Below are 56,076 nucleotides of genomic sequence, written 5' to 3' on the forward strand. Positions count from 1 at the left end.
AACTGCTGAAATTCAGCCTCAATTTTCTGCATCTCGGTTTGTGTTTCTGTATGCAAATAGGGACAGGGCTCGTCAGGGATGTGGATGGAGCCTGGGGCCCTTTCATGAACAGCTGAGTGTGCACGAGGGAGTACCTAAGATCTCTGACACAAGACTCTACCCCGTGGGCACCAAGCAGGGGATTCTCTCCCAGCTCTCTCTTTGGCCCCTGTTATCTCCTAAAGGGAGGTTTCCATTTCTGTCCTGGTCAGCGAATATTGTTCATGGGCTCTGGGAATTCAGAACCAGAACAGCAGGTGGCAGCACTCAGCACCACACTGTCAGAGATGCCAGGGGAGAACAAAGAAACAAATAAAAATGAGCAGACGTAGCAGACAGCACTCCATGGGGACATTCGTTCACTTGGAGAGAAGTCCTGGGTAGGCCAGCAGGGCTGGACATTAACTCCTCCCTTGCAATGGAAGCTCAGGACCCAAGAGTCCATGATCGTAGAGCAGCTCACTGTCCCACCTTCACCAAGGCCACATAGGAACCTTCCTCCACGCACACCTCCCACTGCCAGCCCCTGCCAGGTGCTAACAACAAACACCTACCAAATACTGACAGCTTTTCTCCTCTCCTCTCGCTTTCAGTCCCAGCAGTTTTTTGCATACTTGGCTCAATCTAATTCTTGACTCCCCCCCGCACCCTGCTTCTGCTCGTCTACTCCCTGATTTGCTCACCTTGATAATTTTTTTCTGATCTGTCAACCTCGATTTCTATTTTTGGTTCTCTGTGCCTGAAATATTGAGTCTGTTCTGGTATGGCTATGGTCTGACGAAGTGGGTCTGTTCCACGAAAGCTCACCTAATAAACTATTTTGTTAGTCTTTAAAGTGCTACTGGACTGCTTTTTTGTTTTGATAGTGTATAGACTAGCACGGCTTCATCTCTGCTACTAATAAATTATGAGTTTCTGATAGAAGTGCATTTTTTTTGGTAGCCCTCAAACCTATCAGCTTCTGTTTGGGCAGCCCTCAGTAGGCTTTGAGTTTTACATGCCTACTCTAAGCTGAGCCCTGGGGTGGCCACCCAGGAGAGATTCAGGTTTCAGCCAGCTGATTAGCTGAGCACCCAAAGACACCCACAGCTGGCAGCCTGTATTTCCACTGGTGGTGCACATCCACACATGCCTTGGTGCGCATAACAAAATGTATTCTGCCCATTGATGGAAGAATTAGAAGGAAGACAGATTAAGGCCCTGGAATGGGACAAGGCACAGTTGGCTTATAATAGGAAATTCTATGATATAAATCACAAGTGGCAATCAGAGTTCCCAATTTCCCCTTCTCCACCCCAAAGACAGCACTCCGTCATAAGTCTCCCCACAGCCTTAATGATTTAAACCTCACAGACTGTTAACCCCTTCTGCTATGTACCAAGTGCCCTCATGTCCCCAGTGGGGGCTGCCCTTCAGAAGGGTTTAGTATCTCACAGAAGAGTATCCCACATCAGGTCTCCTTAAAGACTTGATAGTTTGCCTCTGTTCTTACACTGAGAGATCATTTATTTCATTACAGCCTCCTGTGCCAGGAAGGCTTTATAGAGGTGAATGATGAGTGTGTCGGGACAGTTATCAGTGAAATTAGCCTGTGATTAAAATTAAATTTAAAACCCAATTCCCTACCTTGTACTCTTGGGCAGCCTCCTCTGTGGGCAGCACCATGCGAGCACAGAACTCTCAGCAGATCACACAGATGGAGGTCTGATCTTCTTCACAGAACAGTTTCAGAGACCCCTGGTGCTCCCCCTACACCCTGTCCCCTCCTGTTCCCTTTGGTGCAGGCAAACTCAGCTGCTTGACTAGTTCTGCAACACTGGCCAGCTGTCTGTCCAGCCAGAGGTGTGCTTGTGGCACAGTCTCTCTGCAAAGGGCAGGAAGCAGCTGGATTGGGTCCCTCCCAGCTCTGGCTGATGCAGGTTCAGCAGAAATTGTGCCCACGCTCCGTAATCACAAAGTCCCTAAAATACTCCAGACAGATGGGACACATAGCTTCTTCCTGGAGATTTTTCACAGGGCTTCCTGCAGCCATAGCTCCCCCAGACTGGAGAAAAGGGTAAGTTTCAATTTCCTCAGTTAAGGCTATGCCCCACCAGCAGCAAATACCAGGTGTTTCCCTTCCTGGAACTGTCTCAGCCTGTTGGCTGAATTGGAAAGCACCAGCTGGTGTCATTATAGCCCTGGAGGCTTTGGGGAAAAGCAGACCACACTCAGGCCCTGGGTCTGCAATCAGCCACTTATGCTGGAGTGTCAGGTCACCGAGGCTATACATGGACACCAGAATCCATCACTCCCAAAAAACTCCCAGAACTCTGCATGTCCATGTTGTGATATTTAGCCTTAGATAAAAATCATTGTGTTTAATATATAGTGGTTACAGACAAAATTAATATTTGAAGTATTTTATATTTATCTACTTAAATGCTCACAGTTGCAAAGTTTTTATCATTTTTAATGGTCAGTGTTGTGAGAAGATCTGGAAGGAGGAGCCAAAACAATATTTTGGTCAGACAATAATAATGGAATGACTTGCAGACACTGAGATTCAAAAAACTCTATACTTGGTAACCATTAAAACCAAAATTGTCAACAGCACACATGCAAACATAAGAATTCCACATCCTTAAATCAAATGCTCAAGTGGCCTTGTTCTTTCAGGGCCTATTTGTACCTTTCAGTTATTGCAAATGGAAAAACAAACAAACAAACAAACATAAAAACTATTTCTGGAGTGAAATAGAGGTTTACTGGAATCTACTGATTTAAACATCAAATACCTCCAGGTCTAATGATATGAAATTTGCAGGACTAACCTCTCTTTTGGAGATAACAGGGGACAATCAGTGTTTCAAAGGCCTGCTGCTGGTATACAGTAAGGCTACTCTGTGTCGGTGGCAAGGAGTCAGTGTCAAAAGTATCACCAACATAATGATTTGATGAGTAGCATAAACATAATAATGGCCACAGTGGGTCAGACCCATGGGCTGTGTAGTCCAGTGTCCTGTCTTCCAACAGTGACCAATGCCAGGTGCTTCAGAGGGAATGAACAACAATCATCAACATTTCTTGCCTCCCATTCCTGGCTCCAGGCAAACAGAAGCTAGGGAGACCACAGTGCAGGGTTTTGCACGGTGTTTGATGTCTTTGTTAAAGCACCAGCCCCTGGATGCATGTGATGAGGTGGACTTTTGGCTTACATTTGCTACACAAAGGAAACATCTGGTTCTCTTCAGTGCGGAGAAAAACTGAAAGGATGACCTGAGTGCAGCTAAAGGGCTCACAAGGCAGAAGGTCAATCAACAGACCAAGACGGGCATGAGTATTTTAATTTTATGTTACACAAAAGACAACCACATCATTTGGGTGCCCTGGCTTGTTATTTTCAGAAGGCTGAGGTTGGCAACACAATGCCACTGTGAATTCAGACCTCAAATCTCCAATGACTACCCCCAGAAAGGACCAAAACAATATGTCATCTATCTCAAACAGCACAGCTCACAGTGAAACAGACTACGGTGGGCGGTGAGGAAGTGGAGGGTGTGGGGATTTTATTTCCCAGGTTGGTTGCAGGTGTTCCCTAATGCTCTGTAGTTCTTCCCTGCAGTTTCCCTAAGTGTCACTGGGCCACACCAGCAGTAGTGGCAATGTGAGCAACCAGCGACACCTTTGGTCCCCAAGAAAGAGGACACAGGAAGGGGAAGGGGCTTGGCCAGATTAAATGGGAACTAGGAAGGGGAAGGGGCTTGGCCAGATTGAATGGGAACTGGGAATGGAAAGGCAGTCAGTCTGGGCTGTGCGAGAGACAAAGTGGGGGGGGGCAAGGCCCCAGCTCAGGGTCCCCCCAGGATGCCTTGTACTGATGGCTTTTGGATGCAGCCCAGTCTGTTCTATGCTATGTCCCTATCACCCCAAAACCTTCTGTCCCACCAGCTACTTGAGAGTCATATCCAACTGCAGATGAGGAGCAGGACCTGGGGACCCCAAATTCAGGGAAGGGACGACCCTCCCCCACAGACAGGCACCCCCAGCCCCCACCCTATCCCGAGCCACCCTCCCCTCTCCCACAGACAGGCACCCCCAGCCCCCACTCTATCCCGAGCCACCTTCCTCTCCCCCACAGACACGCACCCCCAGCCCCCACCCTATCCCGAGCCACCTTCCTCTCCCCCACAGACAGGCACCCCCAGCCCCCACTCTATCCCAAGCCACCTTCCTCTCCCCCACAGACACGCACCCCCAGCCCCCACCCTATCCCGAGCCACCTTCCTCTCCCCCACAGACAGGCACCCCAGCCCCCACCCTATCCCGAGCCACCCTCCCCTCTCCCACAGACAGGCACCCCCAGCCCCCACCCTATCCCGAGCCACCCTCCCCTCTCCCACAGACAGGCACCCCCAGCCCCCACCCTATCCCGAGCCACCCTCCCCTCCCCCACAGACAGGCACCCCCAGCCCCCACCCTATCCCGAGCCACCCTCCCCTCCCCCACAGACAGGCACCCCCAGCCCCCACCCTATCCCGAGCCACCCTCCCCTCCCCCACAGACAGGCACCCCCAGCCCCCACTCTATCCCGAGCCACCCTCCCCTCCCCCACAGACAGGCACCCCCAGCCCCCACCCTATCCCGAGCCACCCTCCCCCCCCCCACAGACAGGCACCCCACTCTAACCGCACACGCCCTCCCACTACCCCCGCCAGCCCCGCTCTGGCCCGACGCTCTCTCCCCGCACAGCCCGGGCTGTACCACGGCACAGGGCGGGGCCCCGGCGTACGCGGAGCGGCAGTTTACGGCCCCGAGGCGGAACGTTCCGGCAAGCGCGTGACGCTGCGGGGAAGCGGGGGGGGGGGGGGGGGCGCTGCGCGCGCCGGCAGCCACCGCCCCATCGAACCTGTTGGGCGTGTGCAGCCAACCAGCTCGTGCCGCTGGCACAAGCCCCGCCTCTCGGCTCGGCGCCCAGCCCCTCCCTCGCGAGCTCTGTCGACACATGGTCGGCTGCTGCGGCGCCCGGGGTCCGCCCAGGGCTGGTCCGTTCCGCCTCCGGGGAGGGATTCACGGGCTGCAGCTGCGGGGGCAACCACAGCAGGGCCCGACCCGCTGCGCCCAGGAGCCCTTGGGCGGGCAGCGCCCTCGCCTGGCCAGGGACCGGCAGCAGAGACCCACCGCCGGATCGATCTAGCCCCTCCCCCTGTCCTGCAGCAGCGGGCCGCTCGGCCAATCGCTATTCTAGTCATACTCCGCCTGCCCGTCGCTGCGATTGGCCCGTTGTACTGCGTGTCACCAACGGGAGCGCAGTCTGGCCGCACCTGGCGCAGCCGGGTGAGGGCGGAGCTCCGGCAGGCTCAGTGCGCATGCTCAGTGCTCGCGCCCGGCCGGAGCTGACTGTGAGGGGAAAGGGCTGCGGGGGCGGCTTGGGGAGGCCGCTGCTCGCCAGGCCCCGCCCCCATCTGACAGCCCCGCAGGCAGCGGGTGTGCGCGAGGGCGGGCTGAGCGCGGGGGGGCGGGGCCAGGACGGTGGCCGAGTGAGGCGGGGGGGTGGTGCCTGGGCGGACGGGAAGTGACGCAGCTGGCGGGGGTACTTCTGGCTTCGGCCCGGGGGGCGTCTCTGGGCTGGGCTCCAGGCCCGGGCGGGAGTTTCGGCCCCGGTCCCAGGTGAGGTGGCTGCAGGCTGGGCTACGGGCTACGGGCTGCGGGCTGCGGGCGGGGGAGCGCAGGCCCCGGCCCCGGCCCCGGCCCCGGGACCGGGACCGGACGGCTCCAGCTCCGCCCAGGTGCGGTGGTTCCAGAACTGTTCCTGGTCGCGCAGGTTCTGCCTGTGGCCCCGGGGGCTGCTTCTAGCGTTGGCTCTGGGCCGTGCGGCTCCATGTGTCGCCCTGAGTGCCCGGGCTCGATCTCTGGCCCCGGGCTCGGCAGCTTTAGCTCCATGCGCGGGGGCTTTGCGTTTGGCCCCAGATCAGCCAGCACCATCTTTACCGCCAGATGGGCAGTTCGCCTGTGTCCCTCTGTCCTGGGCAGAATGGCTGTGGTCTTAGCCCCAGACGCGGCAGCTCTGGCTTTGCCCTTGGGCTTGAGGGCCCTGGTAGCTTTATCTTTGGCCCCAGGTGTGGCAGTTGCTGCTTTAGTCCTGGGTGAGGCGTCTCTGGTTTTTGGCCCTGGGTGAGTTGATTCTGGCTGTAGCGCCTGGTGAGTATCTTTTAAGTTGTGTTAGTTCTGGGCACTGGGATGCTGGATTTGGCCTCAGACAGCAGAGGGATGGGTGTGATCCCGACTTTGTCCCCAGTCTGCTTAGCTGTGAATTTGGCCCCGCCAGGCAGGCCGTGGCATTGACACTGGGTGTGGTGGCTCCTGCTTTGACCCTAGGTGCAGAGGCTCCAGCTTTTGCCCTGAGATTGGTGGCTCTGGCTGTGGCCTAATGTGTTGAAGTTTCAGCTTTAGCCTTGGAGACAGAGGCTTCAGCTTTGGTGCTGGGCATTGTGGCTCCATCTCTGTGGCCAGGAGCGCAAAGGAGCACTGGCTTTGGCCTATGACACAGCAGCTCCAGCCTTGGCTCTGAGCATGGTATGTCCGAGTTTATGCCCGAGAGCATCACCTCCTGCCTTGACCCAGGCTGAGGCAACCTTTTTTTTTTTGACCTCAGGTTCAGAACTTCTGGCTTTGTGCCTGGGTTCAGTGACTCTGGCTTTGTCCTCAGGAGTGGAGGCTCTGGCTCCATCAGGGAGCTTCTAGCTTGAGCTCCATGTAGGAATGATCTGGCTGTGGGCCTGGATGTAAGCAGCTCTGGCTGTGGCTTCAGCTGTGGGTACCTGTGTTTGTGCAGCGGCTCTGGCTTTAGCCCTGGGTTGGAGGCTTCATGTGGATAAGTGTAAGTTTAATGCACAGTAGGGAGAAAATAACCCCAACTATACTTACAATATGATGGGGGCTAATTTAGCTATAACTAATCATGGGAGAGGTCTTGAACTTATCATGGATAGTTCCTTGGAAACATCCATGTGCTGTGCAGAAGCTGTCAAAAAGGTAAATAGGATGTTAGGTATTATTAATAGAGGAATAGAAAATAGACAAAGAGTATCTTACTGCCCCTATGTAAATGTATGGTGTGCCCAAATCTTGAATACTGTGTACAGATGTCTCCTCACCTAAAGAAATATCCTGGCTCTGGAAAAGGTTCAGAAAAGGGCAACTTAAATGACTAGGGGTTTGGAACAGGTCCCATATGAGGAGAGGCTAAAAAGATTGGGACTCTTCAGTTTAGAAAAGAGGAGGCTGAGGGGGGATGTGATAGAGGTGTATAAAATTATGACAGGTGAGGAGAGGGTGAGTAAGGAGAAGTTATTTACTTGTGCCCAGAATACAAGCACTAGAGGACACCAAATGAAATTAACAGGTAGCAGGTTTAAAACCTAATAAAAGTTCTTCACTCAGCACATAGTTAACCTGTGGAACTCTCTGCCAGAGGAGACTGTGAAGGCTAGGACTATAACATAATTTAAGAGAGAGCTAGGTAAATTCATGCAGGTTAGGTCCATAAAAGGCTGTTAGCCAAGGGTAGAAAGGTGTCCCTGGCCTCTGATTGTCAGAGGCTGGAGATGGATGGCAGGAGACAAACTGCTTGATCATTGTCTTCGGTCCACCCCCTCTGGGGCACCTGACATTGGCCACTGTTGGCAGACAGGCTACTGGGCCGGATGAGCTTTTGATCTGACCCAGTATGGCTGTTTATATGTTCTGGCTTTGGCCCTGTCAGCAGAGTCTTTGTAGAATCACCATAGAATACTAGGACTGGAAGGGCTCCAGTTTCAGTGACTGTGGCTTTGGCCCCAATAAGGGCCCCTCTCTTTGGTTGTGGTGGGTTAGCTCCATCCTTGGCCTGGTGGTGCTGGTTTTGGTCCTGGGTGCAGCAGTTGTAGCTTTGGCCCCAGGCTCAGTGGCTCTGGCTTTGGCCCTGGGTGCCTTGGCTGTATCTTTGTCCCTAGCCAACAAAGTTCTGGTTTTGACCCCAGGCGGGTGCTTCTGGCTTCGGCTATGGGCAGGGCACTTCTGGCCTTGGCTCTGAGCATGGCAACTCTGGCTTTGGTCCCAGGTGTGTTGACACAGGGTTCTGCCTGCCCTGTGTGGGGACGTTCTGGCTATAGCCCCACATGATTCAGCTTTGGCTGTTGCAGATCAGAGTTTGGCCCTGGGCGCAGTGACTCTGGCCTTGTGTCTCCAGCTTTATAATCATGTCCACAGCTGTGCTTCTGTTCCCAGACACTCTGGGTGTCTACCAGACGGGGAGGTTCCTGCTGTGACCTTTGGCAGGCAGCTCCGGCTGTTGCCCAGTCCAGATGGTTCTGTCTTTGCTCCTGAGTGTGAAGGCTTCAGCTTTGGCCTCGAGTGGTGTTTCGGGCTTTGGCCCTGAGTGTGTCACTTCTGGCTTCAGCCCTAGGTACAATGGCTCTTCCTTTGGCCACAGGTGGGGCAGCTCCAGCTGTGCCCCAAGAAGTGCAGCCCTGGCAGTTGCCCTGGACCGGGGCTCTGGCTTTGGCCCTGACCCAGCGGTTCCAGCTTTGGCCCTAGTTGTGGCGGCTCCAGTTTGATGAGGGCATGGTGCTTCTGGCTTCGCCTTGAGCAGGGCAGCCACAATCTTGGCCTTGGGTGCATTGGCTCTGGGTTTGGCACAAGTCACCAAGGCTGCAGCTTTGGCCCCAGGCAGGACACTGCTCTCTTTGGCCCTGGGTGCCTGGGTGTGGGCAGCTCTTGCTTTGACCTCAGGCAGGCAGCCCAGGCTGTTGCCCAGGGTGGGGGTGACTCCTGCTTTGGCTCCAGGAGCAGCAGATGCATCTTTGCCCTCGGGCAGGTGACTCCAGCTTTGGCCTCCATCAAGGAGTTCTGGCTGTAGCCCCTTGTGGGGCAGCTCTGATTTTGGCCCTTGGCCTTAGAGAATAAATTTGAGAACCAGCCAGGGCCCTGTGCTTCACAGGCATGGTGGGGGCAAGGAGGGGCTGGGGCTGGTGCTGGCAGCAGGGGGCAGGGCCCTGCCTTTCTTTCTTGGTTTGCCTGCAGCCCTATCCCTGTAGTTCCTCTTGCAGTGCCCATAGGAGAGAGACTATCTCTCCAGCTGCACCAGTGGAGTTGAAGCAACACAACTGTCTCCTGTGCACAAGTCCCTGCGCACCCCACTCCTGCGCTGGTAGACTGAGGTGAAACCAAAGCACCAGGCTGGTGGGGAAGGGACAGAGTTTGCCTCCCCTCAGAGCAAAGGAGACACTGATACTTGGCCCAAGGGCACCACTGAGCTGGGCCCACAATGCCAATTCCAGCTACACAGCTTTGCACTCCATGAAGGTGAGTGACTGTCAGTGCAGAGGGGCCGTGGGGTGGCTGGTCCCTGAAGGGGAGTCTTGGTCCAGACTGCCTGTGAGATTTCATGGAACAGCCAAGAGCCCATGTAAGGCAGTTGTTTGCCAAGCCCCTGGCCCTGCTCAAAGGCTGTCAGGGCTCAGATGCCAGTAGGAGCCCTTGGGGATAGGAGCTCTGCAGCTGCGGAAGGAGCACCTGAGTCCGAGGCACTCGGGTGAGCCTAAGCTCCTGCTCAGCCGATCAGTGCTGAGCCTCTGAGAGGCAGGAAGCTGTGAGTTCCCCCAGATGACCCAGGAATGGCTCTGGTCACAGTGAGGGTCCTACTCTCTGTGTGAGGCATCCTGCCAGGAGAGCTGGAGCAGCCCCCTCCCCACCAGTGAAGAGAGTAAAGCAGGGAAAAGGGAAACGGAAATTGAGAAACTCTTACGTCCACAGTGACCTAGGGCTTTAAGGGGAAGTTTCTCCCACTTCGACCCAGTGTTTCCATGTCAAAGTGGCCAGAACCAGGTGGCTCAGGCTGCGGGTACCAAGCTTCTCGTTTGGCTTCTCCCTTCTCCATGGGAATATTAGTCATGGGACAGGAGACACCTCTACAGCTGGTCTGCTCATGTGTACATTCCTCACCCTGAATTCTCTCCAGCCTCCAGGGCAGAGCTGAGGAAGGAGAGACTCCCTTTGGCAGTGCCTGGAGGTCTCTGAGATGGCCCCTGCCCTGCAGCCTGTACCACCTGGCTGTTGTCATGGATGCTGTGTGAGGTCACCGCCTCCCCATCTCCTTTAACCAATCAGGAGAGCTGCTGCAAAAGGCCCTTGTGACGTCACTGCGACACCCACTCTGCCATGCTGAGTACATGTCATGCCCTTGGCAGCTCCTTTGCATGGCTGGCTGAGCTGCTCCCCCTGTATCACCCCCATTCACTCAGTTCTGGGCTCAAGCTGGCTGCACATGGGAACACCAGGGGCTGCTCAGAGCCACGTGCAGTTTGCAGAGATGTGTAGTTTTTGAGGCCAGAAGAGGTGCTTATATCTAATCTGCTCTCCCTGCAGATCACAGGCCTCCTGTCTGGTGCCTTAGGGAGTTTTGAACCAAAGCAGATTCCAGAAAAGCAGCTGGCCTGCCCTGGAAGACAGCAAGGGATGGAGAAAGCACCATGTCCTTTGGCAGTTTAGAGGGAATTGGTGTTGTGAGGGAAAGGAAATTGTCCCTGTAATATTGGAAGTTTTCTGGGCACCGCTGAGAGGGCCCACTCAAGGCAGATGGCTTAAAGACAGGGCTTCTTACAGCCTAAGGCTGGGGGTCCTCCGCTATAAGGCACCAAACCGGTCACATGGAGCACTTCTGTAGCCACACTGGTGAGACTGAAGTCTTGCAAGCAGTTTCCTTGCACACTCCAGCTACCCTTGTGCCACCGCCTGTATCCCTCCTCACACAGCTGGGACACTATGAAAACCAATCACACCAAAACCAGACAGGTTCTTCCAATCCCAAAGAACCAGCCACACTCCCAGTTCAGTGCTCTGAAAAGCAGGTGCCGAGCCTGAGCTGCTGGTGCAGGAGGATGGTGCTTGGGGTGGCCTGGCAGCTGCATATGAATGGTGGCTGTCACAAAATGGGCGCTGCTGCACAGTAAACAGGCTGGCAGCAGGTCCCAGGTAAGAGCTCAGAGAATGATTAATATCCACAGCAAAAATGACTTGGTTGTGTGTAACTTTGGTAACAGTTTAAAAACTACAGTCCAACTGAATCATTAACACTTAGAACGCAAATCAAAAGTAACGTACAGTCAAACATATTTTGGAGCATAAGTCTTGGTGGGCAAAAACCTGCTTTGTCAGATACATGCGTGTCTTGCCCATGAAAGCTTATGCTCCAAAATAGTTAGGCTATAAGGTGCCATAGGACTTCCTGTTTTTGAAGATACAGACTTACATGGATACCTCTCTGATACAAAAGTAACATGTAGCTCACATGGTTAATGGCCTTATTTTTATCCCAGTTTAACAGCCTAATTCTTAACCCAATTAAGTACAGTCGTAGAACCCGTACCCACACACTCCCAGAAGTTCACACACCCTCTGGGGCTGGCCAGACCCCAGGTAATGTTGGTTGAGACCAGAGTCTTATGTGCATGGCACCCCATTATGTGTGTTTTCAACAGCCAGAGGCTGTGGGAAATACTCCGTGCTGGCTGTTTCCCTCCATCCCACAGCTCAGCGTTGTTACTGCAGCACTGTCTGTCACTGCTGCTACTTCATAAACTTTCGGGGGGTTTTCCCCTCTACGGAAGTTTATTCTTTGGGACCATGTGATGCCAAGGCTGACAGACTTCCTGTGTCAGTGTCAAAACTCCTTCAGTTTCCATTCATCCTCCAGTGAGCATTTCCTTTGTCAGTGGTGGTTGTGGCTCTCTGCCCAGCAGCCTAGTGCTCTGTCACTGCTTGGGTAGGTTTTGGTTCCCAAACACTCACTGCAAACCAAATATTTAATGTGAGAACAGACATTTTTGGGGAAAAAAAAACATTGACTGAAAACGTACTGTTCTCTATTGGTAAGGAATTCCCCATCCTGCAAACGCTAAAGTACAAATTGGTCTCCTCCATCACTCTTATTTCCTGTATATCTAAATGTTTGTATTTCTCACCATGTGATTATACTTCTAATTGTACATTTCACTGTCATAGCTGTCTATGCACACTACGCCTGTTGTGATACATTTCAGTGATGTTCTTCACCCAGACAATCTGAACTACCCTTTTGTGACTGGGTTGTATATGGAGCATAGTGCCAGCCTTGCCAGTGATTCAATAGGGCAATAGCTAATGCTTGTTCATTAGTCCCTGGTGAAACTGACACTTCCTTAGCACTGAGGATACAGACTCTAATGCTGACTCGGATGCAAAGTTAAACATTGTGATAAACTGTGCTACTGATCATGAAGCTAAACATGGCTGCCTGGCCGTCATGGGTATTTGTCTGAACATCTGCGACCTCCTGTGAAAGGAATTAACATAGACTTTATGAATCCTCATTTTTCTCCCTTCTGCTTCCTTATCAGAGGCTTGTCTACATGGGTGTGACACTAACAATGTGATGTTAAAACACAAGTTACAGGGCCTTAAGTCTCAGTTTTCAATATTCTGTCAGTTCAGGTTAAATACCATGTTGGTTTAAAACAATCGATGCCCTGAAGGGCTGAGAGCTGACTAGCTTCCATTGTCTGTCTGTTCATGGACAGGAACTGCTACATGTCCAAGGGCTTTTCAGTCTATGGGCCTAGGACTGTGACAAAAAATAAATGGAAGAGGATGGAGGGCTTTATCTACAGGAGCCTAAATTTAGACACCTGCATCCCTACTTGTGCATTGTTTGTCCAACTCAGTGGACTCTCAAAACTGACCCGTTTTTACAGGCTCAGTCATGTTGAAACTAAAGCTGTGTATTGAGAGAAATTAATATGGATTTGGGATCTGATGTGTGTGGTGTTTATGTAACAGCCTGACTCAAGCATTTACCCAAATATCAGTGTTCTGCATATCTGTCAACAGGGCAAGAGTCTGGGGAGATCAGGGGGTGTGGAAAGGATTAAAGCCCCTTCTGAAATGTCTCCAATTGCCCTTCTCTCCTGACAGGTGCAGAACATCCCTGTCTTGCTCCAGATTGGTCCTTGCCCTGAAGAGACAGAGAGAGGATATGGCTGTGGTGGAGCCAGTGACCTTCGAGGAGGTGGCTGTGTATTTCTCTGAGGAGGAATGGGCTCTGCTAGACCCAGGTCAGAGAGCCCTCTACAGGGATGTGATGCAGGAGAATTATCAGACCGTGCGCTGGCTGGGTGAGGATTTCTGTCCCTTGTCATGTCAGAGGCTGTGTGGGCTCTGTAGCCGCTGGGTTGGCTTTGGTTCAGGGTTCCTGGTTGCCCTAGCGTCGGAGCCAATAACCATTGGCTCCGTGTGAGAGACTGTCCCCTCTACAACCCCTCCGAGGGGAAGCAGGTTCAGGAACATGATGGTGCTGCTTTTTCCCACAACCCTGGTCTACCGTGTGCTTCCCCACTATCTTGGCCATGTTCCGCCTTGACTGGAGGTCTGAGTGGAGGCGCACAGGCAGGAATGGCAGGTACCAGAGATCTGAGCCTGGGTCTGGCTCCCAGGAGTGCCTGCAGGGTACCCCAGGTGGCAGTGTGTCAAACCCCTGGAAGGAGGGTGCAGTTCGGGAGTCCTTTCCTAGTGGTGGCTGATCTGTGACGTGCTGGTTCCTGCTGGTGAGAGGGGCTGGGCTCTGGGGCTGCGGGAGGGTTGGTGAGTGTTGTGTAGGGGAGAGGTCTGTAGTAGATAAATGCTAACAGAGTTGTTCTGTCGTTTCTGGCCCTGCAGTTGGTCTCGGGAGTCTTGTGTTCAATTCTCTGTTCTGAAACGGACTTCTTGTGTGACCTTGTCCCTGAGCCTGTGCCCTATGCCCAATCACAGGTTGGCTCATCGGGCAGTTTGGCCTACTGGTTAGGTGGCAGGAGTTTTGAGCAGGTGCAAGTGCAGGGGTATGTAGAGGTGCTTTGGTTGAAGGGTGGTGGTACGGTTCCCCCCATGGCCTCACCCTCCTGCCAGCCTATCACAGTGAGGGCAGCCATCGCACAATGATAAAAGTCCACCTTCGTGGGCCCAGTATCGGCTCCTAGACATGGACAAGTTTAAATGTGGCCTCTCCTTGTGGCCTGGGGGAGCAGCAAGGAGCCTAGTACAGCCTTGGCAACCCTCACCAGGTCTTTCTGAAGGGCCAAGGAGAACAAAGCCATCACCCCACTGTTGATGCCATGCAATAATTAAAATACACCCGGTTCTTCTTTGACCAGCAGCTGAAGCCAGCTGTAATGTGTGTCCTTCAGGACAAATCACAACATCGCACCCTGCCGGGAGGTAGGGGAGAGTCTGACCCCTACAGAGACTTCCCCCTACACCCATGGGTGTTTAGTTAGGCATAGATGCTATCCTCAGTGGGGCAGGGTGAAGATCCCCACAGACATGGGTCCCTTGCAGCAGCAGCACCACACAGCAACCCCTGCTCCACCCACCCAAGTGTTATGGGAGGTCTAGGCCCACAGGGGCTGCTCTTTTGCCCTTCCCTAACAAGGCCCTCTCCAAGCAGAGGACAAGATGGAAATGCCCCCTCAGCTTGAGAGCAAGCTGCCCCTACTCCTGGTGCCCCACGTGGGCTCCGGGAACTGGCCATTTCTCCCATGCGAAAGAGGGACCCAAGAAGTCCACAGACTGATGTAGCAAACTCCTGCTCTTTTAAACCTCTGAGAGTCCCACTTTGATTTTCAGGGTGGGACAACTTCTTCCCCCGCTTCCACATCAACCTCCATGGCGCCCCAGGGCACCACCTCCTGCACCACGTTGTCCGTGTGTCTTGATGCAGGAGGAAGGAGTCCCATAGAATCCTACGGCTGGAAGGGGCCTCAGGAGGTTATCGTCCAGTTCCTTGCTTTAAGCAGCATCAACCACAGCTAAGTCATCCCAGCCAGGGCCTTGTCAAGCCAGGACTTAAAAACCTCCACGAATGGAGAATCTACCACCTCTCTAGGCAACACATTCCAGTGCTTCACCACCCTCCTGGGGAAGTAGTAGTTTTTCCTAATGTCCAACCTACAACTCTCCCTCTTCAGCTTCAGACCATTGTTCCTTGTTCTGCCATCTGACACCCCCGAGAACAGTTTTTCACCATCTTCTTTAGAGCTCCCCTTCAGGAAGTTGAAGGCTGCTATTAAATCACCTCTGTCTTCTCGTCTGTAAGCTAAACAAGCCCAAATTCCTCGGCCTCTCCTCATAGGTTATGTGCTTCAACCCCTTAATCATTTTTATTATCCTCTGCTGAACCTGCTCCAGCACATCCACATCCTTTTTTATACCAGGGCTGCAAGGCAAAACTGGATGCAATATTCCAGATGTGGCCTCACCAGTGCCAAATAGAGGGGAGCAACCACTTTTCTAGATCTGCTCACAGTGTTCCTCCTTATGCACCCTAATGTGCCATTAGCCTTCTTGGCTGCAAGGGCACACTGTTTGTTTACTCATCTCTAGCCTTTCATCCCCCATAATTCGTAGGTCCCTTTCCACTGTACTGCTGCTTAGCCAGTTGGTCCCCCTGCATAATGATGCTTGGGATTCTTCCATTCCAGGTGCAGGACACTAAGTTTCTCCTTTTTGAACTGCATCAGTGTGTGGTCTTTTTTTTTTTTTTTGGGCTTAATCCCCCATTTATCCAGGTCACTCTGGAGCTATCTCTCTCCTCCAATGTATCTACCTCTCCCCCTAGCTTACTGTCATCTGCAAACTTGCTGAGGGTGCAATCCAGTCCCTCCTCCAGGTCATTTAATAAAGAGGTTGAACAGCACCAGCCCCAGAACTGAGCCATGCAGCACTCCACTTGAAGCTGAAAGCCATCCACACATTGAGCCACTGACCACTACCCTTTGGCCCCAACCATTAAGCTACCTTTCTGTCCATTTTATAGTCCATGGATCCAATCCATACTTCCTTAACTTACGGGCAAGAATGTTGTGGGACACTATCAAAAGCTTTGCTAAAGTCAAGGTATATCACATCCACTGACTTCCCCTTGTCCACAGAGCCTGTTGCCTCATCAGAGAAGCTAATAAGATTGGTCAGGCAGGACTGGCCCTTGGTGAATCCTGTTGGCTACTCTTGATCACTTCCCCTTTCCCAGTGGTCCAGAAAGGATCCCTTGAGGAGCCTCTCCATTATTTTTTTTTCAGGGATTGAGGTAAGGCTGGCCAGTCTATAGTTCCATAGATCGTCCTTCTTTCGTTTTTTGAAGATGGACACTACTTCTCTTCTTCCAGTCATCTGGGATCTCTCCTGATCTTCAAGAGTCTTCAAAGATAATGGCCAAAGGCTCAGCAATGATGTCTGCCAATTCCCTCAGTGCGCTTGGGTGCATTAAATCCAGACCCATGGATTTGTGTGCACATCTAGTTTTTCTGGATAGCTCGTAACTCATTCCTTCCCCACTGATGGCTGTCCTCCACCTTCCCTTCCCATACTGCCTTCCCTCCAGAGGGAAGGTGGAGTCTGGGCCCATGTGGAGGATGATGTAGGTGTTGAATTAACTTCCTCCCTTGAGTATATGCCAGCAGTGGGCCCTGCTGATGGGCAGAGACCTTGGGGAAGGAGATGCAAATATACCCAGCAGCTGTCTCCTTGGCAGGGGGCTTCATTTGCCTTGGAAGGTGGCAGAGCCCCCATTATCCTTCCAGGGTTAACTGCTGGCTCTCCCCAGTGAGGGGTATCCAGTGGCAGGTAGGAATGGCAGCTGGGAGTGGGGAGTTGCTCAGGCACTGCCTGTGACCACAGCTGTACCCTCCCTTCACCAGCAGAACATAGAATCCTAGGGCTGGAAGGGACCTCAGGAGGTCATCTAGTCTAGTCCCCTGCCCTCTCACCAGCACCAAGCATGATCCTTGAAAAATTGCCCCAGACCCGTAACTGGCCTCCTCAAGGATTGCACTCACAACCCTAGATTCAAAAAGGCCGTGATCAAAGCACTGAGCTGTCCCTCTCCAGGAAGCCTGCTGAAGCCCAGGATTGAACTGGGGACCCTTAGAGCTTCCGTCTAACACTCTTCCAACTGAGCTACTTCAGCTGCTTTGTGCTGGCTGCTGTGGCTGCTGCCTTCACCCCACCCTCACGTGTAGTCTGTTGCAGCTGCCAGCTAATGACAAGCACTAAAAGGCCAGTTGTAGCAGGGTAGGCAGGGTCTGCGTAAGGACAGACACTGACTAGCTGGGGCACAGGAGGGGTTGGAGGGTACAAATGAAGCAGACAGGCAGGGCTGGGGGGCAGATGTGCTGTGGTCTTTCACCAGGATTTGCCTTTCTGCTAATTAGATGGTGGCTTCTCTGCCTAGTACCCTGCAGTGGGTGAGGATGGGTGGGAGGGGCTGGGTGCAAAATGATCCCTCACTCACTAGGACCCAGCAGCAGTTGGGTTGTGGGGCTGGGACCTGGGGCTGGGTTCAGCCCTGGCCGCAGGAAGGGACTTGCTGGCTGTAATTAGTGCAGGGCACTGCATGAAGCCTCCAGTCCTGGCTAGAGCGCTGAGCCCCAGCTGAGGAAGGGAGATCTCCAGCAGGGCCCATCCCACTGCTCCCAGGAGCCTCTTCCAGGGCAGGGCAGGAAAGACTCACCCCCACTGCCCCAGGAGTGGTACTCCAGGCTGCTCCCAGTGGAGCTGTTGTGATCCTGGCACAGGGCCTAGCCCTGTGTGGTGTGGCACGGAGAGCCAGACAGAACTGGGCAGCGGAGCAATGTATGTGGGGTAGCAGGAGGGATAGGAGGGGATGATGGAAGGGGAGGGGCTGAATGAAGGAGAATGGGAGGAGGCAGGAGAGGGGCACAGGGTTGTGGGGGTTCAGGAGGGTGTTAAGGAGGATGAGGAGAGGAGGGGACGTGGATTGGGAATGGGAGGGGTGAAGGGGGTGGTGGAAAGGATGGGAGGGGACAAGATGGGCACAGGGATGGAGGGGGTGAAGGAGGGATGTGGGGGTAGGGATGGTAGGGGACAGGAAGAACACGAATGGGGCAGGGACTGAAGGAGGATGTGCGGAAGTGGTGAGCAGGGGTTGCTCTGGAGGGAGGATGGGGCAATCCCCAAGATAAGGCTGGAGGGTAACGAGACTGCAATAGAAGGAGGGTACTGGGGGACACACTTTCCTTCCTACATCTTTGCTCCCTTCCTCTGATCATTCCATTTCACGTTATAACTTCGTCCCCTTTCCCAGGTGCTGCCTGGACATTGTTTAACCATCCCTAGCACCCTTTACATCATAGCTGGGGCAGTGCTCCCAACTGCTCTCTGTGTTTCTCTGCTACACCACACAGGGCTGGGCCCTGGACCAGGATTGTTCGCTCAGCTCGGCCATAGCAGGGAGTTGCAGGCTCTGCAGGGACCCTGGGCCAGGCACTCCACGTTCCTTTTCATCTGCCTGGGATGAACAGCTCCCTATTTCTGAAGGGAGAAATAACCTCCCTGGAAAGGGCAGGGAAAATAGAGCAGAGCACTGGAGTCTGTACCCCCTGCTCAGGCAGAGACATACAAAGGGATTCTTGTCCCTGTTCCTTGCCCACAGCACTGCTCCCCACTCCCTGCTTCATAGTAGGTGCATGGTAAGTGAGAAGCTGCTCTTCTCTGTCTGCTGAGAGAGATGAAGAGCTCACCGCCTCTTCCTGTCCTCTGGAACTTCCTGGCCGCTCTGAGCAGGGTAAGGACAAGATTCTGCTGGGCCCTGCCCAGAGAGCCCCCTACCGGGACATCATGCAGGAGAATTATCAGACTGTGACTTCACGAGTAATGATTCCTGTCCCCTTAACTATTGAAGATAAGGGGCCTGAATTTCTGAATCAAGTCAGGTTCTTCCCAGGTCAGTTAGATTGGAGGGGAATGGATTACATACCCCCAGCCCAGCTCCAGTGCCTGAGAGCTATTCACATCCACGCCTCTTCCCACAGACTAGACTAGACAAATCAGTCTCCTCCAAGGGGGCTCATTGGCCATGTTCCCATCTGTCAGATCCCACAACCCCAAGCTAATCGTGGGCTCAGGTTAAACTCAGGGAACCTTTGTGAGCCAGAGAGTCCCAGTCCTCTCTGCTCACGCATCATCTCACCCCCGCTCAAGACTCCCCATCCCCAAACCTGCGCTGAACACCTGGATGGAAGCAGGGGAAGAGCTGTGGGTCCCAGATTGTCAGGCCTCCATGGAGAGGAAAAGCCCCAGCGGCAGCAGCAGAGGTGAGGGGGTCAGTGCAGCTGACACAGAAAGTGTCTGGCAAATGGAGGGAAAAAGTTTAAACCTCTAGAGCGTGGTGTGAGCCCTTCAGTTCTGCGTCATCCTCTCCAGGTCAGACTGTGCCCAGCAGGTGTCAAGGTAGGTACTGCTCATTGCGGTGCCCTCCTCCCACTTCACTCTCATCTGTCATGAATTGTCTCCTTGTCTTGACATCTCTGGGAGTTTTTAGATGGGTTGTGGAGGCAGAATTTAAATTCTCAATTACTGTGTTTTCCCTCTTTGCTGTTTCCCTTTCAGTTCTCTGTACCAGCACAGACAATGACTCCTGCCTGGATTCTCTCTGTCATGCAGCAGGTGATCAGCTGATGAGTGAGAACAAGGACAGGAATCCACAGAGGATAGTTCCTGATGAAGAGGACCTGCAGGCACCCATGTTGAGAAGAGCTGAAGGGAATTTTTCCCAGTACTTGGAACAGGGAAAACCCTGGAGTAATTGGGACAGGTCAGAGAGGAACCAGAAAAACTGCCCAAGAAGCAAAGCAAATACGTATTGCCATTGTGGGAAAAGTTTCAGAACAAAACTCGCCCTTATTGAACATGAGAGACTCCACACAGGAGAGAAACCTTATAAATGCTTGGAGTGCGGGAAAAGTTTCAATCAGCGCTCAAGCCTCATTAGCCACGGGAGAATCCACACAGGAGAGACGCCCTTTAGGTGCTTGGAGTGTGGGAAAAGTTTCAGTCGGCGTTCAGTCCTAATTACCCATGTGAGAATCCATACAGGAGAGAGACCCTTTAAATGCTTGGAGTGTGGGAAGAGGTTCAATCGGCGCACAAACCTTACGAGGCATGAACAAATCCATGCAAGTAAGAAACCCCATGAAGGCTTGTGGGGATGGGAGAAGAGCTTCAGTCTGGGTGCAACTGAGAGAGGGGAATCTTCATTGGGGCCCATCCCACTGCTCCAAGAGTCTCTTCCAGGGCAGGAAAGAGTTTCAGTGCCCTCTTTTCAGGAGTTGTGCCCCAGGCTGCAGTGGGAGGGTTTGGTCCCAGACTGCTCCCAGCAGAGCTGCTGCAATCGTGGCCTCAGGCCCAGTTCTTTGTGCAGTGTGGTATGAGAGCTAGAGGGTGCTTTGGAGCACAGCAATGTGTGTGGGAAGGCAGGAGGTGAAGGATAGGAGGGGATGATGGGATGAGACGGGCTGGGTGAAGGAGGATGGGAGGGGGTACCGGGGGCAGGAGGATGTTAAGAAAGATGAGAGGATAGAACACAGGGATGGGGGAGAGAAGGGGTGAAGGAGAGTATTGGGGGAAGGATGGGAGTGTGGGTAGAGGGATGGGGCAGGAGGGGGTAAAGGAAGGGTGTGAGGGGGAATGATGGGAGGAGGCACAGACATGGGGTGCGGGGTGAAGGAGGATATGGGGAAGTTGGGGACATTACATTATATCTTCATCCTCTTTCCCAGGTACTGCCATGATGCTGACAGGTCTGGACTTTGTTAAACAATCTGTATCACCCTGGGGGTATAAGTGGGGCAGCTGGGTTCCAGAGGCTCATGGCAGAGGCAGCTGCTCTCTCAGCCCGGCCATAGCAGTGAGTTGCAGGTTCTGCAGGGACCTCAAGCTGGATGTCCCACACTGCTTCCCAGCTCACCAGGTTGAACATTTCCCTATTTCTGAAAGAGGAAATAACCTTCCTGGACAGGGGAGGGAAAACAGAGCAGAGAGTCTGAGCCTGAACCCCCAGGCAGACAGTGCAGTGGCATGGAAAGGGATTCCTGTTCCTTGTCCTGAGTCCTGCTCCCTAAGTAGTTATGTGCTAAATGAGAGGGTTCTGCTATTCTGCCTTTTTGGGGAGACAAAGAGCTCTCCCCTTTTCTCCCTCCCCAACCCCTCCTGGCCACTCTGAGCAGAGTGATGGTGACATTCTGCTCCTCTGGCCCTGCCAGAGCTGCTCTCTTTGTGCATCCTGCATGACTAGGAAGGTCGTGGCTGGGGCAGCAAGGGCTGAGTGGGGAGTATCAGTTGTTTCAGACGCTGGTGGCTGTGTATTTCACTGAGGTGCAGCAGGCTCTGCTGGACCCAGTTCAGGGATCCTGCTACAGGAGAATGATGAGACGGTGACCTCCCTGGGTAAGGAGTCCTGTCTCCATAGCTATTGAAGGTAAGGGGCCTGTATTTCTGAATCTAGTCAGGTTCTTCCCAGTTCAGTTAGACTGGAGGGTAATGGGTTATATAGTCCTCCCCCTTCCCCCAGCTCCAGTATGAGAGAGTCATTCACATTCATGCCTCTTCCCACAAACCAGACAAGTCAGCCTCCTTCAAGCAGGTTCATTGACCATGTTCCCATCTGTCAGGTTCCACAACCTGCAGCTAATCATGGCCTCAAATTAAACTCAGGCTGTGCCCTTTGAAGTATAGAATGCCAGTCCTGAGTGCTTTCTGCTCACGCCTGATCTCACCCCCACGCAGGGCTTCCTATTCCCAAACCTGCCCTGATCGCCTGGCTGGAAGCAGCGGAAGAGCTGGGGGTCCCAGATCTCCAGGCCTCCAAAAAAGGGAAAAGCCCATGCAGCAGCACAGGTGAGGGGGGTCAGTGACACTGACACACAAAGTATCTGGCAAATGAAGGGGAAAGGTCAAATTCTCCAGAGTGTGGTGTGAGCCCCTCAGTTCTGCTTCATCTGCCTGGGTCAGGCTGTGCCCAGCAGGTGTCAAGGCAGATATCGCTGATTGCTGTGCCTTTGTCCCTGCACTTGGTCAGTTGTCATTAATTTTCTCCTTGTCTTGACATTTCTTGGAGTGTTTAGGTGGGATGTGCAGGCAGATTCCAAATTTTCAGTCTCTCTCTGTCGGTGACTGTGTTTTCCCTCTTTGCTATTCCCCTTTTAGTCCTGCGTACCAGCCCAGATAACGACTCCTGCTTGGATTCTCTCTCTTCCCCAGCAGGTGATCAGTTTTTGAGTTAGGATGAGGGTAGAAATCCACAGAGGAAAGTTCCTGATGCAGAGCAGTGCAGGCTCCCATGTTGAGAAAAGCTGAAAGAAATTTTTCCCAGTACTTGAAACAGAGAGAACTCTGGAGAAATTGGGACAGATCAGAAAGGAACCAGCAAAACAGCCCCAGGAAGAAAGCAGATACATGCTGTCATTGTGGGGGAAAAGGTTCAGAACAAAACTATACCTGATTGAATATCACAGACTCCACACAGGAGAGAACCTGTTTAAATGCTTGGAGTGAGGGAAAAGTTTTGATTGGCACTCGGACCTTGTTATCCATGGGAGAATCCACATAGGAGAGAAGTCCTTTACCTGCTTGAATAGTAACAGAGAGGAAGCCGTGCTAGTCTATATACTATCAAAACAAAAAGCAGTCAAGTAGCACTTTAAAGACTAGCAAAATAGTTTATTAGGTGCGCTTTCGTGGGACAGACCCACTTCTTCAGACCAGAACAGACTCAATATTTAAGGCACAGAGAACCAAAAACAGTAAGCAAGGAGGACAAATCAGAAACAGATAATCAAGGTGAGCAAATCAGAGAGTGGAGGGGTGGGGCGGGGGAGATCAAGAACAAGAATGTTTGCTTTTGGTTCTCTTTCTTGATCTCCCCCCACCCCTCCACTCTCTGATTTGCTCACCTTGATTATCTGTTTCTGATTTGTCCTCCTTGCTTACTGTTTTTGGTTCTCTGTGCCTTAAATATTGAGTCTGTTCTGGTCTGAAGAAGTGGGTCTGTCCCACGAAAGCTCACCTAATAAACTATTTTGCTAGTCTTTAAAGTGCTACTTGACTGCTGTTTGTTTTTACATGCTTGGAGGGTGGGAAGATGTTCTATTGGTGCCCAACCCTTACTAGGCATGAACAAATCCATGCAAGTAAGAATCCACGTAAAGGCTTTTGGGAGTCCAGGGGAAAACTTCAGTCTGGTGACAGCTGAGAAAGGGGAATCTTCAGCAGGGCCCATCCTGCTTCTCCCAAGAGCCTCTTCTAGGGCAGGACAGAAGAGAGACCCCCCTCCAGGAGTGGTACTCCAGGCAGTAGGGGAGGGTTTGTCCCAGATTGCAGCAGCTCCACCGGGAGCAATCGTGGTCCCAGGCCCAGCCCAGCATGGTGTGCAGGGTGGCAAAAGAGTCAGAGGGCAAATGAGAACAGAGCAGTGTGTTTGGGTAGCGGGATGTGAAGGAGAACAGGAGGGGGTGATGGGAGGAGATGGTCTGCGTGAAGGAGGATGAGAGGAGGCAGGAGCAGGGCACAGGATTGTGGGGTTTAGGAGGGTGTTAGAAGGATGGGGAGAGGAGGGGACCCAGGAATAGGGGGTAAGAGGGAGTGGAGAAGGATGGGAGGGAACAGGAGGGAGGCATACAAACGGTGCAGAAAGGGGTGAAGGAGGAAGAATTTGAGGAGACGAGGGGGTACAGGGATGGGGCTGGAGGGGATGCAGGAGGACGTTAGGAAAGGATGGGAGGGGACAGAAGGTGGCACAGGGTTGGTGGCAGGGGGGTGGAGGAGGATATGGGGAAGCTGGGGACGGGGTTGTACGGGAGGAAGGATGTGGCAGTCCCCAGCATGTCTGCATGTAGGTGCATCCATGGATTGGACAGGAATGAGACTGGAGGCATATTTTGCTTCCCGCTTCTTTGCTCCCTTACCCCAATCATTCCATTTTGCATTATAACTTCATCCCTTTTCCCAGGTGCTGCCATCATGCTGACAGGTGTGGACATTATTTAACAAGCCATAGCACGCTTTGCATTGTAACTGGGGCTGCTGGGACCCACAGGCACGGAGCCAAGCCAGCCTCTTGCTCAGGCTGGCCACAGCAGGGACTAGCAGGCTCTGCAGGGACCCTGGGCCGGGCACCCCACAGTCCTTCCCAGCTCATGGGGTTGGACATTTCCCTAATTCTGAAAGAGGAAATAACCTCCCGGGAAAGGGCAGGGAAACAGAGCAGAGCGCTGGAGTCTGAACCCCTGAGGCAGACAGTGCAGTGACATTCAAAGGGATTCCTCTCTCTCTTCCTTGCCCAGAGCCCTGCTCTCCACAGGGGCATGTGCGTAATAGGAACATGGTAAATGAGAAGATGCTGCTCTTGTCTGTCTGGCTGGAGAGACAAAGAGCTCTTGCTTTCTCTTTGTCCCCCGGAACTTCCTGGTCACTCTGACCAGGGTGGGGGTGGGATGCTACTTCTCTGGGTCTCCCAGAACTATCCTCTTTCTGTGCTTCCTGCATGACGAGGAGGGTTATGGCTGGGACAAGCGGGGCTAAGTGGGGAGCTCCTGTTACAGGTACGGGTGCCTGTTGAGGAGATGGGTGTTGTGATTGGAGTTCAGGTGTCCCCAAGCTCCACACCCTGTCCACAGGCAGGAGTGACTCATTCAGCAGGTTTATTACCTGACAGTACACAGCATCTTACAGAAGAATCAGTATAGCAGGCAGAGACAGTCAGTCTAATCCATGTTGGGGAGAGGATGCTGGCCCCGAGGGGCCCCTGCAGCCAGGGCCTTGCTACCTCCTTTGTCTCTCTGTCTCCCCCAGCCCAGACTCACTGCTTCCGAACTCCCAATTCCAGTTCAGACCCCTCCGGCTCCACCTCCTCCTTTGTCTCCAGTCCAGAGGTGTCATCGGGTCACCTCACTTACCCTCAGCAGGAGCCCCACACCCTCTGAGAGCCACTCACATATACATGTATCCCCCACTACATCACATCTCTCCCCACTTCCAGACCGAGCTGAGCGGGGTCACTCAGGCAGTGACCTGGGGAAGTTCAGGGCCCTCCCTGCATGATAGGACACCGTCTATATCCTTGGTGCTCCCCTTGATGTGTACCACCTCCATAGCATAGTGCTGCCGGGGGAGGCTCCATGGCAGGAGCTTGGCATTGGCCCTTTTCGTGTGACACAGCCAGGCACGTCCTGTTGGTTCTCTGGGTTGCTTGGTCTCCCTGCTTTTGCCTCCAGTCCATCAGCCTGTTCTCCAGTCAGGCAGGCAGAGCCCATACAGCTGCTGCAGCACCAGCAGATCAAACAGTTCCTCTCTGGTCTGGGCCCAGGCCCCTGCCCCATCTGCTCACCAGTCCATACAGCTGCTCCAGCAAATGTTTGGAATTCAGTCACTGTCCAGTAAATGAAAGTACAAATGCTTTTCTTCCTTGGCATTTAGGCATACCATCAAAATGGCTGTTTGCTTCAGTTTCCCTTCTATATCCCACAATAGGTTTGGAATGTTCATTCTCATATGAGAGGTTGCAAGACTAGTTATAGCAAACAGCGGTGACATTTCACAATTTCAGACTCCTTCAACATACAATTCATGCTTCTACATCAATGTCATCAAGTTACATGGTTCTTGCCAAACATTCAGTACATGGTACAATTCTACAGCTTTTGGTGGCAGCATCCGTTGGTTGCAGCAGTCAGCGTGACTAACAAGAACAAACCTATTGCAATTGTACATTTACATTACTGTTTGGTATACCACAACCTTTGTGTAACAGCCTTGAGAATCTGGCATTTTGGGGCTAAATGGCTGAGCCCTTTCCTTTGTAAAACCAAGTTCTAATCTTCCCCTTGCCCCGTGGGCTGGAAATCTGATCTCTCTGCATGTGGCTTTCCTTCTAACAAGAGCTAAGCCACTGATGATCCTCAGTGAGACGGCCCTCTCCCAGCCAGTCTAGAAATCTGCACACCAAACTGCTTTCTGAAAGTTGCTTTGTGAGTCACAGATGCAGAATCCACATGAAGGAATCCCTGTTTATCCCTTACTGGCCCACCAGGCCCACAGCTCCTTTGTCCTTCCACCTCCAGCTTCTGCCACCCCATGGAATCAGAAGTGGAGTCCATTATGAGAATATAAGTGTTTCAAGCAGCTGGAGATGGGGAATTGCTGGCCCTCTCCTGCAAGTGACCTTGCTTAGGACCACATTCCCAGTACTCTGGTCACACCCAGTCACTTTGTTATCACAGCTGCTCACGTTCCCTTATAGTTTTCACTTTACTTGAACCAACTTCCAGTTCCTGAGAAACCTTTACACTGCCTGCTTTGGACCCTTGCAAAGCACAGCCAGTGGCTTCACACTCAGGCAGGTCCTGGCCATCAGGAACTGAAACAAACTTCTCCACAGGCTAAGGGCTGGCTCTGGCTCTTACAGACAAGCACCTTTCCTCTTCACTCTCCTTCACCTCACTCCCATTTTCCACAGCCCTCACAAACTGCTCAGGAAAAGTTTCAGGGAAATTCTCTTCCTCAAGAGCTCCTCCAAACAACAACTCACCCTTCTCTGGCTCCACAGGGGCACTGCTCCCTTGAGCCACAACCAACTCCTGGGTTTCACCTACACCCAGGATCACTTTGCAGGCCTGTCTTGGCCACTAGTAGATAGATGATAGGTTAGAATCAGTCTTTCCCTCCTTGAAGTGTGGCAGGCCACTCGGTTCAGAGCTCCATGCACTCCAGGGTTCCCTGCCCTGATCTGGGCTCACTGTGCAGGAGTTTCCTTAACCCTCAGCTCTGCCATTGCACATTCATGCTGCCTTGTCCAGCTCCTTTAATCTCAATTCAGTTTCCAGGCGCTGCCACTTCACAGCAGAGTTTGTGGTTGCAGACTCTCAGGCCAATGCCTGCTGCACCCCACGATTCCTGGAAGAATCTCTTCAGTGCACCAGACTCCTTGCAGGTCACACGTTTCCCAGGGTTAGGCCATAGGCCCCCTGCCCTCTGGGATAGACTCCAACAGACTCCTAGAAGAACCCCTTCTTTGGTGTGACACGCGCTGTCAAGGACCACGACCACACTCTCTTGGGAAGCATTCTTTCAGTGTTTCAGCCTCCTTGCAGGTCACTTGTTTCCAGGGTTAGGCCCTTGGCACCTCCACCTTCTGGGATAGATTTCAATGGACTCCCAGGAGTAAACCCTCCTCGGGTGTGACACCCCCTCTCGAGGACCACGACTGCAGTTGCTCGGGTTCAGCCACAGGCCCTTCCGCCTTGGGGAATTGCACTTCACTGCCCATCAGCACAATCTCTGGTCCCCTTCTTCCTCCTGGGCCCCCGTCACTTACTGCTGGATGCTCCATCGTTGGGGTGCAGTACATCCCACCTCTAACACCAGTGTGTTTGGGTTCAGGGGTCCCCAAGCTCTGCAGCCTGTCCGCAGGCAGGAGTAACTCTCTCAGCAGGAGAACAGCAGGTTTATTAAAATGACAGTACACAGCATCTTACAGAAGAGTATAGCTTATTAAAGTCAAAAAAGCACAATTGGAGAAACTCTTGTGAATCCTTGCTTGTTGAAAGCAGCAGATACTGTGTTTGGTGTCGAAAGCAAGAAAAAAGAATCAGAAATTTCATGTTCTGACAATTCCATGAAATGTCCCATCAACCTGGTGAAAGATCTTAAACTTCAAGTTGAGGACCAGTGTTGGCTTCTCCTTTTTCTGCAATTCAGTGCAACAGTACCACTGGTCTAGTACAGTGCTGTCAGTTGTTTGTCTACATTTGATGAATTAACAATGGAACTGTGAGAGAAGAACTGCTTTTTTGAAGGAGTCAAAGGCTTCTGATTTCTGAATTTTTTAAAGAAACTAACTTTTCATGGGGAAAACTGGTTGGTGTATGCACAGATGGTGCTCCACTGATGCTTGGCTCGCCCTCTGGATTTATGACATTGGTGAAAGAAAAAATTCCAGTCATAACCAGAATTCACTGCATCATAGACAGACCAAGCATTAGCTACTAAAACCCTTCCAGATTACCTATGTGACTCGTTGAGTTTGGCCATCCAAGTTGTCAATTTTGTGAAGAGAAGTGCTTTAAATACAAGACTTTTTGCAGCTCTTTTCTGAGATTTTGGAGTGGATCATAAAACTTTTTTGTTTCATACAGAGGTACAATGGCTTTCCAAGGAGAACATACTTTTGAGATTATTGGAACTGAAAGACGAAGTGGAAATTTTCCTTAGGCAACAGAAAAAAGAAGAGTTATGTTATGCATTTATGGATGAAACATTTCAACTTTCACTGGCATACCTAGTGGACATTTTTGAATCTTTGAACAATCTCAATTTGAAGCTCTAGGGAAACAATGCTGCAAATATTATAGCACACAACATCATCAAAGCATTTACAAAAAAAAATCCAGTTTTGGAAATGTCAAACACAACCTCAGACACCTAACTTTTCATCTTCTCCAACATTTTCATCACTTGTTGGTGGTTTTCAAGAACTTTTTAAAGAGGATGTGAAGAACAAAATTGTTTCATCTGGACTGCCTTGCTGCTGAATTCATCTGCTATTTTCCAGACAGCTTTTCTGGCAACCCCATTCAAAAATTAATGTGCAATCCACTCAATGCATATGTTGATTCATTGCCAGAAATATTGCAAGAAGAAGCACTCAAAATAAAATATGATTCTGGTGCGAAAGATCATTTTGAAAACTCCAGCTTGATGGATTTTTGGGTAAAATATTTCCCAATGTACTCAAAAGTTGGAGAAGAAGCGCTATGTATTATTCTTCTGTTTTTGTCAACAAACCTCTGTGGAAAAACCTTTTCAAGTTTAGTCATATTAAAAATTAAACAAAGAAATTGACTGTAGATCCAAAATCATATGTGTTGCACACTTTCATCTTTCAAACCTAGGATTTCCCAAATTGTGAAGAAAATGCAGCACCATCTTTCACAATAAATTTATTTTGTTTTTGCTATTTCTGATGTTAAATTACATTTTTATTATATTTTGGGCTGAGAAAAACTTTGTGCTAATTAAAACAAAAAGCAGTCAAGTAGCACTCTGAAGACTAGCAAAGTAGTTTATTAGGTGAGCTTTCGTGGGACAGACCCACTTGTTCAGATGATGGTCTGAAGAAGTGGGTCTGTCCCACGAAAGCTCACCTGATAAACTATTGCTAGTCTTCAAAGTGCTACTTGACTGCTTTTTGTTTTGATAGTGCATAGATTAGCACGGCTCCCTCTTTGTGCTAACTAAAATGTTTATAACAAGTTTGTGTTTTTTAAATTATGAAGTGAATTTTTTGTTAAAAGGGGGAATGCAATGAGGCTAAAGAAAAGGTGGGGGCATGAAGGTTTCTCAAAAATCAAATGGGGCTATGATACTAAAAATTTCAGGTGCCACATCTCTACAGGGACATCATGCAGGAGAAGTATCAGACTGTCACCTCACTGGGTAAGGATTCCTGTCCCCTTAGCTATTGAAGATAAGGGGCCTGTGTTTATTAATCTAGTCAGGTTTTTCCCAAGTCAGTTAGATTGGACGTGAGAGGGTTATATAGCCCTCCCCCTGCCAAATCCAGTGTGTGAGAATCGTTCGTTTCCATGTCTCTTCCCACAGGCAAGTCAAATTTCCCCAAGGGGGTTCGTTGACCATGTTCCTATCCGTCAGGTTTCACAACCCCCAGCTGATTGTGGACTCAGATTAAACTCAGGCTGTGCCCTTTGAGGGCCATAGAGCCCCAATCCTCAGTGCTGTCTGCTCACGCCTGATCTCACCCCCACGCAGGACTCCACATTTCCAAACCTGCCCTGACCACCTGGCTGGAAGCAGGGGAAGAGCCGTGGGTCCCAGACATCAAGGCTTCTGAGGAAAGGAAGAGCCCAAGTGGCAGCAGCACAGGTGAGGAGTCAGTGACACTGACACAAAGTATCCGGCAAATAGAGAGAAAAGGACAGGACCCCCGCCCACACACACACTTGGTTCTGCCTCATCTCCTCCAGGTCAGGCTGTGCCAAGCAGGTGTCAAGATAGATATCTCATTGCTGTGCCCCCACTGCGCTCTGTCAGCTCTCATTAAATTTCTCCTTGTCTTGACTTCTCTGGCAGTGTTTAGATGGGATGTGGCAGCAGAATCCAAATTCTCAGCCTCTTTCTCAGGAACTGCTTTCCCTCTTTGTTCTTCCCAATTCAGTCCTTTGTACCAGCACAGACAATGACTCCTGCCTCGATTCTCTCTGTCATCCACTAGGTGATCAGCTGATGAGCGACGACAACAATGGGACTCCACAGAGGAAAGTTTTTGTGGAAGAGGAGCTGCAGGAACCTTTCTTCAGAAGAGCTGAAGGGAATTTTTTCCAGTACTTGAAACAGAGAAAACCCTGGAGTAATTGGGACAGTGCAGAGAGGAACCAGAGAAACAGTCCAAGGAAGAAAGCAGATACATGCTGTCATTATGAGAAAAGTTTCAGAACAAAACTAGCCCTTATCGAATATGAGAGACTCCACACAGGGGACAAACCTTATAAATGCTTGGAGTGTGGGAAAAGTTTCAATCCGCATGCAAAGCTTAGTAGCCATAGAAGAATCCACAGAGAAGAGACCACCTTTAAATGCTTGGAGTGTGGAAAATGTTTCAGTCGGCGCTCAGTCCTCATTACCCATGTGAGAATCCATACGGGAGAGAAGCCCTTTAAATGCTTGGAGTGTGGGAAGAGATTCAATCGGCGCACAAACCTTACTAGGCATGAACGCATCCATGCAAGTAAGAAACCCCATGAAGGCTTGTGGGGGTCGGGGGAAGCTTCAGTTTGGGGAGAGCTGAGAAAGGGGACTCTCCATCAGGGCCCATCCCACTTCTCCCAAGAGCCTCTTCCAGGGCAGGACAGGAAAGAGACTCACCCCGCCCCCCAAGAGTGGTGCCTCAGGCTGCAGGGGCAGGGTTTGGCCCTAGGCTGCTCCCAGTGGCACTAATGTGATCCTGGCTTCAGGCACAGACCTTTGTGTAGTGTGGCGTGAGAGCCAGAGGACACTTGGGAGCACACTTGTGAGGTGAAGGATGGTGATGGGACAGGCTGGGTTAAGGAGGATGGGAGGAGGCAGGAGTGAGGCACAGGGTTTGGGGGGGCAAGAAGTTGCTGAGGATGAGGGGAAGAGGGGACACAGGAATGTGGGGGGCAGGAGCGTGTGAAAGAGGTAGTAGGGGAAAGAATGAGGGGGGACGGGGGGCACAGGGATGGGGGCAAGGGTGAAGGAGGATGTGGGGAAGTTGGGGGGCAGGGGTTGCACTGGAGGGATGATGGAGCAATCCCTGGGGTAGGGTTGCATGGGGGTCACCTGTGAAGTTGAAGGAAATGAGCCTGAAATAGGGAGATGTTGGGGGACACACTTTGTTCACCAGTTCTTGGCTTCCTTCCAGTGATTGTTCCATTTTACGTTATAACTTTTTATCACCTTTCTCACAGGCTCCTGTCACAGTGAAGCTGACAGGTCTGGACATTGTTTAACATTCAATCATGCCATTTACCTCATAGCTGGGGCAGCCGGGATCCAGAGATGCATTGAGGAGCCAGCTGCTCATTCAAGCCAGCCATAGCAGGGAGTTGTAGGCTCTGCAGGGACCGGGCACCCCACACTCCTTCCCAGCTCACCAGGATGAACATTTCCCTATTTCTGAAAGAGGAAATAACTTTCCTGGACAGGGCAGAGTAAACAGAGCAGAGCTCCGGAGCCTGAACCCCTCCCCCGCCCCCCCCAGCAGATAGTGTAGTGCTATAGAAAGGGATGCTCGTCCCTGCTCCTTGTCCAGAGCCCTGCTTCTCGTGCAGGCATGAGCATGATAGCTGTATGGTTAATAAAAAGATGCTGCCCTTCTCTGTCTGCTGGGACAGACAAAGAACTCTACCCTTCTCTGTCCCCTGCAACCTCCTGGCCACTCTGAGCAGCATGGGGATGGGATTCTGCTCCTCTGGTCCTCACAGAGCTGCTCTCTTTTTGTGCTTCCTGCAAGACTAGCAAGGTTGTGGCTGGGACTGCAGGGTCTGAGTGGGAAGCACCTGTTTTTTCAGGTGCTGTGGCCTTCAAGGAGGTGGCTGTGTATTTCATCAAGGTTCAGGTGGCTCTGCTGGACCCTGTTCAGAGAGCACCCTACAGGGACAGGATGCTGCAGAACGATGAGACTGTGACCTCACTGGGTAAGGACTCCTGTCCCCTTAACTATTGAAGATAAGGGGCCTGTATTTCTGAAGCTAGTCAGGTGCTTCCCTGATCAGTTAGATTGAAGGGGAATGGATCGAATAGCCCACCCATCTGCAGCTCCATGGTGTGAGAGCCATACGCTTCCATGCTTCTTCCCACCGACTAGACAAGTCAGCCACCTCCAAGGGGGCTCATTGACCATGTTCTTATTTTTCAGGTCCCAGAACCCCGACCTAGTCATGGGCTCAGGTTAAACTCTGGTTGTGCCCTTTGCGAGCCAATCCTCAGTGATTTCTGCTCATGCCTGATCTTGCCCCTATGCAGGACTATCCGTTCCCAAGCCTGCCCTGATCACCTGGCTAGAAGAAGGGGAAGAGTCATGGGTCCCAAATCTCCAGGCCTCCAAGGAGAGGAAGAGCCCAAGAGGCAGCAGCACAGGTGAGTTGATGATACTCACACAGAAAGTGTCCAGCAAATGAAAGGTAAAGGTTAAATCTCCCAGAGTGTGGTGTGAGCCCCTCAGTTCTGCCTCATGTTCCCTGGGTCAGGCTGTGCCAAGCAAGTGTCATAGCAGATATTGCTCAGTGCTGTGCCCACCGCCCCTGCACTCTGTCAGCTGTCATGAATTTTCTCCTTGTCTTGATATCTCTAGAAGTAGTTAGATGGATATGGCAGCAGAATCCAAATTCTCAGTCTCTCTCAGTGATTGTTTTTCCCCCTTTGCTATTCTCCCTTCAGTCCTTTGTACCAGCCCAGACAATGACTCCTGCCTGGATTCTCTGTGTCCCCCAGCAGGTGATCAATGGGTTAGTGAAGACAAGGATGGGACTCCACAGAAGAAAGTTCCTGAGGAACAGGAACTTCAAGCACCCATCTTGAGAAGAGCTGAAGGAAATTGTTTGCAGTACTTGGAACAGAGAAAACTCTGGAGAAATTGGGACAAGTCAGAGCAGAAGCTGGGAAACAGCCCAAGGAAGAAAGTGGATGACTCCATTACATGTGCAGGAGGACACAAGGATCCCACAGAAATCAGAGACCAGCATAGAAATCCCAGGGAAAAGAGAGCGTATGAATGCTTAGAGTGTGGGAAAAGTTTCTGTTGGCGCTCAGGCCTTATTACCCATGTGCGAATCCATACGGGAGAGAAACCCTTTAAATGTTTGGAGTGTGGGAAAAGTTTCAGTCAGCGGTCAGACCTTATTACCCACGTGAGAATCCATACAGGAGAGAAACCCTTTAAATGCTTGGAGTGTGGGAAGAGGTTCAATCGGCGCACAAACCTTACTAGGCATGAACGAATTTGTGCAAGTAAGAAACCCCATAAAGGTTTATGGGGGTGGGGGGAAAGCTTCAGTCCAGCTCATAACTTCTTAAACATCTGAGAAGCCACACAGGACAGAATCTCTCAATGCTCTGACTGTGGAACAAGTTTCATTTGAAGATCGAACCTTGCCTGATATCAGACAGTCCATATAAGAAAGAACCCATAAATATCTGCATTGTGTGAAAAGCTGCATTAACAGCAGGGATAGCTTCAGTCTGAACTCTCACATTATTCCCTACTGGAAAATACACAGAAGAAAGAGCTTGCATGTGAGGTACCTTCATTTGGTGCTCCCAGGGCATTAATCATCAGCAAACCAATGCAGTGAAGAGCCTCTCTGCTGTCCTGAGCATTGAAAATGCTTCAATTGGTGCTGACTCCACACTGGATGTCACAGACTCCTCCACACAAGAGAGCCAGGTGCCCTGTGAGCTGTGCGACAGCACAGCCATGCAGCTGCTTACCTGGCTGCAAGGGGGCACCTCTCCCTCAGCTGGAGTAACTTGCTGCTGCAGATGGAGGATTGCCTCTTCTAGCTAGTAGGGAAAGAGCAGAAAGAGAGAGAGGAGTAAGCGGCAGTGGGGAGGGGACATGGGAGAGGATGTGAGGGCATCCTGTTTCCCATCTGCTCTGCCACAGCTGGAAGAGGAGAAAAACTACTTGGCTGACAGCAGCTGGCTGCTTGTGCAAAACTCAGCACTGTCTCTTCTCCCCCTCTGGGGAACGGGGACAGACTGCACAGGACAGGTTGGGGAAGATAGGAATGTGTGAGGACTGGTATTAGGGAGGTGCGGGGTGAGGATTTTGTGGTGTGTTTGTTGATGCCCAGGTGGGTGGCAGTTGCTGGTGTCCACAACTCCTTGCGGTAGGACTGTCTCCCAGTCCCCAGCTGGGCTGGGGCTGGGAGGAGCAGATTACACCAGAATAGACAATGGAAGGAGGAAGTGGGTGGATGCCTTCATCTGTGTGGGGAGGTGCAGGTGTTGTGGGGAGTTTATTTGGGAATCCTGACTCCCATCTGGGCTGCAGCAAGTGTCAGACACATACAGGGGACAGGACTTTCCGGGGCAGGAGGCTGGTAGGGAAGCAGGCTATGTGAGAGGGTGCCAGAACTTCAGGTGAGGGGCATCCTGAGGGCTGGGGGGCACGTGGCTACCTAGGAGACATGGTGCTTCTGGAGAAATCTGTTGTCCTATTAATGCATCAGGGGGAGCTTAGTCCACATGGATCTTCCCTTTTCTTGTTGAGTCTGGAGTGACGAGGAGTTGGCATTAATTGCCAGCTGGTTGGTGACATAAGTACACGATCTGAAATAGGCCAGCAAAACTATGAATGGGAGTGGAGGGAGGAGAGAATAATGCAGCACCCTGTTAATTTTCATTGATAGTCTTGCAGAGCAAACAGTAAATGGTGAAACCTCTGCAATTCTAGACCAAAATATTTTCACTTAGTATCAGAAGGTAGAGTTTGCTTTTGGCCATGCTGAGTTTGTTAACAGTTAGTCATGTGCCTGGAGGTTTTTGAAAGCCTGGGGTAGAATGTACTTTGTTTGGAGGAAGACAGATCCAGGCCAGAGCAGACAGCTGAGAGAGTCAGCATTAGCCAATCTTATTGCAGGATCTGACTTCACCTTGTATTAATGTTTTTTTCTGTTTGTAAAGCACTGAGGCTGCTTTTGTAGATGAGGATTCATGCTTCAGTGGATGAATATTGGAACCAAAGGCCTAGCAAAGACATTTGCATGATTTACATTTCAAACAAAATTTACATAGGTGTTAATAGCTTAAGAAAAGGATTCTGTTAACAATTTTTGGAGTGTAAAAATATCTGAAAACTCTGGTCTTAGTAATTATTTTTAAAAATTAAAAATTTACTAATGCATGTTAAATTGTTAAAACTGAATGAATGTTTGGCCTTTCAATTGGAGTTGGATTCCAGACAAATGATTTGCATGAAGCTCCAGAATTCGTTTGGGTAGCACTAATTGCAAACTGTTAAGGCCAGACCTTTGCTATCTGGTAGAATTCTGACTCTTAGGAGTCAGTGGGTGTGCTCTGAGCCTGCTTCTACACTATGAGATAAGTTCAAACTTCAAGGCTTTAGCTCAATATTAAAACATGATAGTCTTCACACATAATACTTTTAACTCGATTTATTGAGCTGTAATACTGATTACAAAGTAATATTATGGAACAGGAATAGAATCTATTTCAAATTTAAAATCTTGAATCAAGGCAAGTATGGAAGCACCATGTTCTTAATTCAAACATATTAGCCTCCAGAAGTGTCCCATATGTATCCCACAAAGCTACACGGTGAACCTCCCAAGTATGGCCACTTCGTTGTGCACTGCTGTCAGGTGTGTAGGAAGGTCAAAGTAAGCCCATGAAGTTTTGATTGAATTTGAATTAAAATTGGAATTGGAATTCAGCAGCCCAGCCCTGCAAATAGAAAAGGCATCCAGTATGAAAAAATCTTTTTGCCCATCACATTGCACTGCATCGGTAGCAATTATAGGTAGCCCTGTACTGCAATCATGAGCACTCCTCAAGGTAGTGATCTGACTAGCAGTTCAGACTCCCAAGAGAGCTCCAGCTTGGACCCACCAGGAGATTCTTGATCTCATTGCCATATGGGGAGACCAGTTGGTGGTGAAGAGACTTTGAGTGGTCAAGAGAAGTGCAGCCATCTATAATCAGATGGCACACAAGATGGCTGCCCGAGATTACTTCCGGGTGAAGATTAAAGAACTCTGTCAGGCCTATCGAAAAGTCTGGGAAGCCAGCCAGCAGTCAAGGGTGGCTCCACAGACCTGCCACTATTACCAACAGCTCCACATGCATATGGGCAGCGACCCCACCATGGAGCCTGGACAGAATCATGACATTTGTGGTGGCCCTTGTATGGAGTTCGGGGTGGGCCTGGAGGAGCAGGGTGGCCCAGAGAAAGAGAGCAATGGAGAGGAGGAAAGGAGCAATGAGCAGGGGACTTAGAAAGTTGTTCCAGACAGCCCAGAGCTCTTCACAAATGACCTGGAACTGGTTCCCCTCCATGCCAATCACCTTCATGCTGGTCCCTGAGCCCCCTGGAACATGCAGTTCGGGTGAGTATTTATTCTGCATGCTAGAAGCAGGTTGGGGGTGGGTACAGCTATGGAGTTGTGTATGGGTACAGATTTGCTAGCTGTGCTTCTCTGCCCCTCAGAACAGCATGTTAATGTTTCTTGGGATGGAGCGCTTCTCCTTTCTGGAGACCCCAAGGGCCTCATCCAGGCACTCTTGTATTTTTTTCATGAGGTTCGTGGGCAAGCCTGACTTGTTGTGGCTTTGATGGTAGCACACCTTACCATGCCAGGCAACCAGATAGCGATCTGGTGTCATAGCACCACACAGTGTTTTAGCAAATTTTCCAGGCTTTTGGTCATACAGCAGGAGTAGCTGTTCTCTCTCCATATCTGTCAGTTTTAGGAGGGTGATGTCGTGTTTCACAACATGTAGAAGCATGGGACTTCACATACGTGTTTTTTAAATGGTTCTTGCCCCTTCATATTGGGCTGCAGCAGCTGGTGGGTGCTCTATTCCACAATACAGTTTGCAGGCTCTGCAGGGGTCCCCCCCATGTCCCTTTCCAACCAGCATTTGTTGTCATTTTTTGTGACTCCCTCACACCATGCTGCTGCCAGGCTCCGCTGGGCTTTTCCCATCCCATGTCCCCTTCCCTCAGCATTTCTTTTTCTCCATTTCTTTGCATTTTCAGGACTCCACAGTGCCATGTGGCTTCCAGGCTCTGCTGGGCTTTTCCCATGCCTTGTCTCTTTCACCCAGCATTTCTTTGCATTTTCCTGGGCCCACTTGGCATCCCACAGCTGCTAGGCTCTGCTGTGCATTTTCCTTCCCAATCCCACTGGCACCACGCAGCTGCTGGGCTCTACTGAGTGTTTCCCGTCTTATGTCCCTTTCCAAGCACCATTTGTTTTCAGTTTTCAAGAATCCCCCACACCACACAGGGGATTCCTCTGTTGTGCTTTTCCCCTCCCATGTCCCTGTACATCCAGCCTTTCTTTGGATAGTTTTTTTTCTTTACATTATTTTATTGTGCATCAAACCCCCACACGCAGCCATCCATTTTTCACTGCCACAGGACACCTAGTGACTGACCCTGCTTTGCAGACCTTCCCAAAAGAGGATACCAAAACAGGACAATTGCTTATAACTTCCTATGTCCACAAAGCAGTGTGCCGGCTAACTGATGGCAAGTGTGCCATCGTGAAGTGCAGACTTACTGTCCCTTAACTCATGTGTCCTTCAGAAGTATACTTTCTGTGATAGTACACCCAGAGACCCATTCATTGCACTTCAAACACAGTATTTGAATTGTACCTTAATTTTGACCTTCATTTTCCAGACCCAGTGCCCAATGTTGCGGAAAACCAGAAGATGCAAGAAATGCAAACAAGATCTGATCTTGTACCACGTGGAAAACACTGAGGCAGAGCACAAAAACTCTGACAAAGGACACTGACCAGTGGTGTCACAGTACAGCTGAGTGGTGGCAGAATCGAGCAAATTTTAAAAAGAGAATGCTTGACCCCTACCAGCAGCAATTGTTACAAATGCATGAGTCCACGGCAAAGCAGACTGAGGTCACAGCAAAGCTCGTAAAGGCTATTACTGAGTGTTAGTCGATGGCCGGGTAATGAGTGGTCTGTGAGCCTTATTACTTCCGGGTCTTTAACTGCTAGGACTGGCAGTCCCTTTTGCAGTGGGCAGCCAGGTGGCTGACGGATGCCCCAGAGGTTGGTGCAAAGAACTTATTCCACCCTAGTCTTTAACTACTAGGACAGACTGTCCCTTTGCAGTGGGCAGCCAGGGTGGCTGACGGGTGCCCCAGGAGTCTGTCCTGTGGTGGCAACATGACTCAGCGCTCAGTTCTCACTGCACCTTACCACTGGCCATGCTAATTTAGCCAAACCGGCTAAGGTTCTTTGTTTGTGTTCGGCCAAGTTACAGTAAATGGAAGGAGTCAGGCTGAAGCTTAAATGGTTACTATTCATTAAAAGGCAGAAATAAGAATCTTAGTGGTTACAAGGTTATTGCTCTGTCTTCTTAACTACTAGTAGGATGATACATATGGCATACCAGTTAGATTACAAGTTACACATATAAGGACAAAACGCCTTAGCTTACAGAGCTCTTAACATTAAATGTGCACAAAAGTACATTGCAGGTAATTCTCACTCCTGCGTCCTCCGACTCCAGCGTAGCCATTGTTGTTCACTCAATCCCTCAGGAAGAAGAGTACAAGGAGGGCGTCCCCTGGGTCCTCGGGAGACAACGACCTTACCCAACCAGCAGGTAGAGGTAATTGGAGCTCAGTTAGAGTGGGCTGCCAGACCCTTCTTTGTACCCCTTGGGTCACGTACCCTCTTCCTTATCTAAAGATGCCAATTGTACTGGTTTGCCTTTGTGACGCCAGTTCTTACAAGGGAGTTGCAACTTAATTTACACTTGTAAGACAGAGATAACTAAATCATTAAGACAGGACATTCTTTTTGCATGGGCACGAGATTCCTCTTCTGGAACGATGTGTGGGCGTCTCAATTATCAGTACCAGCCAAGGGCAGTTTGAGGCCCTGTGGTCGTCGGCTGGCCTGTTAGCCCTCTTATCTGTGTTCTTCTGTTGTCCAGGGTCGGGATGAGGCAGCACATCTGTGCTCTGAGGCATCAAAGACTGTGCTTGAGATTAGCACATCTGCGCTCCCAGGCATCAAAACTGTGCTGTTTCCTTTTGTCCTTTGTGCTCTGAGGCACCTAACGGGGTAAGATGGAGTACAGCAGGGAATTCTGTCTGGCTACACTGAGCAGGTGAAGGGTCATGCACTCCCTGCTGCAGCTGCAGAGGGACTCCCAACCCAGGAGGGCATCAGCTGATACCAGCTGGCCAAAGTCCCCTCATGAGAGAGTACCCACTCCCTGTTGTTATGGTCCCCACAGCGCGTCCCCTGGGGACAGGTTGGCCACACTCCACTGTCGCAGTCCCTGCATGCGGGAGGGAGAACAAAGCTACCCTGCTGCTCCAGCCCCAAGGGCCACTGCAAAAGCCTCTTCAAGCACCCTTGGGAAGGTTTCTTTTTCTAGCTACTTAAACCTCTCCTTCCCCCAAAATAAAATCATTCATTCGAGCTTGGTGTGATTTCTTGTCCTGAAGGAGTGGGGGGAACACAAATCAGAATGTACAGGTGGGAGGAGGGTGAGTGCTGCTGAAGGTGCAGCTGGCCAGTGACAGTCCCTGGGCTCCAGCAGACGTGTGACTGAGGGAACTGGGTGGATTTGGGGGGTGCTGAAGGCACAGCTGCCCACCATGTGTATTCTGCTTTCTGCAACTTAACCCCCTCACACCACCTAAGAGCATTCATTCATTGTGGCATGGTATGATTTCTTTAAGAACATAAGAACGGCCATACTGGGTCAGACCAAAGGTCCATCTAGCCCAGTATCCTGTCTGCTGATAGTAGCCAATGCCTGGTGCCCCAGAGGAGGTGAACCAAAGACAATGATCAAGTGATTTGTCTCCTGCCATCCATCTCCCGCCTTCCACAAAAGGCTAGGCACCATTCCTTACCCTTTGCTAATAGCCATCTATCGACCTAACCTCCAAATATTTATTGAGCTCTTTTTTAAACTCTGTTAGAGTCCTGGCCTTCACAGTGTCCTCTGGTAAGGAGTTCCACAGGTTGACTGTGCGCTGTGTGAAGAAAAACTTTCTTTTATTAGTTTTGAACCTGCTACCCATTAATTTCATTTGGTGTCCTCTACTTCTTATATTATGGGAACAAATAACTTTTCTGTATTCACTTTCTCCACACCATTCATGATTTTATATACCTCTGTCATATTGCCCCTCAGTCTCCTCTTTTCTAGACTGAAAAGTCCCAGTCTCTCTAGCCTCTCCTCATATGGGACCCGTTCCAAACCCTTAATCATTTTAGTTGCCCTTTTCTGAACCTTTTCTAATGCCAATATATCTTTTTTGAGGTGAGGAGACCACATCTGCACGCAGTACTCAAGATGTGGGCGTACCATAAAGGACGGCTCAGATTTGGGAATCTCTCAAACATCCTCAGCCGTGAAGACTGAAGCAAAGAAATCATTTAGTTTTTCCACAATGGCATTATCTTCCTTGATTTCTCCTTTTATGTCTATTGTCCAGAGGTCCCACTGCTTTTTTAGCAGGCTTCCTGCTTGTAATGTACTTCAAAAACATTTTACTATTGTTTTTTGAATTTATGGCTAACTGTTCCTCAAAATCTTTTTTGGATTTTCTTATTACATTTTTTACATTTAATTTGGCAGTGTTTATGTTTCTTTCTATTTTGATCACTAGGATTTGACTTCCACTTATTAAAAGATGCCTTTTTATCTCTCACTCCCTCTTTTACATGGTTGTTAAGCCATGGTGGCTCTTTTTTAGGTCTCTTAGGCCGTGTCTACACGTGCCCCAAACTTCGAAGTTTACTAATGAAGTGCTGAAATGCATATTCAGCGCTTCATTAGCATGTGGGCGGCAGTGGCGCTTCGAAATTGACGTGCCTTGCCGCCGCGCGGCGCATCCAGACGGGGCCCCTTTTTGAAAGGGCCCCGCCTAATTCGAAGTTCCCTTATTCCCATGAGCTCATGGGAATAAGGGGACTTCGAAGAAGGTGGCGTCCTTTCAAAAAGGAGCCCCATCTGGACGCGCCGCGCGGCGGCAAGGCACGTCAATTTCAAAGCGCCGCTGCCGCCCGCATGCTAATGAAGCGCTGAATATGCATTTCAGCACTTCATTAGTAAACTTCGAAATGGCCATTTGCATGGCCATTTCGAAGTTTGGGGCACGTGTAGACGTAGCCTCCCTGTGTTTTTTAATTTGAGATATACATTTAAGTTGGGCCTGTAATATGGTAATTTGCTTTGTGACAGAGATATACATAGGTAGTATATGCATTATAGATCAGTCATAAAGCTGTTTCTTAAAGTGTCTCTTATTGCTGCAGCCTGAGCATGGCTACTGGTGGATGGCAATGTAGATGGCTGCAAATAAGTCCTGCCTATTACCTCTGTTTCAGAATTTCAGATAGACAGGAAAGTCTCCCACCTTGATTCACGTAGGTTGTGCAAAATAGCGCACACTGTAATAACAGTTGGGACATTGGCTTTAGAAACGTCCAAACGGGTCAATAAACATCTGAACCTCGCTTTCAGACATCCAAAGGTGCTTTCCACCATTGTTATGCACCTGTTCAGTCTGTGATTAAACCTTTCCTTGCTGGGGTCGAGGGCTCCTGTGTCAGGTTTCATCAGACAGGGAAGCAGAGGTTAAGCAGGGTCACCCAGTATAACAGTGGGCATCTCCATGTCACCGGTCTTGATTTGCCAATTGGGGAAAAAGGCCCATCCAGGAGCTTTTGGAACAGTCCTCAATTTTGGAATATGTGTGCAGCATGAACCATCCCTGGCCAGCCAATGTTGAGCTCAGTAAAATGACCATTGTGATCTACCGATCCCTGCATGTCCATGGAGACGTGCCTCTTCCAATGAATGTACGCCAATGCCAGGTGGGCCAGGGCCATGATGGGGATGTGCATGCCATCTGTTGCCCCACTGCAGTTAGGAAAGCCCTGGGCAGCAAAACCATCCACTATAGTCTGTCCATCTCACAGGTCACCGTCTTCCTGAAGAGACACCGCCTTCATCACCACAGACCCCACTTTAGGTCTGCCCACCCCGAACTGATTTGCCACTGACTGTTAACTGTCGGGGTTGCAAACTTCCACAGTGCAATTGCCGCTTGCTTATGAGCCATAAAGCTGGCCTCGTTTTTGTGTTGCTGCGCGTCAGGGCAGGCACCAGCACATCACAAAGTTCCATGAATGTGGACTTGCACATGTGAAAGTTCTGCACACACTGCTAGTCATCCCGGGATTCCAAAATGATGTGATCCCACCAGTGGGTGCTGATCACTCGAGTCCAAAGCCACCACTCCACTGTCAGCAATGTAGTTATGGCAGCCACCAGCTCTGAATTTTTGGGTCACATTTGGGACAATTGCTGTTCCAAACCATCCTCCTTGGCAGCAGCAGCACCAGTAGGATAGCCAAGCATCATTGAGCTTTGGAATTGGACAAATTGCCTGACAGCTGCTATGGTTACTGAAAGGATCTGTGCTATGAGTTGGAGTGTTCGTTGATCCATGCTTGCACTGGAATGCTGCAGCAGCAGGAAATGGTGCAATTTCCCATTCTTTGTTTGGTCAGTTAGTGATGCAGTGAATTCTGGGACAGTGCAAGGAATTCCAGCATGAAACACCCACAAGCAACGGGCTAAGGCACTGTGGGATAGTTACCCACAATGCAATGCTCACGCTGTCAAACTTCCACGGGGCAATGGGGACATGGAGATTTGACACAAAAAAAAGGTTGGTTGAATTTCAAGAAGCTTTGTGGACACTATTTGAATGCATAATATTGAGGTTAAATATTCAAATGTATTAAATATTGAATTTATCTCTCAGTGTAGGCTCTTCCTGAAGTACCAAGTACGAGGTGTGATGTTAGATGCTTTGAAGGATGAAGACCCTATTTGCAAACTCTTTGAAGCAGGGACCTGTCTTCAACTCTGAAGCCATGTGTTAATGTGCTCTGGGACTTCTACTCAGGGTTGGTGACACACACATGAGAGTTTCAAACCAGGCAAACTGTCATCCGTTTTTACACATCTCCATTTCACCTGCATAGCATGGATCCTAAATATTCATTTAATATATTCATGACCAACCATCCAATGTTTTACTTCCCTTCCTATTTTCAATTCTTCATTTTTGAAGCTTTGTTTGCTGTCTGTGTTGCCTTATTACTTATTTTTACTGTTCTATATCTGTGCAGTATCAATCAAATTACAAGTTGAGTTCCCAGGGAAACTGCATAAGCCTCCTTTACAGTGTCAGTAAATATTGTATTACTGTTTGCAAGGGGAACAGGACTATTTCCAGTTGATGTTTAGCATTTTAAAGTTGAGCTATGTGTAGATTATTAGCATGCAAGAGGAATAGGTTCATGAACTGCAAGAGTCTGTAGCATGCTTGTGTTCTGGTAAATGCAGCTTTAGTGGAGATTTGAAGATTTAGTAGTCTAAGGGAGTCTGTCGTTAAATTGGGGCTCTGGTACATATTTTTTATATTTTTACTTAATGGCCATGTCTTTGATTTATTTATATAGCTGTTTTACATATGCACCATTTTGGTGTGTTTATTAGCATGAGTAGATAGAGAGGGTGATAGTACATGTACTCCAGGGTTATTAATTTTCTTCTAATTTGATTTCATATTCTGTACAATTCTTAAGGATCGATACACATTAATGATCTCTTACTTTAATATTTTTTCTTCTTCCCTACCTATAAAACATGCAGTATATTTATATCGAGTTCTTTGTTCATACTGGTGGTGCACATCCCCACACAACCTCAATAACCTCACTGGGAGAGGGGCTGAGGCAGGATCAGCCAGCTCAGTGGGGATGGGTTCAGTCAGGGCCTCAGCACTGAAAGAGTGGTCAGGAAGAGGTTCTTGCTGCTGTTGGGGTTTTGCTGGAGCAGGGATCACCTGAGAGCTGGAGCCATCAGTTGGACACGGGACATGCAGTTACTTTGGGCCAAGAGAAATAGCCATCAGCAGGTGAGGTGGGTGGGGCTGGAGACATGAAGCCCTCAGCCCATGTCATTTGTATCTGCTTGGTCCAATGGGACAGTTCCCAGCCTTGGTGCTATCCAGTGATAAGGACAGAACACAGGGCTGGGGTGCAAGGAGACAAGCCAGAAGCCATGAGTAGAAAACATCTCCCTGCTGCTCAGGGCTGGGTCTGTTTTCAGGCCTCTCCCATCATCTTGACTGACCAGAACTCTGGACCCCCCAGCCATAGAAGTAGTTGAGCACTGAACACCTGTGCCACCCCGGTGCTAGTCTGTGAGTAGAAAAATTGCACAAGGTCACAATGAGGTGAGAACAAGGGCTATAGTGTGACAGTCCCAACCATTAGCTACTCAGCCCCCTCCTGGGATTTATTCCCAGTGTCGGACATCTCTTGTGGCTCACCTGTTGCTGACGCTTGTGCAGCACTATGGGTGCCAGAACAGGGGTGGAGCTGTGGACTTTAGACGTGGGAGGGGTTTGCACCCACACAAGGTCTGGAAGAAGCCAAGAGCTCTCCAGCCAACTTGTCCGTTCCACTGCAGGAGGAGAGTCTGGGACAGGTGGAGGGCTGGTGGAGCTGGGGGCAGACCCCAGAGACCAGGAGAAGGAACGTGCCCATGATGGGAAGTACTGACTGGAGCTGTCCTGGGGGAGGTCAGTTGTTACACCCACTTCTCTGTAACTGGCCATAGTGCTCCCTGGTAGCCAGATGCAGCGTGCTGGGGACTTCAGTAAGGAGGAGACAGAAAATAAACCTTCAGCCCTGACAGCGAATGGAGACAGTTTCAAACGTAGTCACAGTTTCTGCTCATTACCCCTGGAGCAGCTGTCCTCCCTCCACACCCCTGTGGCCTCCACAGCAATGACTGATGGGGGAACAAATGAAGCAGCAGATTTCAGACATTTTAGCTGCCTTTGAATGCAAGTTACACAGTGGGAACAAGAGGGAAGATCAGCATGTGGCCAGCAGACCTCCCAGGGCATGGAGTGAGGGGAAAGTTCACTATTTGCACAGATTTTGGTTGCTTTTTCTGTGTTGCTTCAAAAGTCAGCAGCCATTCACAGACCTGTGTGAGAGACTCTTCTGCCAGCCACTGGCCAAGGCTCAATGGCAAAGGGCAGCAGTGTAGAAGCGAGTGAGTTCACACATCACCTCTCCTTATTGCTGTTTGTGTTTCCAAGTGTAGGCAATGTGGCAGAAGGAATGCAGTGCTGCTGAAGGCTGGGAGGAATGAGTCTCCCAGAGGTCATCTGCATGAGAATGCAAAAGGTGTGCATGTGTGATACCTTTTCAGGCAAAGCCTAATGGGTAGCAAGTAAGCCATGAGATTTGGTCTATTGTAAACATGTAGTTGTAAAATCACAATTTAAGCTGACACTTAATGCGGGAGTTGTGAGATCTCACCAATGCTCTGGGTTGTTGTGGGGGACAGGGCAGTTGCCTTAGCTGTGTAAGACATTGATAACACAGGGCTCCCTGGTTTAAAGCATTGTGAGAGAGAGGGGAGGGGTACTGGTTGAGCCAGCTTGCTGAGTGCTTTTGCCCTGCCTATGCCTTGGTCATATCGCTGTAAGCCTGGCTTGACTAACCCTCCCCACCTGTTAAACGATAGAGCTGGATACTAGGGTGTTTGTGAAACCCCACACTAGAGATACCAAGAGCTGAAGTCACAGAGGGGCAGCTGAGGCCACACAGAGCTGAAATCACTGGGTTCTGCCTTAAGGCAGTCCCAGGCAGTGGGGTTAGGACTGGCGGACAACAGCAGGACCAGCGGGCAGCCAGTAGGAGCGGCGGTGGTAGACGATGGCGGGCGGCTGGTAGGAGCGGCGGCAGACGACAGCGACTGGCGGGCGGCCGGTAGGAACGGTGGCGGATGACGGCGACTGGCAGACGGCTGGTGACAGCAAGGGGAGGCTACAGACAAGTGGGCAGCTAGTATTGCCCTGGTGATGTATCTGTGGGCTTTGAGTTTGGGACTGCACCGCAGAGGGTACACCCTGTAACTGTGTGTGGGGTAAAGGGCCAAGAGCCCCAGCAAGAGACTGGGTTCTACTGCATATGGGGATGGGATCTGGGTAAAAGGGGTTTTGTCTCTTCTGTGCTTAGATACACTGCATCTGTCGCTGTAACCTTGGGGTAGGTTACGGTCATTAAACAAGCCATTTCTATCTCAGACTCTGTGCTTGCAAGGGGGGGGCGGAGAACCGCCTTACAGGCACCCAGCACGGGGGTGAAATTGTCCCAGGCCACTGGGTGGGGGCTCGAGCCGGTTGGTTGTATCCTTGATAGGAAAACCCCACAAGAGTTGAACCCGGCCCTTCTGGCAGGCATCTGGCGTTAACAGAAGGGTTACACAAATACATGGCAACCCTTGTCACTAACAAATCCCACATCCCCAGCCAGCAGGGGTGTATTGGACAGTCTCTGTCTCAGATCACAAGGTGCTTGGAAGACAGCACAAGATCACTGTGGTTGGAACTGGGCAAAGAGCCCAGAGCTCCATTATGGAGAGCCCAGGTACTTGCCACTCACTGCTACTGCCTTTGGGGTGAGCACATTACACAGCTATGATGTGGGTACCTGTCACTGCCCACCACTGTGCAATGGAGCCAGGCAGATCCTGGAGCTCTCAGCTCTAATGGTCCAGAATATGTGGTGCAGCCATCCATAGGTTTGAAGCATTGGCTGACTAGAGCTAACTTGTAAATCCTGCCCAGAAGCTCTGGGGTGGAACGATTGTCATAGTCTCACATCCAGGAACATTTTGTAGCTCTCCAGCTCCCTGACACAGTCTCCTTTCTTCTCGTGTTTCTCATTTCTGCCCCTTTCACACAGCATTGGCTCTCACCCTCACTCTCCATCAGTGTATTGGTCTATCTCCCTCACTCTTCTCTAATTCACATCACAACTCATTCCATCTCTGACCCCCAATTCTCCCTGCTAAATGTTCCCCTCCCCTTTCTTTCCCCTGAGCTTTGCCCATCTCAGGAGGGCTTTACTTTAGCCCTTCTCCTTTCAGCTTCCTACCATTTCCCCTCAGGCTTCTCTCCTGATTCTTCTTTTACTTTATTTCCACCTTTTCCCATTCCATTCCTTCTCCCATTCTGGCTAAACCTGCTCTGAATCTGACTCTCCTATGTACACAGCCACCTCCTCTTTATCCAGGTGACACCTTCCCACCCACAACACATCCCTGGTGGCTTTCAGGTCATGCTCTCTAGGCCCTGGGTCTCTCCAGGCCCTTGGGGGACACCACTAGTTACCCCTCTCCATTCAGAAAATTTACCATTGTCAAAGTCAGACTCAGGACTCACAAATTTGTCAGACCACTCTGTTTATTAGCAAAGCTGCTCTGCTAATGCACCCAGAAAATGTGAGCGCCATACAGGGCTCAAACCCCTTGATTTATACAGATGGAAGAAAGCAAAATTAACACGATTACAAAAGGGGCCAGGACTCACATGTTTCCCATGAGACTAGTCACATATCTTCATTTCCATATCAAGCCTCAGCAATCTCCTGTCCATATCTCCCTGGTTATCTCAATTACTTTCTGTCTAACACCTAATGTTCCTTTTTTTGTTATCCCAGACACACCTGGCTCCACTCTGATCCATCCTGTGTACCTACAAACAACATTAACATAATCTTCTCTTTCCTGTTCTTGAACTTATACTATTATTACAGTATAATTCATCTCTCTCTTACAATATAATTCTTTCTACTTTCACACCATTTATGCCTACCCTTTGTTTCCTCTCTTTTAACCAGTTCTCACTCCATGAAAGGACCTTCCCGCTTATGACAACTTAATTTACAGGAGAGCTTTCGATGAGGTACCTTGTCAAAGGCTTTCTGAGAATCTAAGTATACGATAACCATTGGCTCTCCACTGTCTGCATGTTTGTGTTAACCCCTTCAAAGAACTTTGACAGATTAGGAAGAAATGATTCCCCGCTGCAGAAACCATATTGACTTTTGCCCATCAAATTATGTTCTTCTACGTGCCTGACAATTTTATTCTTTACTGTTGTTTCATCTAATTTGCCCGGAACTGACATTTGACTTACTGGTCTGTAATTACCAGGGTCACCTCTACAGACCTTTTTAAATATTGGTGTCATCTCAGGGCTTGTCTCACTGTCCCCCAACAAATCTATTTTAAAGCTCTCCTCACTAGGTTTGCCAGCCTGCTTGCAAGGATGCTCTTTCCTCTCTTTGTTAGGTGGATCATATCTCTTCCCAGCAATCCCTGTTCATGAAAGAGAAGCTCATGGTCAAAGAAACAGAATCCTTCTCTGCAACCACACATTTACCTCTGAATAGTAACAGAGAGGAAGCCGTACTAGTCTATACACTATCAAAACGAAAAGCAGTCAAGTAGCACTTGAAACGGCCGAGCTGGCTTTTATATTCAAATTCGGCGCATTAACACATGGTTTAAATCGTGATGGGAACTTTCTGAGTCACTATAGGGGCTCGTCTGCATACTTGGCTCAACCTAATTCTTGATCTTCCCCCCACCCCTCCACGCTCTGATTTGCTCACCTTGATTGTCTTTTTCTGATTTGTCCTCCTTGCTCACTGTTTTTGGTTCTCTGTGCCTTAAATATTGAGTCTGTTCTGGCAAAGTGGGTCTGTCCCACAAAAGCTCACCTAATAAACCATTTTGCTCTTCTTTAAAGTGCTACTTGACTGCTTCTTGTTTTGATATTTACCTCTGTGACTCAGCAATCTCTGCCCAGGTCCTTTACTTGTGCAGGGAGGATGGACAAGAACACCAATTGTGCTCTATATTCATAGCCAAAGCTATGCTAGGAAGGAACTGAACCTCCCCCAGCTGCTTGGAGGGGAGCTATGCTAACCACTACACCACCCACGCTCCCTTCTGCAGGGCTTGCAACACCCAGAAATCTCAATCACCAAGTATCTGTCTTTACCACCCAGTGCATCCAAAATGCCTCCGGAGCAGTTCAGTCATCTGCACTACTGGATTTTCACCCTGTCTAAGGGGCTCTGGGGCTGGCTCCAACCGTGTGCTGTGGTTTGGCTGCTACCTGCTGTGAGGACGGTCTGAAGTGCGGAGTTTGAATGAGACTCTGCACCAGTCACTCCGAACCCAGGTGTTGTATGGCCAGCTGCTTTCTGCTCCATATGGGCTTTTTTGGGGGGGCGAGGTGTAGCCAAATTGGAAGAGGAAAGGTACTGACATGCTGCAGTTAGACTGCAGTTGTATTTCAAAATAAATTACACTATTTGTGCAATGCCAATTGTGTAAATTATTTTGAGATGCTCTATATTGAACTTGGGGCCTATTTTAAAGGTTCTGTTAGCCCTCTCATGAGGAGGGGTCTCAGAACCAGAAAACCATGTTCAAAATATGTACTTCTGTATCCCAAAAGAGCAATTGCAGTCTAAATATCACCATCGTCCTTAGCCCCAGGTCCGACACTGCTTGGAAAAGAAGAAATAACAATATTACTTCCCCTGGGGAACCAAGGTATCAGTCCCACTGCCTCTTCCATGAAAAGAAAGTGCATCTACTCACTCATCTAATTCCAGAAGCCACAGCATAATTGCGGTTGCCCATGGCTCCTTCCCAATGGGCTGGCAAGGGCAACTAGTCTTTGAGAACCTGCTAATACCCTGGTGATGGGTTCAAATCCTGTGATACCAAATGGTTCAACATTGCTAGGTGCCCTGTCTGCTATGTACGTAGGCTCTACCATGCCCAGGATTGTATGCAGGGCCAGCCTGGTGGATGGGGTTGCTGGGTATCACTACTGGGCTACGTCTACACGTGCACCCAACTTCGAAATAGCTTATTTCGATGTTGCGACATCGAAATAGGCTATTTCGATGAATAACGTCTACACGTCCTCCAGGGCTGGCAACGTCGATGTTCAACTTCGACGTTGCTCAGCCCAACATCGAAATAGGCACAGCGAGGGAACGTCTACACGGCAAAGTAGCACACATCGAAATAAGGGAGCCAGGCACAGCTGCAGACAGGGTCACGGGGCGGACTCAACAGCAAGTCGCTCCCTTAAAGGGCCTCTCCCAGACACACTTTCATTAAACAGTGCAAGATACACAGAGCCAACAACTAGTTGCAGACCCTGTATATGCAGCACGGACCCCCAGCTGCAGCAGCAGCAGCCAGAAGCCCTGGGCTAAGGGCTGCTGCCCACGGTGACCACAGAGCCCCGCAAGGGCTGGAGAGAGAGTATCTCTCAACCCCCCAGCTGATGGCCGCCATGGAGGACCCCGCTATTTCGATGTTGCGGGACGCGGATCGTCTACACGTCCCTACTTCGATGTTGAACGTCGATGTAGGGCGCTATTCCCATCCGCTCATGGGGTTAGCGACTTCGACGTCTCGCCGCCTAACGTCGATTTCAACTTCGAAATAGCGCCCAACACGTGTAGACGTGACGGGCGCTATTTCGAAGTTACTGCCGCTACTTCGAAGTAGCGTGCACGTGTAGACGCAGCCCTGGTGTCATAATAAAAGTTCCAAATGCCATTGCACATGGGTGCTGGTGACTAGCAACCTGGTGTTGTGGTTCTTGGTGTCTGCTGTGCTGGTCCCCTACCTCTGCTTACAGATTTGTAGAGCTACATGGGCACGTGCTGTACATACAAGAGCAACTGGTTTGTGAACTGCAAAACTCTGCACCTTGCCAGTGTTTTGGTGGCTGCTCCATTTTTTGAGAGTGGCCGTAGTTGTCTCTTGCAGAAGGTGCTCAAATTGGGGTGCTGGTGTATATTTTTATGGTTTTTATTATGCTTACTAAACTGTGCTCTGCAGGGGCTGCAGTTCCAGGGGTCTGGCCTCTCTGGGAGCCCCAAGGTTAAGTCATAAATGAACCTTTGGGTGCAGGAGTCACTCAATGGGCATCTCATCCCTTCCTTCTCAGGGCAAGTTACTGACTGCTGGCTGGGGACTGGCATTAGCCTGGCTCACCCACATCTTGCTTTGGGAGCTCCGGGCCATTGCTTGGGTCTTGGCAGCTGACCCATTAGGGGCTTTTCTCTGTGGCATTGGTCCCTTCTGCTGCCCCCTTCCGGTACAGCTCCGCTGGGCCCTGCGTTTGGGGCCTTTCTGGGGCTGCCTAGCAGCTCTATCCCCTGCCTGGTGACTACTTCCTGCTCAAAGCCAAAGGCTTGTTCCTGGGTATGGGCTGGACTGTGCTTCACTGCTGTTGATGGAGTGTGATGGAGTCAAGCTGCTTTAAGCTCAGCCTGCATCAAGGGGCCTTTGTGCATTGGATTCCTGAGCCCCCAGATGTGGGGCTGGTTCTCCTGCCCAGCACAGCCCGTGATGAGCAGGGCCCTGCACATAAGTCATATCAGACCTCTGTGTGATTGATGGGAGCAGAAACCTGAGCCTCAGTGGTTGGGAACTGATTTCAGCTAAGGAATGGTTAGCATAAACCCTCAATTTAATGGGCCATGATGTAACAGTAACAGAAGTAATTGTGTTAATCTGTACTCCAACAAAACAAAAAAGCAGAAATGTAGCACTTTAAAGACTAACAAAATTATTTATTCAGTTATGAGCTTTAATGGGACAGATTAATTTCATCAGATTAATCTAATTTCTGATACAAACTGACATTTTTAAGTACAGAGGACCAAAAAAAAAAGCAATAAAAACTGACAAATCAAATAGGACTAAAGGGGGCGGGGTGAGGTCTGGGGGGATGTTAACTGTCTTGTCTGAGACAATTACAAGCATTGAAGGAAGGGAAGCAGTCCTCGTAATGCATGAGGTAATGGATGTCTCTGTTCGTACCACGTGTTAATGTGTCAAATTTGAATATGAACTCCAACTCACAGCTTTCCCACTCTAAGCTGTTTTTAAATTATTTATGCTCTAGGACACAAATGCTCAGGTCTTTAACAGAATGGCACACGCCACTGAAGTGTTCGCTGACAGGCTTATGTGTATTGAGTTTCTTGATGTCTGCTTAGAGAGCAAGAAATTAGTAGAGCATTTGATTGAAGATTTAATGGCCCTTGGCTTAAATCCAAGCATCCCCTTTAAAAAGTAGCGATTCATCTTGCTTTTTCCATCACATTCTGGATTTCTATTCTATGAGGATTCTTAAAAAGGACACTCATGTAGACAAACCGTGCAGCTTTTTACTAGTGCCAATGCATATGAACCTAGCAAACCCACCCCTCTGCTGACAGTAGATAGTGGTATGAGCAATTTTGGGTGTTGCTCCTATAAAGAGGTGCTCATTCAGAGTCTATCAAATGTATCACATTCAGACACACTTATCTGCACACTTTTAAATGCACAGCTTTGTCCACATATCTTCTCTGGAAATACCATCACTGGACCTAACCAAGTTACTCACAGAATCACGGGCACTTTCTCATGCTCCTCTACTAACATCATATATGCCATCATGTGCCAACAATGCCCAGATGCTTCTAACTCCCTTAGACAAAGGGTCAATGGGCACAAAACAGACATCAAAACACTCCAGATCCACAAACCAGTTAGTCAACATTTTAATGGAATGGGGCATTCTGTCAATGACCTAAAGGTATGTGTGTTACTGAAGAAGAAGTATCGCACTGTTCTGGAAAGGGAAGCAGCTGAGCTGGCTTTTATATTCCAATTCGGCACATTAACACATGGTTTAAATTGTGATGGGAACCTTCTGAGTCACTATAGGGGCTCGTCTGCATACTTGGCTCAGTCTAATTCTTGACCTTCCCCCCCCCACACTCTCTGATTTGCTCACCTTGATTATCTTTTTCTGATTTGTCCTCCTTGCTTACGGTTTTTGGTTCTCTGTGCCTTAAATATTGAGTCTGTTCTGGTCTGGCTATGGTATGAAGCCGTGGGTCTGTCCCACGAAAGCGCACCTAATAAACTATTTTGGTAGTCCTTAAAGTGCTACTTGACTGCTTTTTGTTCTGATAGTGTATAGACTAGCACGGCTTCCTCTCTAAAACTAAAATAGATAATTTTTGGTCAACTAAAACATTTCAGTAAATAAAATAGTCATAAAGTTCCCGCAGCTCTAAAGACATGTCTTTGGAATGAACCACTGGGAAGAGAAGGATCATTAGCATCTTCCATTCCCAAGGTCTAGCTCCTGGAGGTTCTAAGGACAGACCATACTTCATAGCCTAGTCAGTGTAAGGCTACTAGTAATTATCTTGCTCAGGTTGCTATTGATGAAACATAATGTAGGTTAGTAGCAGATCTACTTTTACCCTCTCTACAAATGTCTAGAGAGAAGTGTTCATTCCTTATTACTAAAATCAGTTTTGTTGAATCCTATCCCTGTGGTCAAGATGAAAGATTTTCATTGCATGGCAAGGACAAAATCTGGCTCTACTCATGGAGTGAGGTCTTCTGAAAATTCTAGCCAATGTTTCTGGAAACTCCATGAACCATCACAACTTTTTACCTCTACTAGAACCTCAGGAGCACCTGATGAAGCCAGTCCAGCTTCCATCACCAGTCGGGGGCAAAGAACAGGGAGTGAGACACCACCCCTTCTGCTCAGGGGCGTGACTTGAGTGCAGCCAAGGGAGCTGACACAAACTCCAATTAACCTCCAGATTCACCCCTCTGCCCCAGGATCACAAGGATGACACACACAAACCTCTGCTCACACCCTGGCCATCTGCCTCCCTGTTTCGCCCCATTCCTCTTTTTAACCCGTTAAAAAGCAGCGAGGAGATTACTACACAAAGTGAGGACATAGTGAAGGGCATCAGCTTCAGCAGAGCTACTGGGCATGCTCAGTCCTTCTGCACCAGCTCACCCCACCCCCCACCCCGTAAGCCCATGCCAATGAGGAGCTGCTCTATATTACACAGCAGCACTGTCTAACCCCGTGGCTCCAGCCCCAGCCCCAGCCCTGGTGGGATCACTTTGGGCCCCACTCCAAAGGTACTGTGAGTAGTGCATGGCCCCAGAAACAGTGCAGGTGCACAACATCCTGCCTGGCCACTTCTTGGTTTTCCTGTGTCGGGTTCATTAATCATCACTCAAACTCATCTGACTCCTGCAGTGGCAAGCAAGTGACCCACACGTGCAGCTGCTCTCCCCTTGTACTGGCTCTGGAAGAAGCCTCCTGGCTCCTGAAGGCTCAGGAGTAGCATCTGCTGTTGGAAGTATATCAGAGCTGAATCGGGGGGGACAGTTGCTGTTTGTTCTGTTCAGTAAGCTCCCTTTCCTGTGACTCTTTTAGTACTCAACACATCGTTTCTGTGTCTGGGACTGCTGGCGCCTCACTAAATCTCAGTGAGGGGAGGTTTTGGGTGACTAGCCCCAGCACCAACATGACTGGATGGGAAATCAAGACCCTGAGACTGATGGGCCCCAAAGGCAATGAGGCAAAGCCAATGCTCCAGGTCAACTTGGTGGACAGGGCAGGTAGGGTAAAGGGGAAGCTGGAGGCTGGGGGTGGGTGGGGGCATTGCCTTTCATGAGAGCTGTAGTTGCCAGTCAGACAGAGTGGGGCCAAGTAAGGAGAAAGCAGTGACCCGAGCTGAGCTCAGGGTAAAGCTGTGTCAGCCACAGACAGCTGGAAAGCAGCCAAGGGAGAAGGACTGAACTGGAGGCAGGAGTGCAAAAACCAGCCCAGACCTGTGTGGGAGCAGGCTGGAGCTAGAAGCAGGAGCACAGAATTACTCCAAACACACGTGTGTGTAGAAGCAGAGCTGTAGCCACCAGGGTGGTGGGACAAGCCATCTGGGGGCAGCCAGCAGAGCAGCACTAGTGCAGCAGCAGCATGGAACTGGGATAGTTTGGATGTGGGTGTGTTGTGGAGCTGGGAGCGGGAGGGGGACCCTGGGCTGAGTCTGGCCTAGGAGGACCCCACCAGTCCAGGGGCTCATGGGCCACACTTGGCGGGGATCAGACCCCTGATGGGGGGAAGGGTTGATAGTAGGAAGATGGCTCCTAGAGCCAGAAGGGATGTGGCCACTGCCAGAGCAATTGGGATCTGCAGCAGAACCAAGGGCTGGGAGCAAGGCTGGGATGGGTGTTTTTGTTGTCCCTGTACCACAGTGCACAGCTGTGTGTTTTCTTTCAACCATTCTCAGTTCTCCTTATTTCCTTACTTGCATTGCTGATTAGTACACTGCATTTGATGTGAGCTGTATGGAATCACAGAACTGGAGGGAACCTCAAGAAGTCATCAAGTCCAGTCTCATGAGCTCATGGTATGATCAAACACCATCTAGCCTATGCAAAGACTTGTTTACCATGCCAAAGGAAAATGTTGGGTTGGTTTGAAGGGTTTGTTCTTGACAAAGCCAGTGCATCAGGGAAGTGTCCAGTTCGGAGAGAGCATCCAAGATTGGGCATACCCTTGTCCCTATCCTACATGATGACAAGGTTGGCAATCAAGCCCCCAGGAATCTGTCAAAGGCCTTATCCTTTCACCTTCCCACTTTCCTGGTCTTTCTTGCCTCACTGACCAGAGAACAGCAATGCCTGAAGGCCAGAGACCCAAACAATTCCGGGTGTATTGGGGTGAGCAGGAGTCCAGTTTCCTTTCCTTTTTCCCCTTGTTCTTTCCCATGCACTTCCTGTTTGCCCCCCAGGTATAGAGTAATATCCTCAGCTATACCTTAAGCCGGGGTGTCCAACCTATGGCACATGGGCCAGAATCTGGCAAGCGGAGCCTTTTTTTCTGGCCTGCTGAGCCATTTTTAAAAGGTGGCAGTGCAGCTCTCATATTTGAGACAGCAAACAGCTGGAGCTGCTACACCCTCCTTTTGTCGCAAGTGGAAGGCAGGACCCATAGCACAAGGGAAGCCTGCAGCGGAGGCTGGGACAGGGCACCTTCCATCTCAGCCCAGACTCCACCTTCTCCTGACACTCTGGGCCAAGTTGGAGGTGCTGGCTGAGGAGTAACAAAGCCCCAGGGGCTGCAGCGGATGGATGGCA

The 56,076-nt window shown here is 50.2% G+C and overlaps 1 protein-coding gene and 1 non-coding gene across 2 annotated transcripts; one reads left to right on the forward strand and one right to left on the reverse strand.

Annotated features, from left to right (window-relative positions):
* Nucleotides 1-5,628: 5,628 nt before the first annotated feature.
* On the forward strand, nt 5,629-40,762 carry LOC142023939 (uncharacterized). Its single transcript, XM_075015419.1, has 10 exons — nt 5,629-5,688; nt 13,009-13,208; nt 19,474-20,043; nt 20,643-20,663; nt 21,649-21,759; nt 29,686-29,799; nt 30,149-30,661; nt 32,419-32,532; nt 32,890-36,521; nt 37,823-40,762. Exons 2-9 carry the CDS (start codon nt 13,070-13,072, stop codon nt 33,474-33,476), a joined length of 2,169 nt encoding a protein of 722 aa, XP_074871520.1. The 5' UTR covers nt 5,629-5,688; nt 13,009-13,069; the 3' UTR covers nt 33,477-36,521; nt 37,823-40,762.
* Nucleotides 16,960-17,032, reverse strand: TRNAF-GAA (transfer RNA phenylalanine (anticodon GAA)). Its single transcript has one exon. It is a non-coding gene; the product is annotated as a tRNA-Phe (tRNA).
* Nucleotides 40,763-56,076: the final 15,314 nt, after the last annotated feature.

Source organism: Carettochelys insculpta, chromosome 21, assembly GCF_033958435.1.
Source record: "Carettochelys insculpta isolate YL-2023 chromosome 21, ASM3395843v1, whole genome shotgun sequence".
Classification (NCBI taxonomy): Eukaryota; Metazoa; Chordata; order Testudines; family Carettochelyidae; genus Carettochelys; species Carettochelys insculpta.

Excerpts from the sequence above, each read along its gene's own strand:
- LOC142023939 (XM_075015419.1), top strand. The coding sequence starts at position 13,070 with ATGGCTGTGGTGGAGCCAGTGACCTTCGAGGAGGTGGCTGTGTATTTC. Across the intron at positions 13,209-19,473 it reads TCAGACCGTGCGCTGGCTGG|TTCTCTGTACCAGCACAGAC; the intron begins GTGAGGATTTCT and ends TTTCCCTTTCAG. Across the intron at positions 20,044-20,642 it reads GCATGAACAAATCCATGCAA|GTACTGCCATGATGCTGACA; the intron begins GTAAGAAACCCC and ends CCTCTTTCCCAG.